Source organism: Hibiscus syriacus, unplaced genomic scaffold (assembly GCF_006381635.1).
Source record: "Hibiscus syriacus cultivar Baekdansim isolate YM2019G1 unplaced genomic scaffold, ASM638163v2 tig00112349_pilon, whole genome shotgun sequence".
Taxonomy (NCBI): Eukaryota; Viridiplantae; Streptophyta; class Magnoliopsida; order Malvales; family Malvaceae; genus Hibiscus; species Hibiscus syriacus.
The window spans coordinates 1410574-1482662 of record NW_024063310.1 but is presented as its reverse complement, the minus strand read 5'-3'; the positions used below and the strand labels follow the sequence as shown (position 1 = coordinate 1482662).

Sequence of the window (72089 nt, the reverse complement as noted above, 5' to 3'; positions counted from 1 at the left end):
ATGCTATTTGACATGACATGCATGGTTACATGAAAGAAAGCTATGTGACTACATGTATATGTGAAAGAAGCTATAAGCTTATATGCACATGTGATATATGTGATATGAATTACATGAAATGATTTACGTGAATACATGTATATATAATACATGTGATATGAAATGAGATATATGGTTACACATACATGTGGTATGTGACAGAAGAGAAAGAACAAGTGATACGAAATGTATAAATAAATGCCCATAGTATATGATACGAGAGCTATAGGTATAGTTGGCATGCCAAGAGTCGAGGGTTTACCTATGTTGAAAGGAATATATGGATAGTTGCCGAGGATCTTTATGACCTCTGGATAGTTACCGGGGTTCTTTGTAACCTCTGGACAGGTCCTTCAGGACGAATACTGAACGAATGTTCGGTGCCCCATGAGGGAATTTATACGAGCTGTGGTGACAGCATTAGTGCACAACCTCAATGTACTCACATACCTCTATTCTCAATAATATACATGGGCAATGAAATTGAAAGACAAATGAAAGTGAAAGTGATACAAGAAGGTAAGTTGCATGTGTGCATGACCTTATTGTATATTGTTATCATACAATAGATTCATGCATATTGATATGTAATGATTCAATGATATGAATGCACATACATGAATTATATGATGTTATGTGTGTTTCTTGGTATAGTGATATATGTGTTATATGATGAGTATATGGTAAGTGGAAAGGATTATTGATAGTGTTTGCATATGTATGTCTTTTATTTATATGAAATGATATATGGTTATATTATATGTTTTATATGCCTCACTAAGTCTATGACTTAGCGTGTAAGTGATTTACACGTAGGTACCAAGAAACGAGAAGTGAAAGAATAGAGGTGGCAAAGACATTATCACTACTAAAAGATCAGATCAGAAGTATTTGACAAAGTATGTATTTGGTCATGTATAAAGTGTTGGTATGTAATAAGTCATTAAGTACGAGCACTCTGATCAAGTCTGTATTTTGTTTTAAATAAAGTTTTAAATTTCCCGGGATTTTTCTTAAGAGTCAAGATTTGAAAAGTCAATGTGACACGTCGGACTCGTATCCGGGTCGGGTACGGGTTGGGGGTGTTACATTTAATGGTATCAGAGCTACGGTTTAGCCGATTCTAGGCTTAAAACGAAGTCAAAAGTGTTTTAAAAAGTATACATGCCAACACAAAGTGAAAAAAAAAATTCTGATCTGATAGTGTAAGGAGTATACTGTCTTGTAAATAGAGTTAAATCGATATGTTATATGATATGAATTGGATGATCATATGCACATGTGAGATGTGATAGAAGAAATGATATGAGCACATGAATATATGAGAGCTTCCAAAGTGAAGCACAAGACGATAGACCTGAAGGTAATAGCATTCACCTGCCCTGGCCAGGCAGGGAGAAGAGCGAAAACCTCAGGGAATGCCTGTATAATATTAGAGAATGTTTCATGATGTTGAATGAATGTATAGAAATAGTCAAAAAGAGTTGAGAACACCCGAGTTCAAGGGTGAATTTGAGAAATGTTCCATTGTTATGGAAATTGGATTAAAGGAAAGGAATATAATGTTAGAAGATTTTCATTTCTCCAAATTGGAGAAGTTAAATTGAGTAGTTTTGGTACTATGTGGTCAAGTTAGAAATATGGTGGATAAAATATCACCATAAGAGGTTAAAAAAAACAAAAACAAAAACAAGTAACGCGGTTATCGTTTGTAGAAGAATTCAATAAATAAATAAATCGATGACCAGTGCATAAGACAAATGAAGATCGAATATATGAGCTTGATGCAAGGGAATTACACATACATGTGTATGAAAGTAAGTTTGATAAGTTAAGCAGATTTATTGTTGAGTTGTTTATGATTAAGAAGGATAAAAAGGATATAGGTGATTGGTTGTTTAGGGATTGTGCTTTAAATTAAAAGAGTGTTATTGGTTTTGAATTATTCTCATTTCAAGAAATGGTTAATCGCGTTAAAGCTCTATAGAAAGCTAAGAATAGAAGGATTGAAGAACATAAATCTCCAATGATTAAGAAAATTAGTGCTTCATAGAGTTAAGCACCATCACAGAAAGCTAGAGATTCTGGTTTTCAACTTTAAACCAGATATGAATTAGTTGTATTATCCGCCAGAGAATTAAATCAGATGAGAGTTCGACAGACTCAAGAAGTAGGGTTTGTTCCTGAAAGATTAAACAATGAGTTAATTGATAATAAGTCAGGGTTAAAGACAACCTTTGTGAATTGGGTTAAAAAAAACTCTGTTAGGAGTTATAAAATTGAAGCAGAGAAATTATTTTAAAGGGATAAGATGGTATTGAAATCAGGTGATTGGAAACAAGTGGAGAAAACATAAGTATAAGAATAAGGTTTTGTGCAAGTAAAGTTGACTATAAAAGTCATGAAAATGTGATAAGAAGTGATAGTTAAGGATAAATATATGTGATATAAAAGAGCATGAGAGTATGAAGGACAGGATATGGTTTAGTTATGTATAAGACAATGTAGATTAAAAAAAGGATAAATGGATAAAGACCAAGGAATGGTTTAAGAATATGAATATCAGTGATCGATTATACGACAAAGGTATATGGAATGGTTGAATTTGAACCAAAGGAATTTTATTATGGACGAATGAGAATAAAGGTTTGATAAGTGATGGAAATAGTGAATGAATTATTTTGATTGAGAAGAATAAATATATGGATAGTTTGACGAATGTTTATGTTAGGATTGAAAGAGAAGTATGAAGTAATATGAAAAGATTTTGTGTATTGTAATATGGACAAGAATTAAGGAATTATAAGATATTGTCAGGTTATGATAACCAAATATGAGATGGATTCGGATACAGTTGTATATATTGATTATGTAATGTGATGTAGTGAAGGCAATGAGAAAAGTATTTACAGGTTTAAAAGGGAATGGAGATTTCTGTTTATATAATGAGTAACATTATATGAATTCTAGAAGGTTAAAGGATAATGCATAATTGAAGAAGAGAAAATACAGACATGGACTGGGTTATTTGACAATTGAAGGCAAATCATTGAGTATAAATTGTGAAGGGGTGAAGTTGTGAAAGCAACATAAGAACATTAAAAGATATGTTTTTGTTGATATGTACAATGAAAATTCGAGGACGAATTTTCTAATAAGGAGGGGAGAGTTGTAACATCCCAAACTAGGGGTTAGTGACTAAATTGTAAAGTTTCAGAATTTGGTGATTAAAGTAGAAGAAAGAATTAATTCAATGATTTATCTGGAAATAAATCCTAAAAGTTGTTAGTAATTATCAAATGAAGTAGAGGGTAAAATGGTCATTTGACTATTAAATGAATTAAAAATAGATATGATAAGGATTAATATGTTAGAGGGGATAAGGATGAAGAGATATTCTCTTCATCTTCTTCTTCTTCTTCATGTCGAGAGAAAGAAAGAGTCAAGCTTGCAAAGGTAAGATTCCTTGTTAGCTGATTATTTGTTAATTTTAAGAGTGGGTTTTGATCATTAGGTAATACTTAAGCTTATGGATAGTTTAAGTTGTCCAAAATCAAAAGATAAAGAAGTATTGAAAGATTAAAGAAAATGAGTTTTTAAAGGAAATTCTGGAAAAGGGGTAGTAAGTGAATTTTGAGAAGGAATTTGACTTGTCATCAATCTAATTAAGGAATATGGAGTGTTAGAATTAAAGTTAAAACATGGTAAAAATCTGGTATGATTCTTGAAACTAATAAAGAGGAGAGGATATTAAGGTTAAAGACGAGATAATTGATTATAAATGAGTTTAACATGTATATGAAAGTTAGGAATATGAAAGGAGGTGAAATATGAAGCATTTGAGTGAAGAGTTGATGATTTTCGGGTTCAAAAAGAGGATTCTGGGCAGTGTGCATCGATGCACATTCATATTGCATCGATGCATCAAGGTTAAAACCCAGAAATTGTTTGAATGTGCATCGATGCATTGGTAGTGCATCGATGCACTCTTTTAAAAGAAGAACATCGAATGCCTTTGATGCATCGATGCATAGCTAATGCATCGATGCATCCTTTTAAAATAATAACATCGAATGCAATCAATGCATCGATGCATAAGGAGTGCATCGATGCATCTCATTAATAAGGAAACATCGAATGCATTTAATGCACCGATGCACAAGTAGTGCATCGATGCATACCTTCATTAAAAGAGGAAATTGGCTTTTCTCTTAGCCTAAGAGGTGACAGTTTAGAATATATCAATTGGAATATTGATATGAATCTGTGTATTGTTATGTAGAGATAGAACGTGATCCGTTTCGGGACAATTGAGGAATTAGAATCGAATCAAAGCAAAGCTAAGGTGAGTGCAATTTATTTTGTACTTATTTGATTGAATTGACATTGGCTTGCGATGAGCCAGTGATGGAGTTATTATGGTAAGAAGTAACTTCTAAATTGTTATGTGATTATCATGTATGCATTAATACATAGAAATAGATGGATGCTATGTTATATGATTTATATGCTTAAGTGAAAATGCAACATATGATATATGTTATTTGACATGACATGCATGGTTACATGAAAGAAAGTTATGTGACTACATGTATATGTGAAAGAAGCTATAAGCTTATATGCACATGTGATATATGTGATATGAATTACATGAAATGATTTACGTGAATACATGTATATATAATACATGTGATATGATATGAGATATATGGTTACACATACATGTGGTATGTGACAGAAGAGAAAGAACAAGTGATACGAAATGTATAAATAAATGCCCATAGTATATGATACGAGAGCTATAGGTATAGTTGGCATGCCAAGAGTCGAGGGTTTACCTATGTTGAAATGAACATATGGATAGTTGTCGAGGATCTTTATGACCTCTGGATAGTTACCGGGGTTCTTTGTAACCTCTGGACAGGTCCTTCAGGACGAATACTGAACGAATGTTCGGTGCCCCATGAGGGAATTTATACGAGCTGTGGTGACAGCATTAGTGCACAACCTCAATGTACTCACATACCTCTATTCTCAATAATATACATGGGCAATGAAATTGAAAGACAAATGAAAGTGAAAGTGATACAAGAAGGTAAGTTGCATGTGTGCATGACCTTATTGTATATTGTTATCATACAATAGATTCATGCATATTGATATGTAATGATTCAATGATATGAATGCACATACATGAATTATATGATGTTATGTGTGTTTCTTGGTATAGTGATATATGTGTTATATGATGAGTATATGGTAAGTGGAAAGGATTATTGATAGTGTTTGCATATGTATGTCTTTTATTTATATGAAATGATATATGGTTATATTATATGTTTTATATGCCTCACTAAGTCTATGACTTAGCGTGTAAGTGATTTACACGTAGGTACCAAGAAACGAGAATTGAAAGAATAGAGGTGGCAAAGACAGTATCACTACTAAAAGATCAGATCAGAAGTATTTGACAAAGTATGTATTTGGTCATGTATAAAGTGTTGGTATGTAATAAGTCATTAAGTACGAGCACTCTGATCAAGTCTGTATTTGTTTTAAATAAAGTTTTAAATTTCCCGGGATTTTTCTTAAGAGTCAAGATTTGAAAAGTCAATGTGACACGTCGGACTCGTATCCGGGTCGGGTACGGGTTGGGGGTGTTACATTTAATGGTATCAGAGCTACGGTTTAGCCGATTCTAGGCTTAAAACGAAGTCAAAAGTGTTTTAAAAAGTATACATGCCAACACAAAGTGAAAAAAAAATTCTGATCTGATAGTGTAAGGAGTATACTGTCTTGTAAATAGAGTTAAATCGATATGTTATATGATATGAATTGGATGATCATATGCACATGTAAGATGTGATAGAAGAAATGATATGAGCACATGAATATATGAGAGCTTCCAAAGTGAAGCACAAGACGATAGACCTGAAGGTAATAACATTCACCTGCCCTGGCCAGGCAGGGAGAAGAGCGAAAACCTCAGGGAATACCTGTATAATATTAGAGAATGTTTCATGATGTTGAATGAATGTATAGAAATAGTCAAAAAGAGTTGAGAACACCCGAGTTCAAGGGTGAATTTGAGAAATGTTCCATTGTTATGGAAATTGGATTAAAGGAAATGAATATAATGTTAGAAGATTTTCATTTCTCCAAATTGGAGAAGTTAAATTGAGTAGTTTTGGTACTATGTGGTCAAGTTAGAAATATGGTGGATAAAATATCACCATAAGAGGTTAAAAAAAACAAAAAAAAAACAAGTAACGCGGTTATCGTTTGTAGAAGAATTCAATAAATAAATAAATCGATGACCAGTGCATAAGACAAATGAAGATCGAATATATGAGCTTGAAGCAAGGGAATTACACATACATGTGTATGAAAGTAAGTTTGATAAGTTAAGCAGATTTATTGTTGAGTTGTTTATGATTAAGAAGGATAAAAAGGATACAGGTGATTGGTTGTTTAGGGCTTGCGCTTTAAATTAAAAGAGTGTTATTGGTTTTGAATTATTCTCATTTCAAGAAATGGTTAATCGCGTTAAAGCTCTATAGAAAGCTAAGAATAGAAGGATTGAAGAACATAAATCTCCAATGATTAAGAAAATTAGTGCTTCATAGAGTTAAGCACCATCACAGAAAGCTAGAGATTCTGGTTTTCAACTTTAAACCAGATATGAATTAGTTGTATTATCCGCCAGAGAATTAAATCAGATGAGAGTTCGACAGACTCAAGAAGTAGGGTTTGTTCCTGAAAGATTAAACAATGAGTTAATTGATAATAAGTCAGGGTTAAAGACAACCTTTGTGAATTGGGTTAAAAAAAACTCTGTTAGAAGTTATAAAATTGAAGCAGAGAAATTATTTTAAAGGGATAAGATGGTATTGAAATCAGGTGATTGGAAACAAGTGGAGAAAACATAAGTATAAGAATAAGGTTTTGTGCAAGTAAAGTTGACTATCAAAGTCATGAAAATGTGATAAGAAGTGATAGTTAAGGATAAATATATGTGATATAAAAGAGCATGAGAGTATGAAGGACAGGATATGGTTTAGTTATGTATAGGACAATGTAGATTAAAAAAAGGATAAATGGATAAAGACCAAGGAATGGTTTAAGAATATGAATATCAGTGATCGATTATACGACAAAGGTATATGGAATGGTTGAATTTGAACCAAAGGAATTTTATTATGGACGAATGAGAATAAAGGTTTGATAAGTGATGGAAATAGTGAATGAATTATTTTGATTGAGAAGAATAAATATATGGATAGTTTGATGAAGGTTTATGTTAGGATTGAAAGAGAAGTATAAAGTAATATGAAAAGATTTTGTGTATTGTAATATGGACAAGAATTAAGGAATTATAAGATATTGTCAGGTTATGATAACCAAATATGAGATGGATTCGGATACAGTTGTATATATTGATTATGTAATGTGATGTAGTGAAGGCAATGAGAAAAGTATTTACAGGTTTAAAAGGGAATGGAGATTTCTGTTTATATAATGAGTAACATTATATGAATTCTAGAAGGTTAAAGGATAATGCATAATTGAAGAAGAGAAAATACAGACATGGACTGGGTTATTTGACAATTGAAGGCAAATCATTGAGTATAAATTGTGAAGGGGTGAAGTTGTGAAAGCAACATAAGAACATTAAAAGATATGTTTTTGTTGATATGTACAATGAAAATTCGAGGACGAATTTTCTAATAAGGAGGGGAGAGTTGTAACATCCCAAACTAGGGGTTAGTGACTAAATTGTAAAGTTTCAGAATTTGGTGATTAAAGTAGAAGAAAGAATTAATTCAATGATTTATCTGGAAATAAATCCTAAAAGTTGTTAGTAATTATCAAATGAAGTAGAGGGCAAAATGGTCATTTGACTATTAAATGAATTAAAAATAGATATGATAAGGATTAATATGTTAGAGGGGATAAGGATGAAGAGATATTCTCTTCATCTTCTTCTTCTTCTTCATGTCGAGAGAAAGAAAGAGTCAAGCTTGCAAAGGTAAGATTCCTTGTTAGCTGATTATTTGTTAATTTTAAGAGTGGGTTTTGATCATTAGGTAATACTTAAGCTTATGGATAGTTTAAGTTGTCCTAAAATCAAAAGATAAAGAAGTTATGAAAGATTAAAGAAAATGAGTTTTTAAAGGAAATTCTGGAAAAGGGGTAGTAAGTGAATTTTGAGAAGGAATTTGACTTGTCATCAATCTAATTAAGGAATATGGAGTGTTAGAATTAAAGTTAAAACATGGTAAAAATCTGGTATGATTCTTGAAACTAATAAAGAGGAGAGGATATTAAGGTTAAAGACGAGATAATTGATTATAAATGAGTTTAACATGTATATGAAAGTTAGGAATATGAAAGGAGGTGAAATATGAAGCATTTGAGTGAAGAGTTGATGATTTTCGGGTTCAAAAAGAGGATTCTGGGCAGAGTGCATCGATGCACATTCATATTGCATCGATGCATCAAGGTTAAAACCCAGAAATTGTTTGAATGTGCATCGATGCATTGGTAGTGCATCGATGCACTCTTTTAAAAGAAGAACATCGAATGCCTTTGATGCATCGATGCATAGCTAATGCATCGATGCATCCTTTTAAAATAATAACATCGAATGCAATCAATGCATCGATGCATAAGGAGTGCATCGATGCATCTCATTAATAAGGAAACATCGAATGCATTTAATGCACCGATGCACAAGTAGTGCATCGATGCATACCTTCATTAAAAGAGGAAATTGGCTTTTCTCTTAGCCTAAGAGGTGACAGTTTAGAATATATCAATTGGAATATTGATATGAATCTGTGTATTGTTATGTAGAGATAGAACGTGATCCGTTTCGGGACAATTGAGGAATTAGAATCGAATCAAAGCAAAGCTAAGGTGAGTGCAATTTATTTTGTACTTATTTGATTGAATTGACATTGGCTTGCGATGAGCCAGTGATGGAGTTATTATGGTAAGAAGTAACTTCTAAATTGTTATGTGATTATCATGTATGCATTAATACATAGAAATATATGGATGCTATGTTATATGATTTATATGCTTAAGTGAAAATGCAACATATGATATATGTTATTTGACATGACATGCATGGTTACATGAAAGAAAGCTATGTGACTATATGTATATGTGAAAGAAGCTATAAGCTTATATGCATATGTGATATATGTGATATGAATTACATGAAATAATTTACGTGAATACATGTATATATAATACATGTGATATGATATGAGATATATGGTTACACATACATGTGGTATGTGACAGAAGAGAAAGAACAAGTGATACGAAATGTATAAATAAATGCCCATAGTATATGATACGAGAGCTATAGGTATAGTTGGCATGCCAAGAGTCGAGGGTTTACCTATGTTGAAATGAACATATGGATAGTTGCCGAGGATCTTTATGACCTCTGGATAGTTACCGGGGTTCTTTGTAACCTCTGGACAGGTCATTCAGGACGAATACTGAACGAATGTTCGGTGCCCCATGAGGGAATTTATACGAGCTGTGGTGACAGCATTAGTGCACAACCTCAATGTACTCACATACCTCTATTCTCAATAATATACATGGGCAATGAAATTGAAAGACAAATGAAAGTGAAAGTGATACAAGAAGGTAAGTTGCATGTGTGCATGACCTTATTGTATATTGTTATCATACAATAGATTCATGCATATTGATATGTAATGATTCAATGATATGAATGCACATACATGAATTATATGATGTTATGTGTGTTTCTTGGTATAGTGATATATGTGTTATATGATGAGTATATGGTAAGTGGAAAGGATTATTGATAGTGTTTGCATATGTATGTCTTTTATTTATATGAAATGATATATGGTTATATTATATGTTTTATATGCCTCACTAAGTCTATGACTTAGCGTGTAAGTGATTTACACGTAGGTACCAAGAAACGAGAAGTGAAAGAATAGAGGTGGCAAAGACAGTATCACTACTAAAAGATCAGATCAGAAGTATTTGACAAAGTATGTATTTGGTCATGTATAAAGTGTTGGTATGTAATAAGTCATTAAGTACGAGCACTCTGATCAAGTCTGTATTTTGTTTTAAATAAAGTTTTAAATTTCCCGGGATTTTTCTTAAGAGTCAAGATTTGAAAAGTCAATGTGACACGTCGGACTCGTATCCGGGTCGGGTACGGGTTGGGGGTGTTACACAAAGACAGTATTATTACTAGAAGATCAGATCAGAAGTAATCGACAAAGTATGTATTTTGGTGTGTATAGAGTGTTGGCATGTAATAAGTCGTTAATTACGAGTACTCTGATGGAGTTTGTATTTTGTGGTCATTTTTATGTAAATTAACGTATTTTGCTTTAAACAAAGTTTTAAATTTCTCTGTTTTTCAAAAGAGTCAAAGTTTGAAAAGTCAATGTGACACCTCGGACTTGTATTCGAGTCGGGTACGGGTTGGGGTGTTACAAGTCATGTTATTATCAGTTGAAAGTCAAGGATTTCAATGTAGTGAGGATAACTTTCAGGACAAGGTATGATCATTATGAGTTCTTAGTGATTCCGTTTGGACTCACCAATACCTCGACGATATTCATGGACCTAATAAACCGAGTTTTTTTACCCATACTTAGATAAATTCTTGGTGATTTCATAGACGATATCCTAGTGTACTCTCGATCAAAGGAAGAGCATGGCCAACATCTCCGCATTGTCATTCAGACACTTCAAGACCGCCAATTATATTTAAAGTTTGGGAAGTATGAGTTTTGACTGCCAGAAGTGTCATTCTTAGGTCATTTTGTATCAATAGACGACATCCGAGTAGACCTCAAAAATTAAAGCCATAGTTGAGTGGGATCCACCTAAAAATATTTCAGAGGGAAGTAGTTTCCTAGGTCTAGTCAAGTACTATCGTCGATTCATACAGAGCTTCTCAATGATAATTGTCTGCCAATTACAATATAGATGTGTTATGTTTTAGGGGTTGATTGTATATACCCGTTGATGCTCAATTACGCAGTAAGATTCTTCATGAGGTGCATTGTAGTCCACTCTCAGTTCACCCAGGTAGTAACAAAATGTACCAAGAACTTCATCATTTGTATTAGTGGCTAGACATGAAAAGGGAAGTGTCAGAGTTTGTCGCTAGATATCTAGGTGCATTGATAATAATATTTCGTTGGCATGTACACATTTTAAAACATAAATTACTTCGTTTTGAGCTTAAAATCACTTAAACCTTAGCTTTGATACCAATAAATATAACACCCCAACCCGTACCCGACCCAGATACGAATATGAGGTGTCATATTGACTTTTCAACGGTTTAACTCATCGAAAATCCTATTAAAATTTGACTTTTTATCTTTATTTTTAGTGGTGAAGCCCTCAATAAAACAAATTACTATCAAAATTAATATTTCACGATGAAAATAAATGCTTAATATATTCACATAAACTTTAAATAGTATAGTTATAAAACAAATCAGAGCATTTGCAATTTAAACATTTGAAGTACATGCCAACAAAATTTCAAAATAACAAAATCACATACTGTTCAAATCGATCTGATATGATCTTCTCCAAAGATATGTTGTCCCGACCTAGCTTTACTCATCTATCTTATTTGAACCTATGTGTGAAAACACTCACACGCTAAGTCTTTGACTTAGAGAGGCATAAATGAGTATAATAAAATATTAAAACACTTGCTTAAACATTTCAGAAAAAATATTTAATACGTAAAACATGATATATTTCATATAAATAACATATACTGCTATGCACTTTTCAATCCATGTCAATTTGTTTAATTAGTCCAACGCATATCACTGAGAACTCAAGGTATGTGAGTACTTTAAGGTTGTGCACTGTAATTGCATTCGAAACTGCCACGTAGAATTTACACTGAAGTGTCACATAGATTTGTCCTGAATGACCGTGTAGAATTCTCCCAAATGACCACATAGAATTGTCCCGGAGTACCGCATAGAACCCTCGACTCTTGGCATGCCAATTATACCTCTAATTTTCATAACACATGCTTTGGGCTTTAACTAAATAAGTATTTCACATAGCATTCTTCAAATTATCATTCATTCACATAGAACACATATACTCATAATAACGAAATCAAAGCAATGCGTATGAAATACAATTTAGGTAAAACAATAAAATTTAACATAAAATAATTCAAATAGTTTTCGATCAAAAACCTTTAAGCTTGGCTCATCGTAGGTCATCCTCATATTGAATATAAAATAAGTAAATTGCACTCACATTTGCCTCACTTAAGCCTTAAGAAAAATTCCTTTTCAGTTTCACTAAATCTCTTTACTACTTTGAGTCATTCGGTACTTGCTTTCGATCGAAATCTACACGTTAACATGACCAAAATAAATATCGGAGCTCAAATAAAATTTAAGCAATCAACATTTACATCAACTAAATAAAACCCCTAATTCATAATTTCAAGCTGAACAGTATTGGTACTCTACACCCAGTACTGATACTTCCCTTCTATGGTACTGATACATGCTTCAATATCAATACCCAAATTGCATTTTGGAATTTCTTCTTCTATTACAGTATCTATACCCTACTATTGGTATTGATATCCCAAGTATCGACTATGTTTATCTTATTCATATGGTATCGATATTGTTATTATAGTATCGATACCCTTGCCCATAATTTACTCATTTCACTTCGAATTTTACCCAAAAATCACCTTAATTTCATACTTCTAACTCCCATCAAACCATTAAACTTACTAACACTTATCACAACTAACTTATATCCATTAAATCCCCTTTAACATCCAAAATTTTCACTAGAACACTTAAACCAGAAATACACCCATTGTTCAAACATGTTTCCAATCCTTTCTAATACTTCAAATATCTTATTCAAACATTTGACAAGTCAATTATACCTTTAAATCCAAAAACTACTTAATTTTCATCAACTCCTTAAAACCCCATTTTACCAAATTTACCATTAACTCATCAATCACATAGCTTCTAATCATATTTAAGCTTTTTTTAAACTTATATACTACCTAAATACTCAAAACCAAACCAAAAATTCTAGAAACAACTAACTTTAAAATTTTCTCACCTTGGAAATTGAGTTCGCGGTGGAATGAAGAAAAGAAGATGAAGGTAATACTTCTAGGGTTTTTTTCCTTTTCCTCTATTTCCCACATGTTATTTTAATATTAAAATGAATTTTAAATTCATTTCATGCCAAAATACCACTTTGCCCTTCCATCATTCAATCTTTCATAATAAATCCTAAATAAAATTTTCCAAATCAATTCTTGAACATTTCAATTTATCAAAATTAAATCGCTAAATTTTAAATGCTTACACTTTAGTTACTGACCTGATGTTTGGGATATTACAGTATTGACCGATGTAGAGATTCTGATAAATCATCCTCGGTAGACTAGAGGGGTATGTGAGCTTCGAGATGCAGAACCCTCAGTCGTATAACGATATCTACCATAAAGTAGAGAGTGAGTAACAAGTATACTTACTAAAGTAGTAGACTTCATAGCTTGACCATTTTAGTGGTACACTTTGAGTATGATATAGTTGTTAGTATAGCACTGAGCTAGTTAGTTCAGCGTTTGGAATTTGTTTCCTTACGTATATTAGGTGGAGCAGTTGAGGAGCCTTAGAGTGACTGAGTTCCAAACGAAGAGTATCTCAGAGTACATCTCAAGTTTTTTAAGGGCATGTATACTTATAAACCTTGTTGTAAATTCAGTTAAAAGTTGGAATGTATATGTTTTGAATATAAATATTTATTTTGGGAGCTCCCCCAATGTAATGTTTTAAACATATTTTATGGTAACATTTCATGTGGAAATTATTGTTTTAAATTAAGAGAAATGAGAAAAATTTTGGTTAGCCACTTTAGTGGTTCATTGTGGCATTCATATCGATCGACTGTGTGTTATACCGGTCTAGGGTATTACATTTAGTGGTATTCGAGCAAGGTTTAGGCATTCTTAGGGCTTGTGAGTCAGTGTCGGAAAAGAGTTTATGAGTATACATTACTCTAAAGAGTTAAGAGTTCTTCTGTATCTGAAATAGTAATAACTCGTTTTCGTCTTAATTTCAGATCTTAGATATGGATGAGAGCTTAGGCCACAGTAGAGAGGGTAAAAATGAGAGTCGAACTTCCTTACATGGTGATTCTAGTAATGCGTTTGTCTCAGACTCCGAGCATGGAGAGGCAGAGGTTGATGAAACGACCTTCTTTAGGAATATGACCTCTACCCTAAGACGTATAGTGAGAGACATTCCACATACACCTGATACCCCACCTGTTCAGCTATTCCATCTATTTACTCCAATTGTGGCTCCTTGGGAATCCCTAATTGAAAAGCTCTAAAGGTACCAAACCATCAATTTTTTTGCATAGAAGATGATGACCCTGTAACAGTAGATCAATGGTTAAGAGATACCCTTAAGACCTTTCGCCAGCTCTACATCACCCCTGAGGGTATGTCAGAGTGTGTCACCTCTCTATTGAATGGTGACACCATAGACTGGTGGGAGACTGTTGAGGTGTCATTAGAGCTTGAATGACCTACCTGGGACCGATTTTTGGTCTAAGTATCATCGTTGTATGAGGTTCAAAGAGGTCCTCTGTCTGTATATTCTAACTCGCTTAGCTGCCAGTCCACTGTGGGTTTTCACCGAGTTAGTTCATTAGGCGAAGGTTATAGAGAGAGTCATTGGAAGAAAAGCGATGGAAGATGGTACTATTTATAATCAGGGTAAAGAAGTTATCGAGTTAGAAGAACCATCCCAACCATCCAAGAGTGAGAGGCATTCTCAAGGATTTGGAGAGCCCTAGCAGACCACTCTAGTAAACTGACACATAGTTCGAGCAGGGGTGGTAGTAGGTTCAGTCAGCGCAGGATGTCATTTTCTACCACCTCAGTGGCGAGTTTAAGGGTATCATCGAGAGTGCCTTCTCAATCGAGTTGTTCCCATTTTGGTATAAAGCATGCAGGAGCTTGTCATCAAGGATCCAGAGGTTGTTATTGTTGTGGTTCCCTGTATCACTTTATTCAATATTGCCCAAAAGCTTAGGATGTAGCTCCAACGTTTACCCAACAGTTAGTTCCGTCAGTTCAGAGGGGAAGAGCATATTAGAGAGGAATGAGTTATTTATCTGGTCAGGTAAGTAGGGGTGCAACTTAGTATGAAGCTAGTATGGAGCCTAGAGTTGCCTCCCGTTAATATGTGATACGAGCTTAGAATGATTATAACGCAATTGATGAGATCCATGTGCCCTTACCTTATTTTCCTATTCCGATGACCACCTTATTCAACCTATATATACACATTCCTCTATTTGTTATGAACTAGTTCGGGAGAGAGAGTTTCAATTGATGATCTTAAGATAAGGGTTCGGGTGTCTAGCCTCTAAGATTAGATGTTCTAGTATAAATTTTGAGGACGAAATTTCTTATTATGAGGGGAGAGTTGTAATACCCCGAATCTTGGGTCAATAGTTTGGGTCAACTCGAGACCTATAACTCGAGCCCATTAGATCGCCTCAAGTTGTTTGGACCAATTCAAAAGGGTATTGGGCTTAAGTTGGCCCAATAGTTCAAGATAAGTGATTGTTTTATGTTGGGATAAAAGAATAGAGACCAAAAGTGTAGTTCACCAATTTCCTAAGTTAAGGGATAGAAACCCCTTATAATAGGTGTTTTCACATGATCTTTTACCACACAAAACATTTTTTTATTTTTTCTACTTTTCTCTCTTCTTCTTCCCCCTTAAGAGTAAGATAAAGGTATAAGCTTTTTGAATTCAAAGCCTAGTTTCAAGCAACCGAGGTAAGAGCCTTATTCTCCATCCCTCAAGCTTTAATTCAAGCCCCTAATTTCAAGTTTTGGTTAAGATTTCAAAATGGGTTTTTAAGGGGTTTAGGGGAATCAAGGGTTTGTAGCTTATTTTTAGTAAATTTAAGTTGTATAGAATGTTCCTAACTCAATTCCAAGGTCTAGACAAGTTAGTAACTCCTAGTTTTTGCCTTTGATTAGCTAAGGAAGTGAAAGAAAGTTCTAAGACAATGGGGAAAGAAAGTTCTAAGACAATGGGGAAAGAAAATGCACATCCTAGTTGATTTAAAGAGGTTCTAGAAGTAAAGGAATCAGGTAACACACTCATAATTTCATCATATCAATTGTGGCTCATTGGAAATGAGTTCTAGCTTGAGAGTAAGTTATGAATCTTAGTGATGCATTTCATTGTAGATTTCATGTTTGATGATTTTTAGCATGTTTTAAACCTTATTTATGACCCTTTATGATCATATAAGACTTAATAATCATTGGGCAACCTTATGGTAAGAAATTTGGGTAGTTTAAAGGTCTAAATAGGGCATGTTTAAAGGTGAGTATCGATATTGTAAGAAGCAGAATCAATAATGTTCATGTTTCAGGCATAATTTCGTAGAGTTATGAGAGCAGTATAGATACCTTTAAAGGAGTATGATACTGAGGGATTCGGTATCAAAACTGAGGGGCTTGGTATCGAAACCAGAAATCCATAATACCATTTTGGTATTGGTACTCTATGGAGTATTAATACCTAGGGTCCAAGTATAGATACTCATATATGAGTATTGATATTTCCCCTTTTCTTTCAAGGCAAATCAGCACTGGGTTATTGATACCTTGGGTAGGGTATCGATACTTAAGAGAGATATCGATACTATAAGGCCAATATTAATACCATGATTATATTTTGGGCTTTAAACCAAGGGGAGTTATAGAGGCAAGTGAGGTTTCCCAAAAGCTTTTAATTACTCCCAAATAAGACTAGAAGTGAGAACAACAATAATGCTTAATCAAATTTAGAAACGAGATAAAGTAAGGTGACATAAGACTAGCCTTGTTTGAATGCTCGGGAAACGATCATGACATCTGAGTTCCTTTAGTAAAGTTCAGGGTGTCAGAAGTATAGAAGTAGTCTGAATATCCTTTGGGAGTGCGTAAGGCACTTTAAGCTGAATAACTATGGCCAAGGCCCGACAATCACAAGGGTGGGTCAGTCGAGGGTCTTGACTGATACAGAGATTTTTGGCAATCATCCTCGGTATACTAGAGGAGTGTGTGCGCTTTGAGATACAGAACCCTCAGTCACATCATGATATCTACCACAGAGTAGAGAGAGCGTATACAAGTATACTCACTGAAGAAGTAGACTTGATAACTTGAGCATTTTAGTGGCACACTTTGAGTATGATCTAGTTGTTAGTGTGACACTAAGCTAGTTAGCTCAGCGTTTGGAATTTGTTTCCTTACACAAATTAGGTGGAGTAGTTGAGGAGCCTTATAGTGATCGAGGTCCAGACCAAGAGCATGTCAAAGTACGTCTCAAGTTTTTGAAGGGCATGTATACTTATAAATCCTGTTGTAAAGTTGAGTTGCAAATTCAGTTAGAATTCGGTCTGTATATGTTTTGAATGTAAATATTTATTTTGGGAACTCCCCCAATGTAATGTTTTAAATATATTTTATGGTAAAATTTCTTATGAAATTTGTTGTTTTAAATTAAGAGAAATGAGAAAAATTTTGGTTAGCCACTTCGGTGGTTTCGTTTGGCATTCATATTGGTCAACTGTGTGTTGTACTGGTCTAGGGTGTTACAATATGGATATAGTTGATAGACGAGATTGTTATAGAATACCTATTACACGATAACAAAGTTTGAGCTCATAAAGTTATACATTTATCAGGAAACATAATGTTGCCCAAGTAGGAGATTATTGGATTAAAATTCATAATTATGGGTACATATTTATAGTGTATATTGTTATCATAAAATATGACATAAATTAAATGATCAATTATGTTATCAAGTCATAAGATATTAAAAGTGTCATGGAAATAAAAGTGTAGGTACTATTAAAGTTGTATTTATGATTTGATGAAGGGTAGAGTTACAAGTACATACAATAACTGGTTCTTAAATCAAGTATATAAAGGGGTTATGGTCTCCAATAAATTGACAATCTCATATTTTCTTTTATCCACATCAAAGAGTTTATACTCAAGAGAATTTTATATTCTTGGAAGATCACTACCAAAGAAAGATTCAAAGATTTCAACCTATCAATCGATTTAGGTACTCTTTCGTAAATCTAGTATTTTATTTTTGATGATTTGACATGATTATATCCTAGTTATTTTTCATACTTATTATGATTTTGGTTATAACAGGAAGAACTGCCCCACCTATCCCTCGATTCATCGCTACTTGTAATCACTTCATACTAATAAAAAATAAATTACCAAACCCAAATTTACTGTTAAAGAAAAGAAATAAATTGGTCAAACCGCAAATTCACTGCAAACAAGACATATCATTGTCATGTCAACCTCAAATTGGACCATGTTTATTTGGTTTGTTTTGCCATCGGCGAGCCCCACCTCCCATCATTCTCATACGAGCAAACGTGGCCCCTAAGCTCTTACATCATTTAATGTCCTCCACCAAAATTGCTAACCAAGGATGGACCCTTCACTTATAATTTTCTTATTATAATATATTTTTTATTTTTTATAAGTCGTGTGTAAATTTAAGAAAAAAAATAACTTATGTTTCATGTCGTTTGTTAATGCACAACATGCAATGTGACGTATCAACTAAACAACTTCAATTATTGTTATTTTTTTAGGTTTGGGTTTGAGCATAAAAAATATTAGGGATTTAAAAGTTCTATATCAAATAATTGAGAGTTTATTTTTAAGCAGATACTACTTTATATTTATCTCAAATTAATACAAAAACATACTATATGATAGTTTAAAAAAGTTAAATGAGATGTGGACGAAGAAGATTGAATGATAATTTGTAATTTATTTCTTTTTTATTTGAACAAAAAAATTATATATAATTAATTTTGAGTATCTTATATATATATATATATATATATATATATATATATATATATATATATATATATATATATATATATATATATATATATATATATATCTTTGGGGATTTAGAATGAAGGTCCTAACGAAGAGAAAAGAGAGAGAATCTCTTTCCCGAAGAAAAAAATATGTATATACATACATATTTCGTATGTTTCACTAATAGTTTTCTTATTATAATATAATTTTGAGTTTTTATAAAGTATAATATCAAAAAAATATTTTTAACGTTTGATTAAATAGTCAATTTAATGTATATTTTTTTACAGTATTTTGACTATCCACATTTTATTTTAAAATAAAAATATCCTTCCATAAATTAAAACCATGATTAATGCTCTCAAATAAAATTCTTTTTATCTTAAAATTAAACGTTGAGGATTAAAATAATATTTTAAGAGAAATATCATTTTGAGATAGAATGAGATAAGGAATAATTTATACACATATCTTTTATGTTTCATGTGGTAAAATGAGATAATGGATAATTGACCTTTTCTATGACTAACACTATTTTGATCAAAATGGATCTATTTTATTCGTTTAATAATTGTTAAATGATAAAATTATTATTTTTTCAAGATGTCTTATCTGTTAACTTATATATTAATGATTTGTTATAGACATATTATTTTTCTATTTATTCTATAAATTTATCGTTTTGAGATGATACATTTAAAATAGAAGGCATAATAATACTCTTTGATATTTAAAATTATGGACGGATGTAATACGTTTTCATATGAGTTAAGTGCATTCTATCATTTTGAAAAAAAATTAAATTAAATTTAATGTATTAAGAAAAAATAAAAAAAAAAATACATACTCATTATATTTTATAAAAAAAATTAAAATTTTAGATCATATTATTAAATTTTTGGATCCGTCGCTACTTAAACCATATAATTCATGAAAATTAATCTAAGAATGACTTGTACATGATCATAAATTTCAATTGATCAAAGTTACAACACATGCCAATATTCATTGGATTGTTGTAATAATTCTTAATATTTGTAGGTATAAATCTACACAATTGGCCTAACCATTTAATGAAAGTTAAAGATAAAAGATAAACATAGTAGGGTTTATCTTCTTCTTTGCTAGAGCCAACATTCTAGTGTCTATCCATTTACTTTATAATAATAAATTATGTTATTATATGTAATTAATTTATTCATTAGCTTTTATATTGATGGTGAAATGATTTTTAATTTTGTAAAAGAATAATTAAAAACTCGTTATATATTTTATCTATTTAATGCGATTGGGATTATAATTATAGTTGTATTTTAAAAAAAATCGATAAACATCGAATGTTTTCATGCATGATAATGAATATGGTCTTGAACGTGGCTAGAGGGGACAGGCAGCCTTGATCCCTATTAAAAAGAAAAAATAATAATTCTATAATCTCTTAAAAGTTAGGGTAAACTATATTTTCAGTCACATACCTATTTTCGTGGTTTCATTTCGGTCATTCAAACTATTTTTTTAAATCATTTCTAATATTACGTTTTTTGTCATGTTTTGATCATCCACCATTAAAAAGAATTCGTTATATTAACGTGTCATCATAAGTTAATGTTATCTCATCATTAAAAAATAAAAAAAAAGTTATCATATATATCAACAGTTCCGTTTACTATTTAATGACATATGACCAAATAGAATAAAAATATAACATTAGATATGATTTCTTTAGAAAATAGTTGAGTGATTAAAACGGAACCGAGGAATATATGGGTGACTAAATACATAATTTATCCTAAAATTGTATAACTACATTAGTCTAATGGGAAAATTTTACTTTTAACCCTTAAACATTTATAAATTCATTATGACCTCTCAATATGGTAATCCCATTAGCAAATGGTGCAAGACTTTGCTTTAAATACTATTGGATTATCATATTATCAAATCTTTTTATTAATTAATTAAGCCGTCAACTATATTTTATTCATCACTCAAAAAATAAATAAAAAAGAAGAGTTGATAAGTTAAATTAAAACAATTTATTACCACTTTCCACCTTTTATTTTCACAAAAACTAAGTGGGGTGGCTCAATGAAGATGTATATATATATATATATATATATAACTAAGAAAAAAACCCCGAAAACTAAGAAAGGAGCAGTAGATGACCACCTCTCATATATTTATTTTGTTGAACAACCAAAGGATGTGGATTTTAATTATTTTAGTGAGTAGGCCAAATAAAAGAAAAGCATTTAAGTAGATCTGTCAACAGTTGACACAATACCATAAAATAATTATACCATAAAAATTAATACGTTCACAATAAATAAATATATGTATATATAAAAAAAATAAGGGGTAAGGTCTATTTATATAGTATAAAAATTAGAAAATTTTATATTGATTTACTATCGTTGAATGAGTATAAATTAATTGTTAAAGTTATTTATAAATAAATATTGTCTTATGATAGAATCAAAATAAATACAATGTAAACTAATTGTCGCTAATTATGTTATGTTAGATCATCAAGAACAAAAAATATTAAATGTAGAAGAATACGTGAATCCATTGATAGAGATTGATTAGAAGGTTTTGATCTTCTAAGAATATATATATTTTCTCTTGTCGTAAAACTCTCTAACGAGATGAAAAGAAATACAAGGCATATTTTTTAAAGATCACTATCTTTTTATATGAACAGAATATTAAATCAATTTTTAGATATGTATAGTTATATCTCTCATCCAATTATAACATAACATATAATATATACACTTTCATTTCTATGATATTTTTTTTGAATAGTCTGGAGTGATTACAATGTAGAATCTGTTCAAAATCTTTATAACAATTGACTACAGACACACATACACCCTACATACGTAGTAGCTCGAACTTAGGACCTCGAGAGATAACAACACTCCTTTATCCATTGAATACACTTGATAAATTCTTATTTTCTATGACATTTTAATGTTTATAATACGTGTAACATAATTAATCTTATGATTTTATATTTTATAATATTCTTATACGTATGTTCATAATTAAAAATTTTAATATTACATCTTAAACATCATTATTATATTAAATAATTAAACATCTTATGATTAAAAATTTAGTGTGTGTGCGCGCGCGCGTGTGTGCGTGCGTGTGTGTTTTCTTATTTTTCATAAACAATATTTTTTTGGTATAACCATATGTATCTGATCTATTGATTGACTAATCTGGATCAGGTACTGCAGAGGCAAGGGCGACCCTCCCAACCCAGTTTGCTCCATTCGCAATTGTCAAGATTGAAACCTCTAACCTTGCTTAAGGGATCTAGTGTCTCATTTCACTAGACCAATTGGTTGTTGGTTTTCATAAACAATATTAATAAGATGATAAATGTCTCATTTATTTATTCTTTTAAATTTTAAATATATCATATAATATTGTAAAATTTTATCTGACATATAGTATAATCAAATAATGATCTTATATATCTATAATACTTAATTTGAATTAGTCAATTAATAATTTGAATATTGATATGTAGTTATATTAAAAACAATAATAATATATAGAGAGGTTGCATTTTATTAATTAAGTAAAACCGACAGCTAATTTTTCTAATTTAAATGACCATGTTAGTATTTTCTAAAAATATGTGAAATTAGTTTTTTATATTAATTAATTTTATTTGTCGTGACTTAGATGTACCGTATTTGTATTTAAAGTCCTTGATTCGATAATTAATTGTATGGTTGTACATTTACCCTTTAAAATAGGATTAATACCAAAATAAGTGCTCAAATTATACTTTTTCCCTGAATAGGCGTCTAATTATTTTTTTACTCATCTCGGTGCCTAACCTTTCGAACGTTATCACTTTAGATGTCTGGGTTATCAACGACGTTAATTTTCCCGTTAAGTGACATGGGTCACAATTTGATAATTTTAAAAATGTTATCTAAAGTTACATATTTTTAAAAAGAAAACACAAAAAAATTGAAATAACCCTAAAACTTTAAAAACTTTCATTTCAACCTTTAAACCCACACCAACCACATCCGTTATCTAAAGTTAGGACGGGGACATAAGAGTCGGGGAGGAACATGACGGTGGTCAGGCGTACGGACTGTAATGAGAACGGTTTGGTCCTTTTCCCCATTTGTACCTGAATCATTGTATGTTTTAATATCAAAGCGTTTGGTTGCATGCTTAGATAATTAATCTTATAGGTTGCAATCTCTTTTTGATCAAATCTGTATGTTTCTTTATGTTCTATAGTATTCTCTATGCTCCAAGGGTAGATTGTAGAGTTCTAGTAATGTTAGCAGTTGAAGAAAGTCTGTGCGAAGAAGGAGAAGGAAGAAGAGGAATAAAGAAAGAAGGAAGAAGAAGTTGCTGCCACGTCAGAAAATTAACGGGATTAAGTATCACGTAAGTAAAAATTAATGGAAAATAACAGTAAGAATCAAAATGAAAATGAACTAAAAAATTAATGATTGTATTGTAAATTTCAAAAGTTAAATGATTAAAGTACAAACATCTTAAAAATTTAAGAATTATTTATATATTTTACCCTTAAAAGAATTTAGATCTCAAATTTTTTCGAAAGGATTAGGTTGAGTTTAGTAATTGGAAAACTCAACCCGGTTCAATCAAATATATAATATTATAAATTTATAATTATTATTTTTATATTTAAAAATAATTATAATAATATCTGATTATATATTATTTTTTAATTAAAATTTTATTTTATTTAATAAAATAATATATATTTGGGTTGAACTGAGAAGGTGCAAGTGTCAACTTAAAAAACCGGGTTGGGAGAAACCCTCTTAAACTCGGATTGAGTCAAATATTGAAAAAAAAATTAATTTTTGAGTCTTTCGACTTCTCAAGAGATCATCGTCCCCATGATTAGAACCGACAAAAGGGAGAAACAAACAAAAAACATGAAAAAAAATGAGAAAATAAAAGAAAATGAAATGAAATGGAAAACAAGTTAGAGAGAGGGAGTACGTGGCAGTTAAAAACAGTACAGGTCAAATCGATTGGTCTACACTTTACTGCTTTGCTCTCTCCTTATAGGCTATAGCTGTACTGCAATGGCCCCCCAAACTACCACAAAACCTTCTTTCTCATATAGTATATTTATATATCATCATCAAGCTCAAGAGAATGCAAAAATGGTTGGATTAAGCGTAGTGTTAGAGAAGCAAAGCAGTGGTGAAGTCATCAACAAAACAACCATGTTCATCAACACCAAAGCTTCACACTTAAATTACCCACTTCCACCTTTTCTTCAGCAATGCTTCCTCTGCAACCGGAAACTCTTGCCTGGGAATGACATCTACATGTACAAGTGAGTTATTTGCTGTCACAGTTCTTCTGGGTTTTATTTGGTACTGATTTAGGGTTTTTGTTTTTTTGGTAGAGGGGATAAGGGTTTTTGCAGTGAGGAATGTAGGTGCTGGCAAATTTTCATGGACGAAGAAGAGAGTTTGAAGAAAGATAAGTACTGTTCTTTTGCTAGCACTATATCTTCTTCAACTTCTTCGTCTTCTTCTTCAGCCTCTCACTGCCGCCGCCGCCGTCACCGACGCGAAGCTGCCGGAGACGGTGGTAATGGTTTTGCTTATCGAGTGATGAAATGACCAGCCGATAACTCTTAAAAAAACAATGTTTATTTTCTTTCGAATAAAGTATGCAGATGATTCAATTATAGTTAACCTGTTCATTATTAAAAGTTATAAAATATTTTTTTAATTATTAAATGTTATTTTATTAAGATTTTGATTATTAAAATTTATAAAATAATTATTAAATTATTTATATGTTCTTAATTTATCTTTTTTTCGTTAAAAGATTGAGGTCCATTTGAATTTGAAATTAATATGCTCGTTGGAAAGAACATTTAAATTGTATTTTATGATCAAATATATATTAATATTATATTTATCAAGTCAGTGTTTCAAATATTATATATTCGAGTCAATACTTAAAAGTAACGATTTTATTAATATATATCATTGAAATAAAATTTTATGATACTTCAATTAATAAGTTAAGATTCAACTGTTGTTTTTAAGTATTAATTCGACGATATGATTTTTGACATGTTGAATATTATTTTATAACTTTTAATAGTTAAATAACTTAATAAAATCATGTTCAATAGTTAAAGGATCATCTTATAAATTTTAATAGTCAAAACACTTAATAACATAATATTTAGTTGAAGGATTATTTTTGTACTTTATTTTTTTATCTAGTCTATTAATGGCTAATTTAGTAATGACAAACTTTTTTTCTCGTTCTTTTTTGCTTTATGGTTAGCATGAATATTGTGATGGTTAAGGGCATTGAGAGTATTATGGTTCATCTTCAAGCTTTCATTATTAGATTTATCGAGTTTGAGTTATTTTTTATTTGATTTTTTAAAACCCTAAATAATATTCATGGTCTCAATAACAAAACACAACACCGTTATTCGGCTACTATTTGAATCTGTGATCCTTTCCCATTTATATTATTGGATTTTTTTTTTCATAAAAATCAATGTAAAAATTTATTCAAAAACAAGATTTACACCAGTCTTTAAAACATGATCTCAAACTTCAAAATGTTCTAATTAAGTCTTTAAACTATATTAACATCATATCATTAAGGTTTTTTTATTGTTCTACTCATAATCTTATATATATATATATATGACAAACTATACACAAATGGGATCCTTTTAAAAATTCAAAAACTATACACAATGTGTAGTATTATATATACTAAGCTGTTTATGTCTCAGTTTAGAGAGGGATCCATGACTTGATGAACCCAGACTCTGTACCACACAGAACCATGTCGTTTGCAGTGATAAAGCTTGTTATTTTGCTGCCTGCTAATACTCTCCCCACTTTCTGCTGCGTTACCCTCAGCCATATCTGCTCAAAAATAGTATTTGGACTCGAGTTTAAGCATCGATATCTATGTTCGAATAAAAGTAACATCGGTTGCATGTAACATTAGTTAAAAAAATGAAAAATCCGAACAACATAGAAAAACAAAATTTGGTTACCTGAAGACTGATTGCTGATGAGCTGCAGTTTAAGTATATGAAGTCCTTGTTGGAAATAAAACGCTCACACAAGCAACTTTTATTGAAGCTCAAAGAAATATTACAAGAACACTCTCACTCAAAAACAAGAACTACAACTCACTCTTATAAGACTTTGTTTCTTCACTCACTTAGAAGCTATTGATTTTTCTTGATGCTTAAAACTAAAATGGGAAGGGGGTATTTATACTACTCAAGAACAATCCTACACCACACAAATAAACTAATTTAAACCATTACAAATTCAACAAATATCTAACTCTCACCTAACTAAATTGATGTAAGCAATGACATCAATTTAGTTTGGGTTTGGGTTTAGGCTACCATAATGGATCAAGTTTATGATCCAACACCCTCCCTTAAACTTGATCTCGTGACCCCTAGTAGGTTCCTTAATCTTAAGAAGTCTTCGCTGGTCAGTGGCTTGGTAAAAATATCAGCAACTTGATCTTGTGACTTCACATATTCAACTTCCACATCTTTTCTTGCAACACACTCCCTTATATAGTGGTAGCGAATATCAATGTGCTTGCTTCGATCATGGAATACTGGATTCTTCGCTAAGGCAATGGCTGACTTGTTGTCGACACAAACCTTGGTAGGCTCTTCTTGTATCAAACCAATCTCCTTCAATAGATTTCTAAGCCAAATTGCATGACAAACACATGAGGTAGCAGCAACATATTCCGCTTCACAAGTGGATAATGTGACAATCGGTTGTTTCTTTGACATCCATGTGAATGCAATATCTCCCATGAAAAATACGAATCCAGTAGTGCTCCTTCGATTATCTATGTCTCCACCCTAATCACTATCGCTATATCCAACAAGCTTGTAATCATTAGAAACTGAATAGAACAAGCCAAAGTCAATTGTACCTTTCAGATAGCGAAGAATTCTCTTTGCGGCTTTAAAATGGGTGGTTGTTGGGGATTCCATGTAGCGACTAACCAATCCAACTGCGTGAAGAATATCGGGTCTCGTGCAAGTTAGATAGCGTAGACTTCCTACCAAACTTTTGAAGAATGTTGGATCTACACTTTCGCCTTCTTCATGTTTGGTCATCTTGATCCCGTATTCTGCCGGTGTGCTTATTGGCTTACAGTTCTCCATCTTGAACTTCTTCAGTATCTCCTTTGCATAGCTTTCCTGTGAAATGAAAATTCCATCATTTTGTTGCTTAACTTCAATGCCAAGGTAGTACGCCATGAGCCCCATGTCTATCATCTCGAATTCTTTCATCATCACATCCTTGAATTCATTAAACATGCTTGGGTTGCTTCCAATGAAGATCAAATCGTCCACGTAGAGGCACACGATCAAAATATCTTCATCTTTGATCTTGATATATAGAGCATGCTCGTAGGGACATTTGTTGAAGCCATTCTCTTGGAAGTACTTGTCGATTCGGCTATTCCATGCCCTTGGTGCTTGTTTTAGCCCGTAAAGAGCCTTCTTCAACTTCAACACCTTGTCTTCATGCCATTTGACTTCATAGCATGATGGTTGCTGAATGTAAAGTTCCTCTTCAAGAACTCCATTTAGGAAGGCGGACTTTACATCAATCTGTTGTATCTTCCACTTGTTTTGAGCTGCCAAAGAAATGATTAGTCTGATAGTCTCCAATCGAGCAACAGGAGAAAATACCTCATCATAGTCAATTCCAGCCTTTTGACTATAGCCTTTAGCAACTAGCCTCGCCTTGTGCCTTTCAATCTCTCTTTTGGCGTTTTGCTTTGTTTTGTACACCCATTTGACACCTATCGCCTTATGTCCCTTGGGAAGTGAGGTAAGTTCCCATGTGTCATTCTTCTCGATGGCCTTGATTTCTTTGGCCATCGCATCTCTCCATTTCTTTTCTTGTACCGCTTCTTGAAAGCTCACTGGTTCACAATCGGCAAACAGACAAAATAATGTAAGATTATCTTGTCGTTCAGTTACCTCATAGAGATCTCTAAGGCTTCTTGTGCGTTGCACAACTCTTTCACTTTGACTCCCACTTGACGATGATGAAGGTGATGAGTCTCCTTGAGTTGTTGATGTTGGTGAAGTGGGTGGAGTTGCAAGCTCTTGTTGAGATTCATCTAGTTGCTCCCTCATTGTCTGCTCATCTTCTTCAAACTGAGGAAAGAAATTGAAGTCATCTGTATGAGAGTTAAAATCCCATTCTCCTTCTTCGTTGAAGACCACATCTCGACTAATCACAAACTTCTTATTGTCTGGATTGTACAACTTGTAGCCCTTCGAATTAGCATCATAGCCGATGAAGATAAAACTCTCGCTTTTATCATCAAGCTTCGTTCTTCTCTCGTCTGGTACGTGAACATGGGCTATACTTCCAAAGGTTCTCAAGTGGGAAATGCCAGGCTTTCTTCCACTCCATGCCTCTTGCGGTGTCTTTCCCCATACACTTCTTGTTGGAGATCGATTTGACAAGTAGACTGCACACGATACTGCTTCCGCCCAAAATTCTTTGGGTAGTTTCTTGCTTTTGAGCTTGCTTCGTGCCATGTCGAGGATTGTTCTATTCTTTCTTTCTGCCACACCATTTTGCTGGGGGGATCTAGGAACTGTCATTGGTCGACGAATTCTATTTGCTTCACAGAACTCTTGAAACTCCCTGGAAGTAAATTCTCCACCTCGATCGGATCTCATAGCTTTGATCTTTCTACCGCTTTCTCTCTCCACTGCTGCTTTGAACTTCTTGAAGACTTCAAAAACTTCTGACTTCTGTTTCAAGAAATATACCCAGGTTTTTCTTGAAAAATCATCAATGAAGAGAAGAAAATAGTTATTGTTACCGAGAGAGCTTGGCTTGATCGGTCCACACACATCGGTATGGATGAGCTCAAGTGGCTTCTTAGCTCTTGTCTCTGACTCCTTTGGAAAGCTTTTCCTGAATTGTTTCCCGACTAGACACCCTTCACAGAGTTGGTCAGGATGGTTGATGTGAGGTAGTCCTTTCACCATCTCCTTCTTAGATAATAGCTCTAGACCTCCAAAATTGAGATGCCCAAATCGAAGATGCCAAAGCCATGATGCATCTTTGAGCAAGCTTTCAGGCACTTTGCAACATCATTTTGTATGTTGATCAAGAACATTCTATTCTTTGACATCGGCACTTTAGCAATGAAGTTATTCTTATCATCTTTTATAGAAAGATTATAATTATTTATATGAATATCATAACCTTTCTCTACCAGTTGCCATAAACTTAAAATGTTACTTTTCATATTGGGCACATAGTAGACATTTGAAATAAATTGATGTCTCCCATCTTTCAAACGGATAAGAATGTTACCTCTCCCTTTCACTGCTATTGTGGAATCATCTTCAAACGAAACATTTCCACTTACTGACTCGTCTAGCTCCACAAACATGTCTTTCCTTCCACACATATGATTGCTTGCACCACTGTCAAGATACCAGGAATTTGCTTGGCCACCATCAGTTTCCTTTCGTGCTAGAAGAAGAGTTTCTTTGCCATCTGTCTTTTCCTCCACGTAATTGGCCTTCTCCTCAATTTTGTTGTTGGGATCTCTACATTCTGAAGCATAATGCCCAAATTTTTGACAATTATAACATCGAATTTGAGATTTGTCATACTTTGAGTTTGGATTAATTCTTCCACGGCCTCGTGTTGAGCTTTCTCCTTTCTCATAGTTATTGTTGGAATTGTTATTGTTGTAATTCCAGCCTCGTCCACGACCTCGACTTCCACCTCTTCCATGGCCTCTACCTCTGCCTTGGCCACGTTGGTTTCTATCATTGCGTTGGCTCTCATGCATATCCTTGAGTTGCAGCTTGAGGAGTTGCTCAGTAAACTCATGCTTCTTTTTATGCTTCTCTTCGTATGCTTGCAATGATCCTTGGAGTTGCTCGATCGTCATTTCTTCCAAGTCTTTAGTTTCTTCAATCGTCACGACGATGTGCTCAAATTTGGGATCCAACGAACGGAGTATCTTCTCTATTATCCTCACATCTTCTAACTTTTCACCATTTCTTTTTAATTGATTAGAAACAGCTACTACTCTTGAGAAATAATCTAAAATAGACTCAGATGCTTTCATGTGTAAGGATTCGAATTCACCTCTTAATGTTTGGAGACGAACCTTCTTCACTTGTTCGGATCCTTTGTAAGAGGTTTGCAGCTTCTCCCACGCTTCCTTGCTAGAGCTTGCACTCGAAATCTTTTCAAAACCATCATCATCTAATGCTTGATAGATGAGGTAGAGAGCCTTCTTGTCTCTCTTTCTTGAATCCTTCAAATTTGTCTTTTGATCTTGTGTAAGAGTAGCAAAAACATCATCTGCAATCTCATTATAGTCTTTCTCTATGATATCCCACACATCTTGTGATCCAAGAAGTGCCTTCATTTTGATACTCCAATTATTGTAGTTGTTGTTGTTGAGTGTCGGAATTTGGAATGGTGTCATACCATTTGCCATATCTCTCAATATAATGACTTGATTTTCTAACAGCAGTCTTCCGGCGGTGCGTCACTCAGATTGAGAAAATTCTGACGGTGTCGGATTCCTCTCGTCGAGACCTTCGATCCTTCCAACTCGCTCTGATACCACTTTGTTGGAAATAAAACGCTCACACAAGCAACTTTTATTGAAGCTCAAAGAAATATTACAAGAACACTCTTACTCAAAAACAAGAACTACAACTCACTCTTATAAGACTTTGCTTCTTCACTCACTTAGAAGCTATTGATTTTTATTGATGCTTAAAACTAAAATGGGAAGGGGTATTTATACTACTCAAGAACAATCCTACACCACACAAATAAACTAATTTAAACCATTACAAATTCAACAAATATCTAACTCTCACCTAACTAAATTGATGTAAGCAATGACATCAATTTAGTTTGGGTTTGGGTTTAGGCTCCCATAATGGATCAAGTTTATGATCCAACAGTCCTCCACTACTTCCATTGCTAATATATTTCTTCTTTTCTTTGCTTTTAATGACATCTGAGGCTCAGAGTTTCTTCTCCATTCCTGAAAACCATTGCTCTTTAATTCCACTGTAACATGTTTTTGAGTACATGAAATTATTCAAGATTTTTTACCCTGATATTAGAACCTTTAACTATTGGACTTGAACAATAAAGCCAGTCTCTATAAATGGTGATTGAATTGATGCGCTTGCTTTGCATTCTCCATTTCTGTGCAGCTGCTTTGATCTCTCTGTGATGGCTACTTGTTGAAGAAATCTCCTAGAACGAGTCATGTTTCATGTATGTAACGTTGGGTTTTTCGATTTTTCGAATCGGATTCGAGGATTGTTTTTATCGAACCTGAATGCTCGAATCAGTGCAGCCAGCGTAGATTCTTCCTTGAATGATCTTCATGCACTTGACACTTTTGGATTTGCAGATACTGTTGTTCTTGATGAATCAAAAACCTGATAGAAGATTCATCTCTCTTAAAATAGATGCATACATACATTCATATATATATATATATATATGTGTGTGTGCGTGTGTGTGTGTGTGTGATTATTTTGTTGAATTTTTCATTTGCTACCTTGAGATGGCGTCCTTGAGTGATCACAAATATCATTTGACCATATGTCTCTAGCTTTTGAACTGGTTCTTTTGTTGCTATAACTTCAATGCATTCCAATTTGTTTGACCATTTGCCACACCTGAGACCATGTTCGATTAGACACTCCTGTTACGACACTCGTAAGATATTTAGACTACAAGAATGACAATGATTTAACTTACTCGAATGGTCTTATCAGCGGATCCACTTAAAAGGGTCTCTCCTGGTTCAAAGAGTGCAAAACATGTCACAGAGTCCCTATGCTACTTCACGTCCCATACCAGTGTGGCTGATTGCTTTTTGATGTCCCATACCTGTTTAATCAACCGAGTTTCGGAGATTAGGCCTTGGGACACTAGTGTTACAAGACTCGTAAGATACTTAGACTGCAAGAACGACACGGATTTAACTTACTCGAATGGTCTTATCAGTGGATCCACTTAAAAGGGTCTCTCCTGGTTCAAAGAGTGCAAAGCATGTCACAGAGTCCCTACGCTCCTTCACGTCCCATACCAGCGTGGCTGATTGCTTTTTGATGTCCCATACCTGTTTAATCAACCAAGTTTCGGAGATTAGGCCATGGAATTAGGCCATTGCCTCCGGAAAGTTCACTCATACGACACCGTAACGACATGTTGGAATCCCTTTTTTTGCACTTTGTTGTTAACATAGAATCTTTTCTTGAGTTGAAGTTGGTGGCCATACCTTAATTGAACCATCAGAGTATCCACTGAAGAGGATTCCCTTGTAGTATATAAGGGCATTTACAGCTCCACTGTATTTGTGACTCGCCTCTACGATTTGCGTATGAACGCAAGAAATATTTTGTTCTTGTCATCGAAACAACAAGTTAAACAGTTAGATTTTATGTTACTCGATATGTCAGATATATGTCTCATTACTTCCATTACAAGTCTCGTTTCACTGCATATTATGCTTTGGATTTCCTCAAGAACACTAACCGATTTATTTGGGAGGTAGAAGGCAGCTACTCTATGTAGTTCATCTGCCATCCAGATTACATTCGAAAATATCCGAAACGACTCCTGTACACCCTCCGAGAAATGAATCAGTTTCTTCATCCCTGCATATTGGTAAAAGGCTTTGCAGTGAACATTGGATCTACGAGTAGCTCGATGACAGAACATCAGGGTTCTAAAAAAGAGTTATTGTTCTGATTGTTATTTCAGATGCTGCAGTGGTGTGAATTGATTTAGCTAACTTGGTTCGAAATGTTCGATCGGAATGGTGTGATTGTTGGACGAGTATGCATATTCACTGTGAGGAGATTACCTTTCCCGGAAGCATAGTTATAGATGCATAGGCATGCTAGAAGTCTTTCTTTCAGGTCCATTCCTGGATACAAAAATTTCTCTACTTCACCAAGATCTCACATGCCAAATATCTAAGGCTGTTAGAAAATTTGGAAATTTCGCAACTGAGCCAGGCGATGGTCGTGAGGGACTCTCGAGCAACCCTCTTTGTCCGACTCTTTAGTCCTATTTTTAAAGCAACGAATGCTGGTTTACTGAAATCGATGATGCTTCTTGCAATCTTGCTGCACCATGAATCCATTCCCGGATCCTGCAAGTTATATAACATCCTTTGACATCTAAATTTAACAGGCTAAACTCATTATCCTTTTAGGCATCTTACCAGCAGGCTTGGATCCAACCAATCGCAGTTCCTTATCATGTTCCGATGATTCAACGACATTAAGCCGGCCTTTTTAACCAGCCATGCTACTGTATACGATTCCCCTGTCCCAGAATAAGTTCCTCCAATATTTGACAGAATGAATGTCGACAATGGCTGCGAAGTACTTTCATCCGTTGCTATCGACTGAAAAAGGACCTGCATAGCTTCCTCTTGGAACATACTTCTACCGTTCGAGTTTTCCTGCATGTTGAGCCATCATATACGTAAAGGTATGCATAATTAGTACGATTTGTATGTTTTTGCTGGTTTAGACAGGTCTCAAGTTAGGTATCTTAACAGTACATGATTGCCTTTATATGTCCGAAAAAGCACATTATCAAACTTCATTGGTGTTAAAAATATCGGTTTGTCGGTAATGTTACCAGTACTTCTAATTGAAGCAATGGATTTGCTGCTAGAATTCGATAGTCGGCTCAGAAACAGCGAAGACAAGCCACTAATACGTTCATGATACTGATGCCTCCTTTTTATATCTGCTGCAATAGGCTAATGGCTGATGACCTGAACGATATAAATTCATGTCTTCTATTCAGTTTTACATTTCGGATTAAATATTAAATTATCGAAGTAATTGTACATACCGTGGAATCCGAAGGACTTCATGAAAGAATTCAAGTGCGATGAACACGGCTCGGTTCTTGGTACTTTGTAACAAATGGATAAATGGGGCCACTACAATAGCTTGGGATACATATTTTCTGCATTGTCCATCAAACTTCATACACTTCACAAGAATTGTAGCCAAAAAAATATGTTCTTCCAAGATATGATCCCTTGCAACATCAATGAATCCGGATAGGACACGAGGCGAATTGATTGCTGCTAAGTGTGTTTTTTTGTAGCACTGTCGAATACGGTTGCCAGTACTTCGATAATCATCAACGATGCTGCGGGAGGTGTAAGTGGTTTTGACGGCCTACATCTTTAACTTTCCGAGGTGCAAATGACATCGACACTCTAAAGTCTTTATTTCTGCAGCAGATGGCTTGATTAAGTATATATGAGTAGCTGCCTCGTGCACATTGCATTTTAGTGCCCGTGCAAGATCACTTAACCGTAAACCCTTCTTGATATCGTCTATGACAGATATATTCACTGAAACGATGGTCGTTAGGATGGAAACTGATGCTCTTATCACTGTTTCCTCTTCGGAAGTCGAAACAGCTATCAGCAGTTGCTCCAGGATCATGTCCTTTAACATTGTGTACTTCACACCTTGTTTATTGTTCAACATTCTGTAAATGGATGTGATTTCGACTGCGTAACCTTTCCCGGATTTGTCTAATCCATCTGAGAAACATAGTTTTGTAACCGCATTCTCAATTATTTCCATTAACTCACTCTTGGAACCTTTTCGCCGGCGACATGAATCTAGATTTTCCCTTGCAGAAGTCCTCTCTTGCTTCATGTGAATCAAGCTTTTGCTTCTTCTATAGGTTGGTGCTATCAGCTATGTGCTCAAAGTGCTGGACTTTTTCTTGCTCTGATTGTGTCTCGTCGACCCGAAGTTTGTGTTTTCGTGTCCCTGATTCCTAGCATGGATAAATTTAAATCATTGATAGTTCTGAACAATCTATCTGTTGGATTCTCGGAAACTCGAGGAAACAGGATTGCTTCGTACTCTTGGCCCGATATGCCTTTACGAAGATCAAGTTTCCTGTATAGGTAAGCAGAATTGAACAGAAGGTCTGAGAGAAATATTCAATCAGTTCAGGCTTAGCATTGAAAATAAATATGATATAGCTATGTATGTCTACCGAACTGATCATAGCTAGCTTGTTTCCGGCCATCCGAATCTATTCTCGCAATGTCGAACACCCAGGTGCTGTCCTCCACGCTCTGCTGATTCAGGAAGAGGTTGGTTAGACATATGTGATTCTGCAATGCTATCCAGGCCGCAACGAAAAGCGGACCCCAAAAACATAGGAAACAACTAAACAAAGAGTATGCATATAGCCTGCAGTTATTATGTGCTTGAAATATAACCTCCGAATCGTATTCATCCTCAAAATCCTGTGTATCGGATTGGGATTGATCCAGTACATCCTGCAGGCTTTTAATACTTTTGTTTTGGTTTAGCTGCATTCTCTGCGATTGTAACCTTCTAATGCAACCCTGGTCCTTTATAGCTTTACTACGAACTCGATCTTCATTATCGTTTGTGGATGCCGGAGTTTCAAATGCCATGATGCTCTTGCTTACATCTTCTTGATGATCAAGTGGATGAACTTTGTCGAACTGTATCGGTTTTTGACACATGAAGCAAACCGAATTCAGTAAGTCCTATTCGATGCTGATTCTGAGTTCGATCCAAAGGTTGCACCGATGTATGAGAATTAAGAACAAAGGGACAGTGACATACCTTAAAATTAGTCTGCAAGTCTATGCCAGTGCTCAGGTGGCGTTGAGGATTCTGTGCTGCTGGCAATCTCACGACTGCTCATACATTTAACAGGATATCAATGAGGTGTTAAAAGGAGCATTATAGTTTTAACATAACCCGAATTTTACGTGTAACCCAATACTGCATTTCCAACTATAATTTAAACCGAAAAACAGTAACAAGGATGTCTAGTTGATGGATATTCATGTTATCCGTGCCATGTTTGCAGGAAACAGGCAAATTCTGGTGCTAAGTACTGTGCTAAAATATGCTGATTGAACCTGGACTACATATATTTACGGGACATAATCCGATAATCGGACACGATTAAGATAATTACCAGAAATTCATCGGTTCGTACACCGGTGACACTATCATTTCATTCATTTTGTAGTTGAGTTGTCTTCCCATGTAACATGACCTCAATGCTTGTATTTCCTCACCATCTGTCTTGTCGATTCAGAAAGGTTTCCCCAAGCAGAACCTGTGCTAGAAACCGATTTCAGTCTTCGGATTCCACCTATTGCTCAGAATCGGTGCATGAAAGGAAAAGGCTTTCGCAGAGTTCTTCTGAGGCAAATTTGGTTCGAACAATCATCGGCGCAACTAGCAATGCTTGGAGATAATGCAAAGCAGCCTGCAATTGATTCTTCTGCAGATTCTTAATAACCGAAAGATAAAAGAGCAACAAACCAACTACTCATTAGGGACCCTGCAGTGGTTTCTTGTTCGTCAAGCAACACAGGGACCTGAAGCATTTTCTCCGATTCCTTCAACCAATTCGAACTCTCTCCCTCTGAATCCGCTTGCAATGCAGCCTCGATGGCGTCGATACCCCAATAAAGATTCGAAAGAACTGCCTGCTCGGAGAACTCGAAAAACTCCTGCTTCTGGAAATTCAACCTGGAACTGCATTTCAACCTTACCGAATCCCACTCCATGTCATCCGACGGTGCCACCAGCACGGAGACATACCGGTTGATGGAATCCACGACTACCCTTACCGACATTAAGAAAGAAGGCGAAGGAGGAGGATTAGCCGTGGAATTTTCAGACATTTTCTTAGTTCATGTAAGGGAAAAGAAGAAATGTGATATAGAAGAGATGCATATCCCGTGACGATTTCAGCCAAAATTGTCCTTTGTTGCTACAGACAAAGGATTGGCCGTTGCTTCCTCGCAAGAAGGGAAAAACAAACAAGAAAGAAAAACATACATTTAGGTTTTTTTTTGGGCAGTTTATCCTCTCTTTTTTTTACATGTTCTTCACTTCTGTCAAGTCACCATGCTTTCTTTTTTACTACCATCGTTTGGAAAGACAGAAAAATAATCTGACCTAATCATACATTAATAATTGCGTTTTGGATTCTGAAGAGTTTAATAATTCAGGGCTTTCTTAGTTGTATGAATAGAGAATCGAGGGGACGATTATAAAGCTTAGGAACAGACCAGGATGAACCGAATGAGATTCGTAGGGCAGTCTTCGTTCATATTTATATTTTTGAGTTAATACTCGAAAGTAACGATTTGTCGGTAGATATTATTAAAATATATTTTATTATATTTTAATCAGTATGTTAACTTCCGGTTCAGACAATCATCAATATTTTAATAGAAAATGATGAATTTAAAATATATAAATAGTCAAGTAATCATTTTGTAACTTTTAATAATCGAGAGACTCAACAAAACAATGTCTTATAGTCAATGTATTATTTTGTAACTTTTAATAATCGAGATACTCAATAAAGTAGTACCTATAATCGGGACCATTTGTATACTTTATCTAAAATTTTATAAGTTCATCTCCATAAATAAAATTCTTGTTCGACCCTATTAAAGATAAAGAACAAAATTTGGTACTTACATGTCAGATTAATCAAGACTTAAACAATTATATATAATGAATATTATAGATTGACGTGATTCAATCTGTTCTATAATATCTCTACTTAAACTCGAAACTTAAATTAATAATTTATTTAATCATTTTAAAATTAACTTATGATAAACTTAAATTTTTTTAATACAATAATTTATGCATTTAATTAAATCTTCAATCAGCATGATTTCTACACCACATTTGAACTATGTTCCAAAATATATATCAACACCCTGTTAGGCCTGCACCATTCAGACATTTAACTTTAATAAAAACACTAACTGGTATTTTTCAGACATTAACTTGTTAATTTTTTAATTACTTACAATAATTTAATTTTGAATTATATTATTCGAACTCAAATATAAATATAAAATTACATCAGCCATTCAGTTGAAGACTAAAGATAGTAGATATTGACTTCTCATAAGAGTGGTAGATTTTTTAATATAGTTCGAGTGATCATAAGGTAGTATATGTTTAAAATTTTTCTTAGACATTGATAACACAAATTGTAAACAATTGTTTGAACTCGAATCATTTAGAAAGAACAACATTTACTTTTACGGTTGAGGCAATGCAATGAGTTCAATAAGAAAGACATTAACTAAATCGATAATTAGTAGATATTATTACCCTAAATTTCATTAATAAAATTATATAGTTTTATATACAAAGTATAATACCTAAACTATGAATAATTAGAGACGATAACGGGATATGTAAATTTTTATCAGCCCCATCCTAGATTTCAATATAATTTAGGGTAAAGTATATAAATGGTATCTTGAATATATCGTAGTGTTTATTAAGTTCTTGGATTGTTAAAAATTATAAAATGATAATCTGACTATAAAATGTTGCTTTGTTAAGTCCTTCAACTATTAAAAGTTACAAAACAATCACCTGACTATTCATTATATTTCAATCTTGTCATTTTCTTTAAAAAAAATTTAGAGGTTGTCCAAGTTGGATGTTAATATAATGACTTGGATATGTTAGCCGTTTGAGATATCGGGATCATATTTTATCATATCACAATCAGCAAGTTAACGTTCAGCTCATAATACCGTTAATTTGTTAACGGAAAAGAACGATTTTGGAATATAATAAATAGTTGGGTGAGTATTTTGTAACATTTAATAATCGAGAGACTCAACAAAATAATATTCTATAATTAGAGGACCGTTTTTATAACTTTTAATTATCGATGAACCTAATAAAGCAGTACCCTATAGTCGAGATCATTTATGTACTTTACCCTGCAATTTAATAATGTCTAAATTTAATCCTATAAATAAACCCTAACCCAAAAATATTAACAAAATTCGGTTTTAAAAACAACTCTATTAAATTAGGCCGAGTCAGATTACCTACAATTCAAAATTTCTAATTAAAATATTATATTTAAATATATTCAAACTTATAATCTTCTAAATATTACCTTAAAAATGATATCAAGTAAAATTATATTTAATTAAAAATATATTTAAAACCAACATATGTTAATCATATGTATGTATATATGTATGTGTCATATGAAATGTAATGTAATCGATGGTGGACCCATGGATTGGACCGTTGTCTGTCTCGGGCTCACATATTGTTCGAGTTTACTACAAAATACAAGGGCGCATTGGATCGGAATCACATGCAATCCTAGTTTCATATCATTGAGTTTAATTCAGGCAAAAGCAGGCCATAGCTTTATCAAAGAAATACATATAAATATTTACATAAAGTATTGTATAGAAGCCTATAATTATTACTTTCCACGCCTACATCACATATAATATACTATCAAACACGGAAGCTTTTACCAATAATGTACTTGTTTTCCCATTTAGGGTCCATTTTATTGATTTTTATCCATATATTCAAATTTGATTTGATTTGATCTAAGGAGCCTATTTTTTTATTTGTGTCTATTCAATTTTAATTTTGAGACAAAAACTCGTATTTCATCTAATATGATCTAACTCGATATAAATTATAAAAAAATAATTTTTATTTAATAAAATAGGAGTCTAAGTAAAAACTACAGAGATAATGGTGTCATAAGCTTTTGGGTCCATGGCATGTTATTATAAGAGATACTGAAGTATTGTGTCTCGGATTCGAGGCTCAAAGTTGTTGATCCATGAGGAAGTAGTATATGTTCAGAACTTTCTTAATCAATTGATAACATGTACACATTATAGATGTAGTTGCTCGAACTTAGAACCTCCAAGAAGAACAACATTCTCTTTTTTACCACTAAAGCCACTTGTTAGATTCAAGGGTAATCTAACTTAAAATATTAATGTAATCTTAGAGATGATTAATTAGCAAAACTCCTTTCATATCATATAAGATCAAAGCAAAAGAATCCATATTTAAACAGCTGTGTCTATAGAACATATATATAATTATTACTATTAATTAATTAAAAAAATTATGTACATATAATCAATTTAGACTAATAAAAATCATACAATCCTCTGATATAAATTCAGTAAGTAAATTTAAATTTAATTTTCTTTTATAATATATCATTATCTCAACATCTAGAACCAACAGGTCAGTAATCACGCTCTGATCAGACAGTCACCATTCATCCATCGGACTTGAAATTCTGTATCCTTAGAACTAAAGGACTTGGAGGTATGATCCTATAAAACATATCCTGAATTTGTTTTTTTATAATATTTCATTATCTAATCATTGATATATATAGAATTATACGTGTTAATATATTAAACAATAATTATTTGAAGTCTTAATATAAAAATAAGTACTTAAATTGTATTTAAAATTAAATTTTGATGTCTAAAGAATTTTTCGTTAAAAATAGACGTCTAAAGTTTTCTCTGTTACATTTTTATGTGCCTGTCATTAAAAAAAACCATTAAGTGACACGTGTCATATCCAGATTTTATTTAAAAATAAAATAATTTTTTTTTTTAAAATATGAATATTACACATGTTAGTTAACAGTTTTTTTTTTTAACGATGGTCACTTAAAATGTAACAGAGAAAACTTTAGACACATATTTTTAACAAAAAAAAATTTATGCACTAAAGTTTTTTTGAGAAACTTTTTTCGGGAGATTATTTATACATTTATATTTGTATTAAGCCTTATTTGAACAATGGTCAGAAATAACTGGCCTAATTGATTTGCAGCTTATTCCTAGTTAGGTCTTGGGCTTCTTCACAATCATTACAGAACAGTGAGCATGGTGAGCACAGTAATCACTTACACTCCCCAACACAGCCCTGCATGTTCGGTCCTCGAACAAGTTAAATAAAACCCAACAAATATCCTATATAATCGACACAATTCGATTTAACCCTAAACCTTAAACCGTGAACTTTATGTATACCTTTTCACAAGACCATATCCATGGCTTCCTATTACCAGTACCGATGCACGGTGTTTGTCAACAGCTTCACATAGCACGTTTCTTGGATCTCCTTCCATTACTTCAACGTTCAAAGTATTCACCTTCAAAATATTTAAAATTTAAATAAAAGGATACACAAAGTACATGTACTTTTAAACAAAAAAATCAATGTGAACCTAATACTATTTTTTAATGTGCCCTTCTCATTCAAAAGATAACCTAATATAATCTTTTGACCAACGTTTTTTTCATCATTGACCAACATTAGTGTAAGTGCTTCGTCATTAGGATACTCTAAGTCAATTATGAGTTTATTCAAAAATCATCTCCATGATTCTTTTCCTTTCCCTTTCCCTTCAACAACTGCACATGCAACCAGAAACTAATTATTTACATTTCTACCAACAACCACAAGCATTATTCACTTCGTAACAGATTTGAGAAAACCTCCACGTAAGCAAGAATTAGTTGAGCCATTGGTCAATGACAAAAAATGATAGTTAGAGGGCCACATTGGGTTCTTCCATTGAGTTGGGGGTCATATTGAAAGCAATAATAGTACGATAACTATATTGATTTTTTTTAAATACAGGCACTTCACATACCCTTTTACTGAAAAATTCAAAATGAAAAATTAATTAAGATTTTATAATTATCTCAATATATTCAATAATAAATTCAAAATTGATTATAATTACAGATTTTTTATTGAATAAATCCTTCACTTTCTCGGTAATCCTTGTGGCTGCCTGCTTTAAATCAATCTCCATCATCCGCATAATCTCTGCTGTTGCTGCGTTTAAAAAAGCTTTTGTTTAAATTGTTGATGAGAGTACGAATGAGTCAAAAAATTGTTAGAAAAATCATTTGCAAAGAGTTATAATCGAATGATTAAATTGAATAAAGAATAAAATTGAAAGACTAATTTTAGAAAAGGTGAACTAAAATTATACATGTATTGTATATAATAAAAGAACATGTGGTTCAACTTGGTGAAAAATAAACTTATTAAGTAAGAATTTGAATAAATAAAAAAGACTAGAGACCAAGTCACAAAATAATCAAATTATTATAGTATAAGCACAACATCTCTTCCAATATAAAATTTTCTAGTTATTCAAACTTTACAAATTCAAACTCGACTTATAATTTAAATAAAAAAAATTAATTGACTCGAATAATTCAATTTTATTTAAATATAATTTCTTTACTTACACCTAAATATTCATGTATTCCAAGAATACATATAAAAATATGACTTAATATAAAAACAACTGTCCAAATTATATTTTTTTTTCTTATTTAGATGCATAATTGTTTTTGTGAATTTAGGTGTATAATATTTTCCATGTTATCATTTAGGTGCCTCAACCATAACAAACGTTAAAAAAAAACTCCATCAATCACTTAGAATGTGACGTGATCTTTTTATAATTTTAAAAAAATATTTTTTTTCAAAATTTAAAGTTATTATTAATTTAAAAAAGCCCTAAAATATTTCTAAAATCTAAAAAAAAAATCCCAAAAACCTCAAATCCCAAAGCATTCACCCCATCCGTTAGCCTTCCACAACCAATGTCGCCCCCACCAACCACCATACCACCCGTCGTTGCCTAACCATCCATTATTGATTGTCAATTGTTGTTTCAAACCCCAAAAATTCTTAAACTTTAATCCCTAAATCTAAACCCTAAGCCTCTAAATCCCAACACATTCATCCCAATTGGCCTGAGTGCTCGGAGGCCTATTGACAAGTGAGTGGTCGTTGGGTGAGTGGGTGGTTCGTTGATGGTGGTGGCAACTAATTTAAGATATTGGTGTATTTTATGAAATAGAAAACCTGATGTTTTTTTTTTAAAAAAATTATTTATTTTATTTTTTAAAAACTAAAGGAAATAAATAATCAAGCCACTTGTCAAATACTAGTTGAATGACTTGTTTTTAACAGATTTTTTTAACGACTATTACGTCGTAGGCACCTAAACGATAACATTTACAACATTAGACACCTAAATTGACCTAAAAAAATTTTGGACACCTAAATAAGAAAAAAATATAATATAAACACTTATTTTTATATTAAACTAAAAAAAATCTATCAGTCGAGTTAAACCATCAAACCCATTTATACCATTAACACTTGATTTAATTGTCTATATTCGACTACACATGAAATATTATTATAACTCTCACAAATATCGGATGACCTTTCTATTGAACCATAAATTCATCTACCATTCTTAAATGTTGCTCAAATATCATCATGTAATGATCGAATTTTAAGTCGATTTTTTATTAATTAGGTCGGATTTATATAACAAGATATGAATATAAAAAAAGATTATTTTTTGTGTAATTACCAGATCCGACGAGTTGAAGGAATGATATGGGCACAGGTCGGGCATGAACGACGACGAGATGAAAAGGTCGGAGGGATCCGAAAGGAGTATAGAAGTGATCAAGGGTCCATTCCAAGGCGTACATGCTGTGTGGACTATCGTCCATTGCAATCACCATGATTTGTTTACCCGAAGCCATCTTTATTACAACCTTCGGAAACTGAAAAAAAAACTTAGATTTGTTTTGTTTTTAGGGTTCCTTTTATGCCTTCTGCTTGTGCAAATAAATGGAGTCGATTGAGTTCACGGTTGGGTTTTTAAACATGTTTTTGATGAGGTTGTTGCGGCCATGGACTCGGTTTCCCATAAATTGTGTGACTTTTCAAACCATGTCATCATAATTAAGGATAAATTACGTATTTAATATCTAAACTATCAGTGTTGATATGTTTAACTTTTGATTTTTAAAAACATACCTAAAATTTAGTATTTGTTTCAGTTTAGTACCCCATTCAAAATTTAACGTTAAATTGGGGGGGGGGAATTGAAAGTTTAGGTACTAAAACTGGCAAAACTTATAGTTTAGGTGCTAAATGTGTTAAGTTTTTAAAGGCGAGTACTAAAATAAAATGAAAACCAAACGGTAGGCATAATTTTGAAAAAAAATGAAAATTTAGGTACTAAAACGGACCAAAACTGATAGTTTAGATATTAAATACGTAGTTTACCCTTTAATTAATTCATCTTAATTAGGTTATCATTTTTTATATTTCGAATTTGGGTTAATTTAAGTATAGATCGAATTTTATTTATGTTATTTTAAGTTTTTCATTCGGATTTAAAACTTAATTCTTTTATTTTATTTTTTTGGGTTTGGATTACTTCATGTTTATATTGTTTTTTCGAGTTGTTTATTTAGATTGTTTTAAGTTTAAATAAATTTTAATTTAGGTTTAAGGGTCACCTTGCCCATGTAATATACCCAATTTACATTTTCGCTCATATCATATTTTCGTATCAATTTAACCCTCAAAGTTATTTAATTGCATCATTATATACCTTTCCCGTAACTTAAAACCCTAAATTATAAATTATAAGTTAGGGTTTAGGGTTTAAGATTTATGGTTTAGAGGTAATGAGACTATAGTTTAGGATTTTAAGTTAGGGGTAGAGTATAGAATGAATCAAATTAGCAACATCAACTTCAAGGGTTAAATTGATGCAAAAATACGATATGGGCGAAAGTAATAAATTGGGTCTACTACAAAGAGAAAAGTTACCCTTTTGCCTTTAATTTATGATTAATCTAAGATTAAGATCAATATAAATTTATGATTCATATTATTATTTTTTGGTAAGCTATTTATTTAGTCTGTAACAACTTAATCCAGTTCAACTCGAAGATCCATGGATTACAATGTTACACAGGATTGTCGAAATAGTAACCCTAAAATTTTCTTTTAAAACTATTTATAATAATTGAAAATAAACTATCCATAGTAATAAAAATAAAACAAGATAATATGGGTTTACAAAATGATAAGGAGCTCCCAAATTATATCTCAAAATAATACAGTACCAAATACAAATTAGAGTTACAACTGAATATATATAAGGGTCCATATATAGTACATGCCCTCTAAATATGACTCAAGACGTACTCTGAAGGTCTTTGAAAATCTGGTCTGCTGCACTGGAATATTTGGTGACGATAACTCCCCACGAATTGCCCCTAAGAACCTGCACAAGGAAACACATTCCGAACGTTGAGCTTATGAGCTCAGTGCCTCACTAAAAACTATACTATACTATATGCATTCACTAAATGAAATGGAAAGAGACACATGTCTGAGCATGCAACTACTGGACTACTAATATGTGGTTGACATCATAGTGCGACTGAGGGATTCTGTATCTCAAAGCTCAAGCACCCATATAGCACTGTCGATGTACCCTCGGGTACACCTAGGGTGGGATCTAAAATTTTGTATTGGAAGCATATACCCGCCAACTTACTCCGTCAAGTCTTGGTCATCTGTGCCCAGTTGGCCACTGAAGTGCATGACACTGACTTGGATCCACTGACTGTCGTATTCTACTAGAAGGAACTCGGGTGTCCTGGATGTTTCCCAAGCAATAAACAAGGCTAGTTTTATGTCAGCCTAGCTATCACTACTTCTACTATTATGATATTATTTTGTATTATCGCTTGAAGTCTTATTTGCTATTATTCGAGTGTGTTTGGGTACCTCGGGTTTAATCTAATATCCCTAGAATTATTTATCTAAAACTCATTTTATCTAATAAACAAGGCTAGAAACGACCACAAACTCATTCCAACATATAAAAACAAGTTGAGGACACTTGAAGGAAGTTAGACAACACCTATCCAAGTAATCAAACACAAGAGAATAACTTTTTATTCTTATTTTCCTTTCTCTTGTAAATATTAGTGTTTTGAGCTCATTGCAAATCTTTTAATTATTTTCTTGTGAGCTTAAATCTTGTAAACACCCTTCATTTTGAGAGTTTTTTCTTGTTTACATCTTATTCCTTTTGTAAAGGGGATTGATTCTAGCCTAGCCTTTAAAAAGCTAGGGATTGTAAATGTTATCTCTTTATCCTGGAAAAAGAAAGAACAAATTAGTGAATTTGTTACAAAATCCTAAATAGGGAGCTTAGGTAGTGGATGTAGACTTGGTTGAGAAGTTGAACCATTATAAATCCTTATGAAAATTGTTTCATCTTTATACTTCTTACTCTCTAAACTCAAAAAGCCAATTCATCTCCTCTTGGCAAATTATTCGGTTGTTTATTTGAGCTTCATTGAAATCCCAACAATTGGTATAAGAGCTTGACTCATTAAAAGGTTTAACAACCTTGAGACGATATTTGAAGTAACACTACCGATTCCCGACACAACCGATAAGATAACTTTAACCTCTAATTTATACTACTTTGAAGACTCTCAACCGATCAACAAGTCTCCTTATTTCAATGAAGCAAAATATGCATATTGGAAGAATAAGATGATGTTTTTCATTCAAGCCAACGATCTAGGAGCTTGGAACTCAATCATGAAGGGATACTTCATTCCAACCAATGATATGGATGATTGGAGTGATGGAGAGAAAAAGAAGTTCCAACTCAATGTAAAGGCTATGCACATTCTATTTTATACATTAGGCCCAGATGAATATGTAAGAGTCTCATCTTATTCAAATGTCAAGGAGATATTGAATAAGCTCCAAGTCACTCATGAAGGAACCAATGAAGTGAAGGAAACCAAAACTTATCTTCTCCACCATAACTATAACACTTTCAAGATGAAACCGGGTGAAGACATCAAAGCTATGACACATAGATTTTTCATGATTGTTAAAGGTATCAAGGGATTTGGAGAAGTGATCCCTAATGAAAAGCTTGTGAGGAAGATAATATACTCTCTCCCAAAGTCTTGGCAATCAAAGAAGACAACAATTATCGAAGCTAAGAATCTATAGTTACTCAATCTTAATGAGCTTATTGGTTATCTTCTCATGCATGAGTTGATGGTAAAGGAAGAAGAAAAAGATAATGAAAAGAAAAACAATAAGAAGGAGGTAGGTGTTGCCTTCAAATCCACCAAAGAGAGTAATCAAGACTCAAGTGAAAAGGTAGATGATGATGAAGAAGAAAAGATGACCTAACTCTTCAAAAGATTCAAGAGATTCATGACTTTTAAGGAAGTGAAGCATGAATCAAGGAAAAAGAAGGGTCCCCCGGTATGCTTCGAATATCAAAGAACGAGGCATGTCAAGTATAATTGTCCCCTTCTAAAGAATAAGGGATCAACTAAGAAAAAAGACATTTGTGGCGGCTTGGAGTGATGAAGATGACTTTGTTGAAAACACTTTGATATTTTGATATACAAAAAATTGTTAAATATTTTTTACAAATTTTAAGATTATATTTGATTCAATCATTCGAATATATAAATTATTCTTTAAAGTTAAAAGGTAAATTTTACTCCTCACTCTGCTAAAAAATTGAGTCTTATATTGGAAATATTTTTGAAATAACTTTTACTAAGGGTTTCGAACTTCAATCAAGTCAAAAATGATTTTTAAGTATAGCAGTACCGATATTGTTCAAGAAGTATCGATACAGATATCGATGTTGAAGTCCAAAATTATGAAGTAGTATCGATACTGCTAAGGTAGTACCGATACTGTATGCAAGTTTGACAAAACATAATACCGATATTATATATAGTATCGATACTATTTAGTATAGTAGTATCGATACTCGTAGTGGTGGTACAGATACAACCTTTTTGGTTTTGAATATTTTAAAATTCTAGTATACTTAAATGATACTGATACCATATACAATATTAATACTACTGAATATAGTAGTACCAATACTCTTATAACAGTATCGATACTAGAGTTCCCCAACGGACATTTTTGTATTTAATATAGGGAACATCTATACTGAGAGACCGAGTACCTATACTACAAGCTTCTGAACAACATTTAATGCGGGAAACTACATTCTAACAACTTTGTTCACTCCCACAACAACCCAAATGATTGGAATTAATTGAGGGAGTATAAAAACAAGATTCCAAGTCATATGTGAAGACAAGATAAAAAAAAAATAGAAAGCCAAAAACAACAAATTTGAGCCAAATCAAGTCAATATTCTTCAATTTTTCTTTTGCTTTCAATGAAAACTTTTGTGCTCATTTGTATTAATTCATAGGTGTTCTTATTTGTTCCTAAATTTTGCAAACACATTCCTAGTGAGGATTTTATAAGTTTGTAATTTGTAATTTTTTTCTTTGAGAGAGCGTCTCAAGAATTTGGGGTATAATTCTTGAGGGAGTTGTAAGGTTACACCTTATCCTCAAAGTAGATGTAAATTAGTGAATTTGTGAAAATCCTTAGTGTGGATAGCTAAAGTAGTGGATGTAGACTTTGGTTGATATATTCGAACCACTCTAAATTCTTGTATTTAATTTTATATTATTTTTTAAGCTTCTAGAAAAAAAATTAATTACCAATTCACCCCTATTGGCTATTTCATTTATTCGATTGACTCAACAATTGGTATCAGAGCTTGACTTATTGAAATGTTTAACCACCTCTTGAGAAGATCCTCAAGGAGTTCAATCATCAACCAAGTTATCCATGGCCTCTACATCAAGTTTCAACATTGTTAGTGATTCTCAACCCATCAACAAGTCTTTAAACTTCAATGGAGCCAACTATGCCTATTGGAAGAATATGATGAAACACTTTATTCAAGCAAGTGATTTGGGAGCATGGAACATCATGATGAAAGGTCACTCTATTTCAACCAGTGAAATAGAGATGTGGAGTGAAGAAAAAAAAAATTGTTCCAACTCAATGCAATAGTAATGCACATTCTATTTTGTGCACTTGGCCTCGATAAAAATGGGAGAGTATAATCTTGTTCTAATGCCAAGGAGATATGGGATAAACTTGAAGTTACTCATGAAGGAACAAATAAGGTAAGAGAAACTAAAATTAGTCTTCTCAATCATAACTATGAAAACCTCAAGATGAGACCGGATGAAGACATTAAATCCATGACCGATCGATTTTCAGTTATTATCAATGGTCTCAAAGGCTTTGGAGAAGATATTCCTAATGAGAATCTTGTTATAAAGATGATCTATAGTCTTCCCAAGTCATAGAAATCCAAGAAGACCGCTATAGTTAAAGCAAAGAATCTAAAGACTCTCACCTTAGATGAGCTCATTGGATCCCTGCTTACTCATGAAATGATGGTGAAGGAAGATGAAGAAAAGAAGGAAATGAAAAAAGAAGAAAAGTTTGGTGTTGCTATCAAATTCACCAAGAAGATAGTGACTCAAATGATGAAGATGAGGAAGAAGAAATGACAATGTTTGCCAAAAGATTCAAGAGATTCATGGAGTCCAATAAATGAATAATATTCCAAAGAAAAGAAGGCTTCAAGAATGAATCCAAGGAGAATGACCCTATAATTTTATATGAGTGTAAAAAGATAGGGCATGTTAAATTTGAATGCCCACAATTAAAGAAAAAGGGATCCTCCAAGAAGAAACACAAGGCACGTGTAGCTACATGGAGTGATGATGAGTCATCCAATGAAGAGGTATCCAACTTGTGTCTCATGGCCATTGAGGGAGAATATAAGGTAACCTCTAACTCATCTACATTAAATGAATATTATTTTGATGAGTTGCAAGAGGCTTATGATGAGTTGGCCTCAGAATTTGATATCATGCTTTCAAAAATAAGAATATTTAAAAATTAAAAAATGAAAATGGTCTTCTATACAAGACCAACAATGAACTTGAAAGTAAGGTCAAGGACATACAAGTAAAACTAGAGGAATTTGAAAAGAAAAATCATGACTTGTAGAACCTACTTTCAAAGGTTTATGATGATCATCAAAAGAAACTTGATGGTCTTAAAGCTTCTTTTAACAAAGTTGGAACAAATCGTTTTGATAAAAGACAAAATTTTAAATCCAACTGTGTTGGAAATAGCTTTAGACCATACAATCATAGAGGTCCCCAAAGAACCTTAAATGGGAAAGTTATTAGAAGCATATGGGTTCCCTAAAAGACTAAAATATTTTGGATACCTAAGGGGCTAGATTATTGGGAACTAATGCCTATGGACCCAAAACTTTTGGGTACCAAAGATCAAAACTTGATTTATGTTTGTAGGCGAAGGAGTATTTCTACAAGGAACAACAAATTTCAAACTCTCAAGACACATGACCGGTAATAAGAGTCGATTCTTAGAGCTTAATGCTAAAAGTGGAGGAGTAGTAACCTTTGGTGACAACTCCAAATTTCACATTGAAGGAATTGGTTCTATTGGTAGCATCTCTTCCATTCTTATTGAAAATGTTTTATATGTAAATGGGTTAACACATAATCTTCTTAGTATTAGACAATTATATGATAAGGGATACAATGTCTTATTTGAGCCTAATGGTTGCAAAATTGTTGACATTGCATCTAATATGATTATGCTTGTTGGTCATATAATAGGAAATATTTACATGGTTCATTTAGATAGTATTGACATGTCTAATGTATGTTTAATTGTTAAATATGAGCATGATTTCTGGTTGTGGCATAGGAAACTTGGACATGCTAGCATGAGTGTTTTACAAAAACTTATTCAAAGCAATCTTATAAGAGCTTGCCTAAGATAAAATTTGATCTTGATAAAATTTGTGATGCATGTGGTAAAAGTAAACACAAAATAACTTTCTTTAAACCTATTAATGATATATAATCTAGTAGAGTATTACAATTAATTTATATAGATCTTTTTGGGCCTATTAGAACTACTAGCTTGGGTGGAAAACAATATGCATTTGTATTAGTCGATGACTACTCTAGGTTTACTTGGGTTCTTTTCTTCAGTACAAAAGATGAAACTTTAGAAAATTTCATCACTTTCTCTAAAATAATCCAAAATGAAAAGGGTTACTATATTTTAAGTGTTAGGAGTGACTATGGAACCAAATTTAAAAATCTTGGGTTTTGATTTTTGTAATTAAAATGGAATTATCCATAACTTTTCAACCCCTAGAAACCCTCAACAAAATGGAGTTATTGATAGGAAAAATAGAACTTTGGAAGAAATGGCTAGGACCATGCTTTGTGAAAACGATTTGCCAAAGTACTTTTGGGCGGAAGCCACAAATACCACTTGTTATGTGATTAATAGAATAATGATTAGGCATATTTTAAAGAAAAAGTCAATCTTGGTAAATTTGATGTAAAAAGTGATGAAGGGATTTTTCTTGGTTACTCCTTAAATTCTAAAGCTTATCGAGTCTTTAATAAAAGAACTCTAGTGGTGGAAGAGTCAATACATGTTTTTTCGATGACAATCCCCTTCCGAGGAATGATTCTTGTATTGATGGTGATGTAGGTATCTCAAATCCAAATGAAGTTGGTGAATCATCATCTAAAGAAGTGAAGAATGAGGAAACTCTAGATGTTTTCAAGAATCTAACTCTAGAGGAAAGGGAAGTCACATACCCAAGGGAGTACAACTATGTAAAAGATGGTGAAATTTTGGGTGATCCATCCAAAGGGCTAACCACTAGATCTTCTCTTAAAAATATTTGTGATTATGTTGCATTTATCTCATGCATAGAGCCTAAGAATATCAAAGAAGCATTAAATTATGAACATTGGATTATGGCTATGCAAGATGAGTTAAATCAATTTGAGAGAAGTCAAGTGTGAACATTAGTTGAAAGGCCTAGTAATAAGTCTATTATAGGTACAAAATGGATATTTAGGAATAAATTAGATGAAAGTGGTAATACAATGAGAAACAAGGCTAGATTTATTGTTCAAGGGTACACTCAATAAGAGGGAATAGATTTTGATAGAACTTATGCTCCCGTAGCTAGGATGGAGGCTATTAGAATGTTATTAGCATTTGCTTGTTATCATGGATTTACTTTATTTCAAATGGATGTTAAAAGTGTATTTTTAAATGGTTTTATAAAATAAGAAGTGTATTTGGAACAACCTCCCGGTTTTGAGGATTCAAAATTTCCAAATATCATGTTTTCAAATTGACAAAAGCTTTATATGATTTAAAACAAGCTCCTAGACCTTGGTATGAAAGATTGTCAAATTTTCTTATTGAAAAAGGTTTTTCAAAAGGGAAGGTTGACACTACCTTGTTTATAAAAAGTAAAGGTAAAGATTTATTAGTATTTCAAATTTATGTTGATGATATAATTTTTGGTTTTACTAATGACGTTATTTGTCAAAAATTTGCTAAGCTAATGTAGGGTGAATTTGAGATGAGCATGATAGAGGAGCTTTCATTTTTCTTGGGGATATAAATCAAGAAAAGAAAAGATGACATCTTCATCAATCAAGCAAAATACATCAAAGATATGCTCAAGAAGTTTAGATCGGAAAACATGAAACCCCAAGCCACTCTTATGAGTTCATTTACAAAGCTTGACAAAGATGAAGAATGTAAGTATGTAGATGTTAAACTTTATGAGTCTATGATTGGATCATTACTTTATCTTACCGCAAGTAGACCAGACATTATGTTTAGTATTTGCTTATGTGCTAGATTTCAATCATGTCCTAAGTAGTCTCATTTATAAGACATTAAGATAATCTTTAGATACCTTTAGGAAACCCCTAGCATAGGACTTTGGTATCCTATAAACTCTAGATTTAGCATGGATGCTTTCTCTCTAGATTTAGCATGGATGCTTTTGTAGCACTATCTACCACCGAAGCGGAATATATTTTGGTTGGTAGTTGTTGTGCACAAGTTTTATAGATGAAACAACAACTTTTAGACTATGGAATTGACGTGGGTACCATTCCTATCAAGTGTGGCAATACTAGTGTTATTTGTCTCACTAAAAATCCCATCCAACATTCTAGAACTAAGCACATAGAAATTAGACATCATTTCATTAGAGATTATGTCTCAAAAGAAGATATAGTTCTAGAGTATGTAGATACTTTGCATCAAGTAGCTGACATTTTTACAAAACCTTTAGACAAAGAAAGATTTTGGGAACTTAGGAGAGAATTAGATCTAACCAACCTACCTTGATTTTTTGTTTAAATAATTTATGCACTTTTATGATTTTATGAAAAATACATGCAATATGACCTCTTTAATGACTTCTATGCTATTAGTTAGGTGAAGTTTATGACTTTCATGGAAATTGACAATATGTTCACATTATGTTTGAATGTAAATTTGCTTGGTTGAACATATTTGCTTTGCCTATCTAGAGTTGCCTACACCACTATTAATACTTTAAAAATATGCATTCTATTTATTTTCTTATTTGTTGCATATTTGGACCATTCTGTGCATTTAGTACCGGTATTGTTGATCTAGTACCGATATTGTTTTTTGTCAGTATCGATACTGTTCATAAAATATCGATATTGTTCTTGCAGCCTTGATAGGATATCAATACTCATTATTGATACATCATATTTTTTGCTTTATAGTATCGATACTCCCCTTGGATTAACGATACTCCTGGTCTGGTTTAGCATATATTGCCTTAAAAAATATTTTTTCCTTTTCTCTCTCAAGTACCACCGAAACCCTCCATAACCCCCTCAAAAATTTGGTTTATTCCTTCGTTTTGGAGTCATTTTGTATTGTTTTTCATCATTCCTACCTACTAGCATCATCAATTTCATGCATTCATCTCCAATTCCATCTCAATCCAACTTTTCAAGGTATTTTTTTCTTTTCAAATTTAGGCTTAGTTTTAGTTATTTTTGATTAAATTAATGAATGGGCTTGATTTTCTTTATATTTCTACACTAGAATATATTTTTTAACTACATTGAGTCAAATTAATAATTTTTTTAAAAAAATACATCTACATCCATACACACACATATATATGTGTATATATATATATTTATGTGTGTGTGTGTATTAACACTATTTTCTTTTTGGCCCATTATTACTTTTTAAATTTAATTTCGTTACATCATTTAATTTCTTGAATTGTGAATCATATTGTTCATGGGATTGGATTGATTTGTTGCAATGAAATGACCATCATGAACTCTTGTTTTAATGAACGCAATCGTCAAAACCTTCATTCACGATATCTTGATCATTTTGAATCTTATGCCCTTAGGAGTGAGCATCTCCCTTCCGTTCTGGCTATGAACACTATTAATTTTAAATATCTTCCTCTTTTCAAAGCTTGGAAATTTGATAACACTTTCAAAGTCAAACTTATTGTTTATCACCAACACGTCCACATTTTCTATTCCAATGCGGTTTGAGTTCAAAATGAAGCTCGCACTCATACCAAAAGTATTCACTCCTATCTTTTTGGTAATACATTACTTTTTATTTCGAGTCCATCGCCCATGCTTTTGGCCTTGAAAACACCGATATTGATAATGAACAAGACTCCGTCCCTTCTTCCTTAGAAGTAGGGCATAACACTAGTGTTATTGATTTTCATGGGAGGTTGCTTCATTTGATCATATCTTGGTGGTTTCGACCATTCAGAGGTAAATATTCTTCTCTCTGTAGCATTGACATTTGGTGACTGCTTTCAAGAAAATAAAAGGGTTAACTTCATTCAAATCATCTTTTGGGAATTAGTGGACACCATTAACCATATTCCTTCTAAGCGGGATGAATATATTGTTTATGGTTATCTTCTTAGAAATTTCTTTCTAAAAGTCGATCTTCGAGTCGATCTTGATGTTGCCATCCCCTTAGCTACCCATATTGATCTCACATCTCTTTGTAAGTTGGGATGGACTAAAGTTGGAGATACTTGGCAAAGGAAAGAAAAAGAGGGACCCGGTGCAAGTTCACATCGAGTGGCTCCAACTCAACCTCAAGACGATGATGTATTACATGACGTTGATGATCCAGTGAATCACATTTTCGACGATCCTCCTAAAGCTAGTGGTAAGATGCCTCCTTACCTTCAGTCCATGATGGAGATGTTAGACTTGATATTTTCTTCTATGGAGTCTCATTTTATTGCTTTGGGGACTCGGGTATCCGAGATATCTTATCAGCAGTTGACACTGCAAGCGATGCACATGGATTCCAGACGAGACATCCACGGTTGATTCAGTGTGGTGATGGATAAGCTCGACACTCTATCTTGAGACTTTGCTTCTTTCCGCATACCTCATTTGAATCCTGCTTCTCATTTGGATGTCATTTCGTTTTTCTTTGTTAATTGCAATTTAGTTGGTTTTTCATGTCATTCTTTGCATTTACTCATAATTGGATTTGATGTTTCTTTTACGTATTGGATGGTGATTTCCAGCCATGTTTCCTTTCATTGTGACAATGCATACTGCCTATGGATATTGATTATGTTGACTAACTTGTTTGACCCTTTTGAGTATCACAGCTTTATTATTTATCTTGTTTATTCTGAAACTTATATTTTTGATTTAACAAAAAAGGGGAGAAATGTTATAGTAAGGGAGATTATTTTTTCAAGATCTTAAAATTCTTAAAAGTTTTGTTATATCAAAAAGGGAGAGATTGTTGAAAAACACTTTGATATTTTGATATACCAAAAATTGTTAAATAGTTTTTACAAATATATAAATTATTCTTTAAAGTTAAGAGGTCAATTTTACTCCTCACTCTACTGAAAAATTGAGCCTTATACTCGAAATATTTTTCAAATAATTTTTACTAAGGGTTTCAAACATCAATCAAGTCAAAAATGATTTTTAAATATAGTAGTATCAATACTACTATAACAATACTGATACAAGAGATTCAGGAGTCCATAAAGGAATAATATTCCAATAAAAGAAGGCTTCAAGAATGAATCCAAGGAGAATGACCCTATAATTTTCTATGACTGTAAAATGATAGGGCATGTTAAATTTGAATGCCCATAATTAAAGAAAAAGGGATCCTCCAAGAAGAAACACAGGCACGTGTAGCTACATGGGTGACGAAGTCATCCAATGAAGAGGATGAAGAGGTATCCAACTTGTGTCTCATGGCCATTAAGGGAGAATCTAAGGTAACCTCTAACTCATCTACATTAAATGAATTATTTTGATGAGTTGCAAGAGCTTATAATGAGTTGGCCTCAGAATTTGATATCATGCTTTCAAAAATAAGAATATTTAAAAATTAAAAATGAAAATGGTCTTCTATACAAGACCAACAATGAACTTGAAAGTAAGGTCAAGGACATACAATCAAACTAGAGGAATTTAAAATCCCTAAATTAAGGTTACGAATTTACAAAGGAAAAAGAGTTAATGACGGCTGGAAGACTCTTTTGAATTATTCTTATCTTTAGAAAGGAAGAGAGCATTTAAAATCCCTATTTTTGTGGGATTTTTCTTTAAGGGAAACTTCCTTATCTAGAATAGGAAAATCCTTATAGAAGGTGAGCTAGGGCATGATTTTTACATCAAGTTTTCTTTAAGTTTTTCTTTTTGTGTTCTTTCAATTATGAGTGGCTAATACTTTGTTCCAACTGGAGGATAATTGAAGTTTGGTTCTTCATGGATTGTGAGATCTAAATAAATTTTATTGTTATTTTACTTCTTTGCTATTTATATTCTTCTGTTTTATTAAGAATTATTGTCTTGATTGATTGTGCAAAGGCTCGTTGTCATTATCAGGTTGATAAATGCCATTTAGAACTTTAAATCCGTAATTGTTTAAACGTTCTAATATTAGTGGTAAAGTAACATGATTGATTTTGATTATGTTATGAAGGTATATACTTAGTCTAAATGAATCAAGCTTGTGTATTCATTGGCTTGAATTGGTGGTCCCTCTAGTGGTTAATGCTGTTGGTAGATTAAATCTTAAGAGCTTGTCTAGGGTTGTTCATTAACAAGGGAAATAATCAAAGTGTTTCTCTTGATTATCAAGAAACTAAGGAGAGACAGGTTGTTAGAGCTTCTCAATACCATAACCAATTTAGTGAAAAGTAGAAGATTTTATCATTGCATCTATTATGATCAATTCTCTGAACCAATTCTGAAATTATACCTTTAGTTGGATATTTGCTTGATATTGATTTCTATAAATTCTTAGTTGATTATAATTGCTTTTTCTTTTTATTTTTTCTCGATTTCAAAACCCCCTTTATTTGCTTTAATTTGCATTAAAATAAGTCTACCCAATCCCTGTGGATTCGACCTTGCTTATCGCTACTACAATTTATATTTTTAAAAGCAAGTATTATTATTTGTTCGATTCAAGACCCACCAAATTTTTGGCACCGATGCCGAGGATTGGTGTCATTTAGACGTATTTTGATTTTCCGTTCTTCTCGTATAGGTGAACTCCAATACGATTATGAGATCGAGAAGACCGCTCGCAGGTTAAGGAAAGAAACTAACTTGCGCAACAAACAAGCTTCCTCTTTATCATCCCCTGAATTGGAATTTGTACTCAACTTGGTTGATTCATCCAGTGATTCTGAAATAGAAGGAACAATGACCAACGAATAAAGAACAAAGAGAATTGGTTACACCAAATCTGAATCAACAACCGCTCTGCATTGACTACCCAGCTTTGGAGGTAGCTTTTGAATTAAATATGGTTTGATTCATTTGTTGCCTACTTTTCATGGTCTTGAGAATGAAGATCCCCATAAGCATTTGAAGGAATTCCACGTGGTATGTTCAAGTATGAGACCACAAGGAATGACTGAATAGCAGATCAAATTATGTGTTTTTTCGTTCTCGCTAACCAATAGAGCTAAAGATTGGCTCTTCTATTTACCCCCTGGTTATGAATAGCAGATGGTGAGGATGTTCCTTGATAAAAATTTCCCTGCTTCAAGAGCCGCTGGCATTCGAAGGGAGATATGTGGAATAAAACAAATGATGCTGAGACCCTTCACGAGTATTGGGAAAGATTCAAACAACTGTGTGCAAGCTGCCCTCAACATGAGATTTCTGAGCAACTTCTCATCCAATATTTCTATGAAGGACTACTACGCATGGAGATGAAGATGATGGATACAGCCAGTGGAGGTGCCATAGTGAATAAGACTCCTCACGATGCTAGGGAATTGATCTCCATCATGGCTGCCAATTCACAATAATTTGGTTTTAGGTAAGACACATCTCCAAGAAGAGTGAATGAGGTAGGTTCGTCTTCCATTGAACATCAATTATCGCATCTCATCTCCCTTTTTCAACAACTAGTTGTAGAAAAACAGATCAAGTGAAAGCTTATGGGATATGTGCTGCGATAGATCACCCAACTGACATGTGCCCTACACTTCAAGATGATTCTCATGAGTACGCCAATGCAGTTGGAAGGTTTCTCAATCCTCCACAAAGGAAATATGATCCTTAGTTAAATACCTATAATCCAGGATTGAGGGATCATACTAACCTGAGCTATAGACCAAGACCATCACAATTCCAGCGTTTTCCACCTGAGCAGTCTTTTTCAAAGCCATGTATGTCTCTAGAGGAAATTGTCAAATCACTTGCAACTAATACATACAATTTTAGTAAGAAACAAGAACAAGCATACAAAATTTAGAGAATCAAGTGATTCAATTGGCATCCTCCATGAGTCGGTTAGAATCTCAAGGTAAGTTACATTCACAAACCATTGTTAATCCAAAGAAAAATGTTAGTGCAATCACATTGAGAAGTGGGAAGGAGTTGAAGGAACCTAGTCAATTGACACATGGGAGAGCCTTAAAGAAAGAAATCGAAAAGGAAGTTATTGCTCCTCAGACTCGGAAAGACCAACCTAAAGGAATCAAAAACGAAAAACCAAAGGAATTTGTCATAAATCCTCATTTTCCCACTAGATTCACTAAGTCTAAGAAAGAAGCAGAAGAGAAAGACCAACCTAAAGGACTCAAAAGTGAAAAACCGAATGAATTTTTCATAAATCCTTCTTTTCCCGCTAGATTCGCTAAGTCCAATAAAGAAGCAGAAGAGAAAGAAATTCTTGAGACATTTCGCAAGATCACGGTAAATATTCCTTTACTTGATGCAATTAAACAAGTACCTCGATATACTGAAGTTCTTAAAGAATTGTGCACTAACAAGAGAAAGCTCAAGGGTAATGAAAAGGTAAGTATGGGAGAGAATGTTTCAGCTGTCCTCCAGAAAAAACTACCCCCAAGTGCAAAGATCCATATATGTTTACTATCCATTGTAAACTCGGTAATGTTAGGATCGAGAGAGCAATATTAGATCTAGAGCCTCAATAAATCTCATGCCTCTTTCTATTTACTCATATCTGAATGTTGGTCATTTGAAAGAAACAGGAGTGATTCTTCAACTTGCTGATAGATCTAATATATATCTTGAGGGAGTTTTAGAGTATGTTTTGGTGCAAGTTAATGAATTGGTTTTTCCTACAGATTTTTATGTGCTTGATATGCAAGAAGATGATTCTTCTAAATCAACATCAATTTTGTTAGGAAGGCCATTTTTGAAAACATCTAGGACAAAAATTGATGTAGATGATGGTACACTTACCATGGAATTTGATGGTGAAATTATTAAATTCAATATTTATGATGCCATGAGATATCCTAGTGATGTGTCCTCTATTTTTGTCATGGATGTTATTGACCCTTTAGCACAGGAAACCTTTTATCAAAATGAAGATAACAAGTTGAAAGATACACCCAACATGAATTTAACTTCTGAAGGATTGTAGGGAATCATGAAAAAGTCTATGTTGGATCTTGATTTGCAAGATACAATCCAAGAACTAGAATCACTCAAACCCATGAGGTATGATGTATCTTATATTGAGTCACCTCTTTCTCACACCAAGCTTCTTCCTTCTCTTGTGCAAGCACCCAATTTGGAAAACATGTATATTTAGGAGAAGATAAAACTATTCCGGTGATCATTCCCAATAAACTCTCTCATTTAGAAGGAGAAAGTTGATTCGAATGCTTAGAGAGTATAAGAAAGTTATTGGGTGGGGGAAAAATTTCTCTATCGATGAAATACAAAGTTTGAATACGGGTCAAATATTTAAAGTCGATGATCATCATTTCAAACCTTTTTATGAAGGTTCTCTGATGCATATTGTTGGTGAAACCATTTTGGAGTACTCAACTTAGGATGATTAAGAAGCTATGACGTCTAACCAAAGACGTTAAAGAAAGGCGCTCTTGTGAGGCAACCCAATTTTTCATTTTTCAATTTCTATTTTCATTCTTTTTATTTTTATTTTTTTCCTTGATTTTTCGGAGTACAATTAATCTTGTTTTCCTCTTTAGGACAAAAGATGAATTTTTGTAACCCGTGGGCACGCCTTACAAAAGCATAATTATTCCTAAAGTCTCTCACTATCCAGAAGATGTTTTTGTATAAGACGTGCCCACGTCTAAACTCAACACCACTTCTGGTTCAGGAAACAAGATTCAAAGAAACTTTTTAAATAAATGTGCCTTATCCTTTCTTTATTTTCTGTGCTCCTTCAGAAAAATGCACGCCACCAGCCGTCTTCTCCGCTCCACCTGACCCACGTCTCCACTCAGTCCGAGAATCAACCTAGCCGACCACATCACCTTCACCCCCCAGCTCGTGACATATATTGTGGTTGATGCTCAACATTTTCAGGGGAGTTTTCTACTCTTATTCTTTTATGGTTTTTGAGCATCTACTTTTGATACATTGAGGACAATGTATGAATTAAATGTGGGGAAGAGTATTTCATACATGGTTTTGCTTTGAACATAATTTTGCTTCAATTTTTAAAAAAAACAAAAAAAGTATGTTGTAGTTCTTGTTTTTGATTTTTCTCTTCGAAATTCCATATTCTTTCGATGTTTGTCCTTACATGATTTGGATTGTTGTGAATTATCGAATTAAGTTGAAGCATAATAGGGATTAGCTTGAGTAATTAAATTCTTATTTGCTGCACACTGGTTGATTACTCTTGATGACTGATTGAATGAAAATTGTGTGGGATTTTATACATGTTTACCATTTTTGTGAGCTTTTGGGCCAATGAGCACTAATTTTTCAGCATGTCCATTTCTTGATTGAGTGATTTCCATACATAGTTATTTTTTCTAGAATTTGCTTTGTTATACATGTCGAAGACCGCATTTTAGAATTGGATGCATCAAGAACGATAAGGGCATTTAGGTGAAACCACTTTTAGCTTTCGTAAAGAGCCTACCCTGATTATCATTCTTAGAAAGCCAATTTTGAGCTTGGGCCTTTTTGTTTGAAATTAACCATGGTACAAGCAATATCAAATCCTTTTTGTTAATTTCCCCTCTTTTGAACCTTGAATTGGAGGATTATATGAGCTTCTTCATATGAAAATTCAAATTATCTTAAGAATATCGGAAGATGTTGGAATATAGTGATTCGAGTTGCAATCTCTTTCATGAAAAAAACAAAACGAAAAAAATAAAAGAAAAAGAAGCAAAATTGTGCAAAGAAATGAAGAAAGAGAGATTGTGCAAAAAAATGTTATGTGGCTTGAAGAGAACATTTGAGATTGAGTTCCATGTGGATAAGTTTGTATGACTCCTTCGATAAAACAGCTCAAATTCATTTCTTACCAAACCTCACCTAAGCCCCATTACACCCTGTTTAAGACCCTGAGGTTTTTATGCATTCAATTCATTTACTAGTGGTGAGGATGTGATAGGTTAGCGAGCCAATGGTAAAATTTTCTATGTTTTGGCTTGAGAGTTTATTGATACCCTAAATAGTTCGAGCGTATTTGAGTGAATCCAATGTGAGGGTATTAGATCCCACTGCATTTTGATTTCGAAAAGATTGATGGAGTGATTATTCATGTGTGTTGTTTTATGAGAATCTCTTCTACGAATTGCTCGTTCCTTACTTGTGTTTAGACTTAAGTCTTTAAGGCATGACAATTTTGATTGCAGAAGAATGAACAAAGGAAGAAGAAGGATTGATGTTGAGAAGAGTTATGAATTTGAACTATTGTATGCTTGAGGACAAGCATTGGTTTAAGTGTGGGGGAATTTGATAAGATGCATATTAGGCATATATTCTATGATATTTTCCTCATATTTGAATAACTAAAATTGCTTAAATCATGGATTTTGATTATATTTCCTATTTTGTGGATTAGGTTGAAGATTTGGATAAAACAAGTTTAAAAACTAATGATTAGCATGATCTTCACAAAATCCCCAAATTAAGGAGGAAAAATCAGAATTCAAGAAGTGGACAAGACCAGAAGAGGTTTTCGCATAAGGCGTGGGCACGACTTATTCATCCTGAGCTATCGTAGAAGAAGTCTTCAGTTAAGGCGTGGGCGCGCCTTACCAGTTTGTACAACTCTAAATTAGGGTTACAAATTTACAAAGGAAAAGAGTTTAATGATGACTGGAAGACTCTTTTGAATTATTCTTATCTTTAGAAAAGGATGAGGGCATTTAAAACCCCTATTTTTGTGGGATTTTCTTTAAGGGAAACTTCCTTATCTAGAATAGGAAAATCCTTATAAAAGGGGAGCTAGGGCATGAGTTTTACATCAAGTTTTTCATTAAGTTTTCTTTAAGTTTTTCTTTTTGTGTTATTTTAATTACGAGTGGCTAAATACTTTTGTTCCAACTGGAGGATAATTGAAGTTTTGGTTCTTCAAGGATTGTGAGATCTAAATAATTTTCATTGTTCTTTTACTTCTTTGCTATTTATATATCTTCTGTTTTTATTAAGAATTATTGTCTTGATTGATTGTGCAAAGGGCTCGTTGTTCAATTATCAGGTTGATAAATTGCCATTTAGAACTTTAAATCTGTAATTGTTTAAATGTTCTAATATTAGTGGTAAAGTAACATAATTGATTTTGATTATGTTATGAAGGTATATAACCTAGTCTAAATGAATCGAGCTTGTGTATTCATTGGCTTGAATTGGTGGTCCCTCTAGTGATTAATGTTGTTGGTGGATTAAATCTTAAGAGCTTGTCTAGGGTTTTTCATTAACAAGGGAAATAATCAAAGAGTTTCTCTTGATTATCAAGAAACTGAGGAGAGACAGGTTGTTAGAGCTTCTCAATAACCATAACCAATTTAGTGAAAAGTAGAAGATTTTATCATTGCATCTATGATTAATTCTCTGAACCAATTCTGAAATTATACCTTTAGTTGGATATTTGCTTGATATTGATTTCTCTAAATTCTTAGTTGATTATAATTGCTTTTTCTTTTTCTTTTTTCTCGATTTCAAAACCCCCTTTATTTGCTTTAATTTTCGTTAAAATAAGTCTACCCAATCCCTGTGAATTTGACCTTGCTTATTGCTACTGCAATTTATATTTCTAAAAGCAAGTATTATTATTTGTTGGATTCGACACCCACCAACTCCTAGTGGTGGTACCAATACTACATTTTTTTTGAATCTATCGAAATTTTAGTATACTCAAATGGTATCGATATTATAAAGTATCAATACTATTGAATATAGTAGTACTGATACTCTTGTAATAGTATCGAACTAGAGTTTCCCAACGGTCATATTTTTGTATTTAATGCAGGGAGTATCGATATTAAGAGACCGAGTACCGATACTACAAGCTTCTGGACATTATTTAATGCAGAAAACTACCTCCAACGACTCTATTCACTCCTACAACAACCCAAATGGTTGGAATTAATTGAGGGAGTATAAAAACAAGATTCCAAGTCATATGTGAAAACAAGAGATAAAGAGAAAGCAAAAAAACAACAAATTTGAGCCAAATCAAGTCAACATTCTTTAGTATTCCTTTTGCTTTCAAAGAACACTTTTTTTACTCTTATTTTTTCTCAAGTGTTCTTATTTGTTCTTGAATTGTGCAAACACATTCCTAGTGAGGATTTTATAAGTTTGCAATTTGTAATTTTCTCTTTGAGAGAGTGTCTCGAGAATTTGGGGTACAATTCTTGAGGGAGTTATAAGGTTACATCTTATCCTCAAAGGTAGATACAAATTAGTGAATTTGTGGAAATCCTTAGTGTGGATAGCTAAGGTAGTGGATGTAGACTTTGGTTGATAAAGTCGAATCATTCTAAATTTTGGTGTTCAATTTTTATTATTTCCTAAGCTTCCACCAAAAATTTAATTGCCAATCCACACTCTCTTGGTTATTTCATCTATTTGATTGACTCAACAAACTCCAATGATGAAGATAAAGTAGCCAAGCTATGCCTCATGGCCATCGAAGAAGATTCAATAGTAACTTCTAGCTCTAGTGAATCAAATTCCAATTCTTTTAATGAGTTACAAGTTGCCTATGATGAATTTTATTTGGAATTTGAGACCAAGAATTTCAAATATAAGAAATTGATTTCAAAATTCAAAGTTGAAAATGATTTTCTCTTGAAAGAAAAATTGGATTTTGAAAAGCAAAATTGAAAAATAGTTTTGAGGTTTCAAAAACAAAAATTTAAGATTTGAAAAAAGAAAATCTTGAATTGAAAGTTAAGCTTGAATGATTAACAAAAGAAAAAGAAATCATTTCTAAAAAACAAATCATTTATTGTTAAAAATGGCAAAATGCTCACTTTCCATTTTCATAGTCACAAGGAACATAATTGTCCTTTAAAGAAAGGAAAACATTTTAAAATTAAACAAGTATGGATTCCTAAGGGAACAAGGGACATTGAAACTAACGTTCAAGGATCCAAAGCAATTTGGATACCAAAATCTAATTAAATGTCTCTTGTAGGTGTGTGGGAGCAATGGTGATGAAAGTAAAGATATTCAAATGCTCTAGCCACACTTGAAAAGGAATGAGTAACTTCTAAGATCAATGCTTTTGTTTTGATTAATTGGTTGTCTATTTGTTTTATGCATGCATGAGTTTTGATTTTAAATAATTTTATGTTTTCTATCTCATGTATGTTAAAAAGTGTTGTGGTAAACATTTTCTAAAGTTTTAATAAATTTTCATAAATGTTTGTTCATCATAATGAATTTTGGTCAAAATTGGTTTTAATGTTTTGTTTTACAAATTTTAAATTTTTAACCTTAATTTAAATGTTTATGCATGTGATTTATTGCAAATGATATCTCTCTAACAATTTATATCAATTTTTCAAATGCATAACATTTTATGATAGCTTTATGCACTTGCACTTAAATACAACAATTGGTATTGAATAAAGTATAATAGACTTGGATATATTGAATTTCATGTGCTACTAACATGTTTGTTATTCTTTGTTGAAATTAAATGTCTTTTAAATGTCAAGCTTTTAAAGTCAAATTTTTGTTTGGAATGTTTTTATTGAGGGGGAACTTTGATTTTTCAAATGGTTTATGCTAAAATTTACCACTTACTCTCCATTATTATTTTTGAAGTTTAAAGTTAAATTATTTTTATAAAACAAAAAGGGGGGAGAAGTATGAGTTAGAAAATTTTAATTTTAAGAATGAAAAAGGGGGAGCTTTAATATTTTCTAAATATTTATCTTTTTCATGAAATATTTTATTACGGAGGAATTTTTCCAAAGCAAATTTTCAAATGTTTTGTTATAACAAAAAAAGGAGATTGTTGAACCATGTTTTATAATATTTTGATATAACAAATTAAGGCAAACTATTTTTGGACTTGATTAAATTTGTTCAAAATTTTCAAAAATAATTCAAAATCAATTGAGCTAGAATTTGAGCACAAAACAGGTTTCTGAGTACGTAGTACCGATACTGTTATAGTCTTTAGATAGTATCGATACAACCTATTGCTTTCAAAATTGCTCAAATTCAAGAATGCAAAATTGGTAACAATAACCAATGGGATACCGATACTACTTTACACAGTGGTATCAATACCATGAACCATAGTATCGATATTGGTCAAGCCCAATTGTCTTTAATGACTAGTTTATTAAAAATTACAAATATAGTACCGATACTCATTAAAGGAGTATCGATACTCCCTGTCCTGGACATTTTTATTTTGTAGAAAATTAATCCCCAATGGCTAGAAACAACCACAAACTCATTCCAACATATAAAAACAAGTTGAGGACACTTGAAGAAAGTTGGACAACACCTATCCAAGCAATCAAACACAAGAGAAGAGCTTTTTATTCTTATTTTCCTTTCTCTTGTAAATGTTAGTGTTTTGAGCTCGTTGCAAATCTTTTAATTGTTTTCTTGTGAGCTTAAATCTTGTAAACACCCTTCCTTTTGAGAGATTTTTCTTATTTACATCTTATTTCTTTTGTAAAGGGGATTGGTTCTAGCTTAGCCTTTGAAAAACTAGGGAGTTGTAAAGGCTATCTCTTTATCCTAGAAAAAGAAAGAACAAATTAGTGATTTTGTTAGAAAACCCTAAGTGAAGAGCTTAGGTAATGGATGTAGATTTGGTTGAGAAATCGAACCACTATAAATCCTTGTGCAAATTATTTCATCTTTATACTCCTTACTCCCTAAACTCAAAAAGTCAATTCACCCCCTCTTAGTAAATTATTTGGTTGTTCATTTAATATTCATCAAAATCCCAACAGCTATTATACATTTTCTGCTCATGCTTCATAAAACAAATCTCAAGGAATGAGAAAATACACTTACATAAGGTTTTGGTTATATGAACATAGACTTTGCACTAAGGAAAGAATAATTTCCACCTCTCATGGGGGATAACATCCTTAATTGGTATAAGGGATTTTGAGAGGTGAAATTTTTTCAAATTGCATGAGTCTAGTGGTCATGAAGCACAACATTTCAAAAGCCTTTAGGGGCACATAATCTAAAAAGATTACTATGGCTAATGGTTTCCTTGACGAAATTAAGAAATGTTTTCCCAAAAAAACAATAAGGCTTAAATGACATTATTTTTATCTTCTTTGATGTCTATATAGTATAAGAATCAAGGAAATGTGAGTGAGTACATTATGGATATGTTTATTCCTGCTTCAAGAATTAAGCACTTAAGATTGAGATTTTCTAAAGAATTACTTGTTCTTGTAATTTCAGTAACGCTTCCTATAGAGTTTAATCAACTCAAAGGGAAAATGTTATTAGCATTTGCATGTTTTCATGAATTTAAATTATATCAAATGGATATTGAAAGTGCATTTTTTAAATGGTTTTATAAAAGAAGAAGTGTATGTGGAACAACCTCCAGGTTTTGAAGATTCAAAATTTCCGGATCATGTTCTTAAATTGACAAAAGCACTTTATGGTTTAAAACAAGCTCCTAGAGCTTGGTATGAAAGATTGTCAAATTTTTTAATTGAAAAAGGTTTTTCAAAAGGGAAGGTTGACACTACATTGTTTTTAAAGCATAAAGGTAAAGATTTATTAGTAGTTCAAATTTATGTTGATGATATAATATTTGGTTCTACTAATGATGTTCTTTGCCAAGAATTTTCTAAGCTAATGCAAAGCGAATTCGAAATGAGCATGATGGGGGAGCTCTCATTTTTCTTGGGACTCCAAATCAAGCAAAGAAAAGATGGCATCTTCATCAATCAAGCTAAGTACGTCAAAGATATGCTCAAGAAGTTTGGACTGGAAAATGGGAAACCTCATGACACTCCAATGAGCTCTTCTACAAAGCTTGACTTAGATGAAGGAGGTAAATGTGTAGATGTTAAATTATATAGGTCAATGATTGGATCTCTACTTTATCTAGCTGCAAGTAGACCTGACATTATGTTTAGTGTTTGCTTATGTGCTAGATTTCAATCATGCCCTAAGGAATCACATTTACTAGCTGTTAAGAGAATCTTTAAATACCTTAAGGACACTCCTAGTTTAGGACTTTGGTATCCTAGAGACTCTAGCTTTAGCTTACATGCCTTTTCTGATGCGGATTATGGATGATGCAAATTAGATAGGAAAAGCACCTCCGGTACTTGCCAATTCCTTGGAAATATGCTAATTTCTTGGTTTTCAAAGAAACAAAATTGTGTTGCATTATCTACCACTGAAGCTGAATACATTTCAGCTGGTAGTTGTTGTGCACAAGTTTTATGGATGAAACAACAACTTTTTGATTATGGAATTGAAGTAGGTACCATTCCTATCAAGTGTGACAATACTAGTGCTATTTGTCACACTAAAAATCCCATCCAACACTCTAGAACTAAGCAAATTGAAATAAGACATCACTTAATTAGAGACCATGTCACTAACGAAGATGTAGTTCTAGAATTTGTTGATACTTTGCACCAATTAGCGGATATCTTTACAAAACCTTTAGACAAGGAAAGATTTTGGACACTTAGGAGAGAATTAGGTTTGACCAACCTATCTTCACTTAGTGTTTAAAATAATTTTAGCACTTTTAAGACTAAATGAAAAATGCTTAATTTTTTTTATTGCATTCATTGCTGTTAGTTAGGGGGAGTTTATGATTCTTGATGAAAATTAATTTTATGTTCAAATATAGTTTAAAGATTAATTTGATTGTTTGAACGTGATTAATTTCCAATATATGAGTTGCCAATACCACTAGAGAAAATTAATTTAGCATTTTGAGTATTTTAAAATGGATTTCTGTCATTTCTGTGCTTAGTGCATCGATACACTTAACAGTGCATCGATGCATCCCTTTGAATATGCATCGATTCATCATGTTGATGCACCGATGCATGCCTTGAATGTGCATCGATGCACATGGTCATGCATCAATGTATCTGTCGGTTTTGGGGTTTTAAAAGCTTATTAATCTCAATTATCTCAAACCCTAAAAACTATCCTCTCTACCCATTCATCCCTCTCACTCTAAAAATCTCCATTCTTGCTCAAAATCAGCAATTTTTGTCGGAATCTTCAAGTTTTTCAACTTTCAAACCTGCTTATATCATTAAATCGTGCAAACAACTCCTCATCCCTCTCAATCCGAATTTTCAAGGTAATATTTCAAAAAACTCTATTTTATTGATTTTTGATTTTAGAACTAGTTTTGATTAGTTCTAGGATGAACATTATATCGGGCATTGATTGTTTGTTGGTTCTAAACTAGATTTTACTACCAATTTCGTCAAAAACAAACAATTTTTCAAGATTTTTCTTTGAATTTCGAAATTTAAAAAAAAAATCAAAAATTAGTAATATTTTTTATTTAATTGTGTTGTTTTTATGAAAACTATATTATGATATTATTAAAAAGTTTTCAAAACATGCCCATTAGGATATGGTTTAGAGAACCTTGAATTATTGAGGACTCATTTGAGTTTTGAGATTGATTATGCATACATGTGTTTCAAATTGCAGGTGATATTCCTTATTTTGATTTCCCTTAATCATGTCAAATCCTAAACGACCTAGGTCATCTTCGAGTCGGTCAAACCAAACCGTCCTCCCATTCCTCAACCTCCTAATCTCGTTCCTCCTCCACCTTTATCTCTATTAAGATCTTGTTTTAACATGCCTGAGCGTCGTAGAGACGAATTGTACTCTAGGTATAGAAACTCTTTCCAAACTTATAGAATCCGTGAAGAGCGTATTCCTTCGCTTCAAGATATGGTTGACATTGATTTCGAATTTCGCTTCTTAAAGATTGGAAGTTTGATAAATTGTTTAAGCTTAAACCTATCGTCTATCAACAATTGGTCCATATTTTCTATTCCAATGCGGTGTGTATTCAAAATGAAACTCAATGTGGAACTATAGCCATTAGATCCTATCTTTTAGGCCAATATATTAATATTAACCCTGAGACTATAGCTTTTCGATTTGGGTTAGATGATAATGGTGTATATAATGAAAGTGAAAATGTGGAATATCCCTATGTTCCAAACTCAAGTGTTAGTACTCTACGATCTCATCACGATCGTTTTCTCCATTGATGATCTCTTGGTGGTTTAGACCATCCGGAGGTAGATACTTCACACTTCGTGCTAGGGATTTATGGTGGATGTATTGTCTTAAAAATAAAATCAAAATAAATCTACCCACATTATATTCAGTCAACTAGTGGACATCATAAACATTGTTCCTTCAAAACATGTTGAAACATTGATTTATGGATGTCTTCTTAGTAACGTCTTTATCAAACTTGGTCTAGACGTTTCACTTGACAATCCTATCCCACTTCAAAAATCAAATCAATCTTACATCCTTGAAGAAAGCGGATTGGAAACAAGACGAGGTTACCAGTCAATGGGTTTTTAGACCCGAAAAGCAAACTCCGAGAGCTAGTTCCTCACGAGCTACTCCTAGCTCCTCTCGTGCTCCTCCTCCTCCAGCTCTGGCTGATGACGATGATCCTAAATTTCAACAACTTATGCAAGACATCGATGATCACGTACATGATGACGAGCCTGCACCGGAACCAGCTCCACAAGAAGAACAAATGCCTCCGTATTTTCATTCGTTTTTGGAGACATTTGATTTACGGTATGCGTCCATGGATTCGCGCTTCACATTCATTGAGTCCCAGCTCTCTACCTTGGGAGCTCGACAAAAGGATATGAATGGTCGTTTGGATGCACTCTCGCTTGAGATGAGAGCTCGTTACCCTCCTCCTCCTCCCGATCCTTCAATGGATGAATAGATTTAGCTTTCATTGTTTTTGGGTTGAACTTGAATTGTTGAAACATTTTGGATTAAATTTCTTTGATTGTTGGATGACTGTTTGATACTTTATATATATTTTGGTTTATTACAACATATGCATCATTTATTTTTTAGTTGCAATATGACCAATTTACCATTTCACATTTTTATCATGAATATTGATTATGAAACTAATGGCTAACTCTCTTTTGATTGTGATCTTAGTAGCTTAAGCTATATATATATATATATATATATATATATATATATATATTTAATCAATGGCTATGTTTTTCAAAACCTTGTTCAAATCGATTTTAAGTCTTTTTGATTTAACAAAAAGGGATCAAAAAGGGGGAGAAATGTTAAGTGTTAAAATGTTTTAAAAGGGAGAAGTGTTATAGTAAGGGGAAGTAATTTTTCTAAATTGAAATTGATTTCAAATTTTTAGAAAATCTTAAAATAACACAAATGTTTTGTTATATCAAAAAGGGGGAGATTGTTGAAAACATTTTTGTATTTCGATATAACAAATTAGTTTAAATAAATTTTAAGATTTTACAAATGATTTTCTAAATATATTCGATTCAATTAATCGAATATCAAATTATTACTCCAATTCTTTTAAGATCAATTTCAAACCTTACTAAATGAGTAAAATTGGGTTTTATACTTATATATTTTTGAAACAATTTTCACAAAGTATTTTGAACCAAAAATCAAGCCTAAATCAATTTTTCATAGTGATGCACCGATGCACAAATCCATGCATCGATGCACCATGAAATAAATTGAACATCGAATGCATTTCATGCATCGATGCACATACCATGCACCGATGCACTGAGGATTTTATGAAAACATCGAATGCATTTGATGCATCGATGCACCAGCCATGCATCGATGCACTCTGGCTATTTTGAAACATCGAATGCACTTGATGCATCGATTCACTCTTAGTGCACCGATGCACTAAGAGTCCAATGGTCAAAATATTTGAATTTTACACTGATGCACCATGGGTATGCATCGATGCACTGACGCTCCCAATTGTTTTTAATTAATTGTTTTCACACTTAAATGGCTATATTGACTCCACTAATCATCCCCGACGTTCAGAAGTGATTCAAGGTGTATTTAAGCAAGCTTAGAAGCCATTGATCAATAACAAGAAACATCAAGCAACTAGAATCAAGAGAGAATCAAAGAGAAAACATCAAACCTCAAGTTTGAGCATTTCAAGCCTATTTTTCATTAAGTATTCATTTTGCTTTCAAGAACACTTATTGTGCTCAATTGTATTCATTCTTGATTGTTATTTTCTTTTTTCTAGAATTGTGCAAACAATCTACCTTGTGAGGATTTCCTTGTAAGTTTGCAAATTTGTATTGTTCTCTTTGGGAGAGAGTGTTCTCAAGAATTTGGGGTATAATTCTTGAGGGTTTGTAAGGTTACTCTTTGTCCTCAAAAGAAAGACAAATTAGTGAATTTGTGGAAAATCCTTAGTGTGGATAGCTAAGGTAGTGGACGTAGACTTTGGTTGAGAAAGTCGAACCACTCTAAATCGTTGTGCAAATTTCTTTCAATTTTCTGCAAAAGCTTCCACCAAAATTTTAATTGCCAATTCACCCCCTCTTGGCCATATTTGTCAATCGATTAACTCAATAATTGGTATCAGAGCCTA

General features: G+C 32.9%; 2 protein-coding genes and 1 pseudogene across 2 annotated transcripts; 1 reads left to right on the top strand and 2 right to left on the bottom strand.

Moving 5' to 3' along the window:
- Positions 1-20267: 20267 nt before the first annotated feature.
- Positions 20268-48789, bottom strand: LOC120178406 (universal stress protein PHOS32-like). Its single transcript, XM_039184258.1, has 8 exons — positions 48780-48789; positions 43432-43642; positions 41770-41864; positions 41051-41172; positions 40832-40943; positions 36062-36065; positions 35979-35992; positions 20268-20291 (listed from the first exon to the last, which is right to left on the bottom strand). Exons 2-5 carry the CDS (start codon positions 43607-43609, stop codon positions 40862-40864), a joined length of 477 nt encoding a protein of 158 aa, XP_039040189.1. The 5' UTR covers positions 43610-43642; positions 48780-48789; the 3' UTR covers positions 20268-20291; positions 35979-35992; positions 36062-36065; positions 40832-40861.
- On the top strand, positions 24149-24687 carry LOC120178428 (FCS-Like Zinc finger 15-like). The gene is made up of 2 exons (XM_039184272.1): positions 24149-24395; positions 24468-24687. Exons 1-2 carry the CDS (start codon positions 24220-24222, stop codon positions 24685-24687), a joined length of 396 nt encoding a protein of 131 aa, XP_039040203.1. The 5' UTR covers positions 24149-24219.
- On the bottom strand, positions 33077-36862 carry LOC120178427 (annotated as a pseudogene).
- Positions 48790-72089: the final 23300 nt, after the last annotated feature.

What these genes read in the sequence shown, in the direction of transcription:
- LOC120178428 (XM_039184272.1), top strand. Translation starts at nt 24,220, where the DNA reads ATGGTTGGATTAAGCGTAGTGTTAGAGAAGCAAAGCAGTGGTGAAGTC. An exon ending in AATGACATCTACATGTACAA is followed by an intron (nt 24,396 to 24,467) that starts GTGAGTTATTTG and finishes TTTTTTTGGTAG; the next exon opens with AGGGGATAAGGGTTTTTGCA.
- LOC120178406 (XM_039184258.1), bottom strand. Translation starts at nt 43,609, where the DNA reads ATGGCTTCGGGTAAACAAATCATGGTGATTGCAATGGACGATAGTCCA. An exon ending in CCTTCAACTCGTCGGATCTG is followed by an intron (nt 41,865 to 43,431) that starts GTAATTACACAA and finishes TTTTAAACGCAG; the next exon opens with CAACAGCAGAGATTATGCGG. An exon ending in GGATATGGTCTTGTGAAAAG is followed by an intron (nt 40,944 to 41,050) that starts GTATACATAAAG and finishes CCGAACATGCAG; the next exon opens with GGCTGTGTTGGGGAGTGTAA.